Here is a 72,089-nt window from a genome sequence, read left to right as displayed (position 1 = left end):
CCTTCGCGATGTCTAGAAAGCAACAGATAAGATTCCTTTTCTCTCTTCGGGCCACCTCAATACATTGTGTAAGTGTATACAGGTGATCTTCCAAGCGGCGCCCCCGTCGGAAACCTCCACGGAAACTTTAACCACCAGGAATTCTTTTTTTTTTTTTTTTTTCCGGCTTTCGCTCGAAAATTGTACGTTTAGAGTGATCCTTAAAAGGTCTTTCTTATGGTTTTTTGGGGGACTGACGGAGTGAACAATGTTGAAAAACAATTGTCATTTCTTTTTAATTGTATAAAGAAAGTCACTGCTTCTCAGTTCTATTGTAAAGGCTGCTTTGTTGAAGTGATTGTGGTAGGGGATTCCCCATTTCTTCCTCTCTCTCTCTCTATCGCTCTCTCTCTCGTCTCTAGTGTTTTCTTTAGGATTTGGTGTATATAAGTATATAAGGCCTTTCGTTGTCGAATAAATTTCAGCTTTGTTCGAGACTTTGTGTTGGTCCGTCCCTTTTCGTCCCAGTCTTGGGGTTTTTAGTCGAATATATAAAAAGTTGAATTGATTGCGAAGCTTATCCTGAATGTTAAGATGAAGCTGCAAACAAATTGATTTTGTATATTGTATTGACAGACACAGCTGCTTATTGAGACAACTTGACAAATAGAAGTTCATTTATCAGAAAATCTAGACGAACTTTGAATTGAGTTCGCGGAGTAATTAGGCGAACGTAGCAATTTGACATGTTTTATCACGCTTCCAACGAGTGTCGCTGGCAGCGACCACCAAATAATTAACGAGTCATGCATCTTATCATCACATCGCAAGCGTATAAGAGAGTATCCGACGAGGCCTCACGGTCACCACTCTACTTAAGGTAATTATAGTCTTTGACATGTTAAACACGCTGGGTACTTACAGTTGCCACTTTGACGGTTAAAAAACAACCTGTGTTGCCTGTTTTTTTTTTTTTTTTTCTTTTTGGACACTGCGACAATTGGGACGGTCGACACCTGGGCACTGAAAGCATTGCGTCAGGATATCTTTTAAAACTTCACGTTGCTTTTTTTTTTTAGGTTGCAGTCATTTTGTTCGCTGACTTCCGTGCTTAGCTCGCAGTGTGACGTAGTCACAAAGCGTGACGAAGATTTGTTTATCCACCTTGATGCTGGTCGCCGTAACCCTTATTAAGGTAATTGTTTGAACTCTACTAATCCGGCATAAATCCGTGTATGATGCGCCGTCGTAACGCGCTTTTAGTTGCATGCGCGTGTCTTATTAGCTAAAATGAAAGCTGCACATAGCAACGGGTCCAGAAAACATTTCATTACGCGGGCCAAATATTACACCGCTGTATAATCGGTACGAAATGGCACGAGGTATGCGTATAATAGCTCTATGGAAAAATGTGATTGTTTTAAGTCGAAAACATTGAGTCCCGCAATTATTGCTGTAGGAATGCATATTTTATACAAAAATACCACGACAAAATGGCGAGACACGCAGTGATTGGACACTGTAAAACAGAACACAGTTAAAAATTAGGTAGACGTAGTCAGCGCGGGCACGGCTCGACAAGTGTCACTTACGATCATGTAAGCGATGTTATCGGGCGCAGTCACTGAATTCTCGCATTATACCCCGGCCACATGGCAAAATTAAAGTAATTTCGATCGAATGACATTATGGGGACGATAAAACAGCTTGCGACGTTCGCCTAATCACTCGAGACTGCGAGCTGATTAAATCTCGTATCAATTAATGAAAATATATTAACTTTTCCGTGTGGAAGGGGTACTAAACTTACTATTTAGTCAACTAATTTACTTGTCCCCATGGGCTCGAGCTGCCTTAGAAAAGAGCATAACTTGTTTTGTATGTAATAATACTATTACCTTATTAGAGTGCTGATTCTAGTATAAAACGCGGTAAAGGCAATAAAATAACATTTGTATAATTATCCACATAAGCAGAAACAACGCACTTTCAATAATCACAAAAACCTGTTAATCACCTTTTCAGTAAAAACATTAATATTAACACGCATAATTAAAGATGTCGACGCAATAGCACACGAATAATGACGAAGAACAAAATTCCATTCTATCACGCGATTTAAGAAAAAATGACTGCAGCACTTTATTTGCATCCTACATGACCAAGAAAGCCCGTAAATAAGTTGTTTCTCACCTGTCTATCGTATCCATACGTCCCGTACTATCCGCCACGAAAACATTTGAACACGAACTCCAAGATGTCGCTTTGTCGAGAGCGAGGTCTATCGATAATCGACCAGTGTCATCGTTGACTAGTTGCCACACATGTCACTCAAACCGTAGCAGGACTTGTTCTGCGAATCCACGTAAATTCCGTAGTATCAAGCGAACACAAAAAGAAAACTACCCGAGACCACAATGACGATAAAAAGAAAAAAAAAAATGACGAGAAGAAGTAAACAGCTCGCAAAAGAACCACACATGAGAGCACCGGCAGCAGGAAGAAAGGGTTAACGTTGTCGACCCATCTCTTGCTCGTGTGGGCTACCTGCGGCGATGAGTGGATTTTTTTTTTTGGTGCCCTTCCCTTCTGAAATGTCTCAGCGTTCCTTTTCAGACAGTCAGCAGCTCACACACAACGTGTAAATTTACCAGAATCGGGGCCCGTATGAGGAAAGATGTCGCATCGGAGCCAGCTCATTCAAAAAGTGCGGGGAGCTGCGGGACTGCACGTAGTCCCGCGTTTACGGGGATAGTCACAAATATACATTTGGTACTTTCAACCTTGGTAACGCGTTGTATATTACGTTTATATCATTTATATATTAAATTGTACAAGACTGCGCGTTTAGAACGTATATTAATGTCGTATAAACGCGCACGAACACCACCACGCCGCCCGACAGGAACCATTTTTTTCACGCCGATACCAGACATTTTCTCACGTAGTTGCGGCATGACCTTCCCTCTCCGACATTGTCACGTAACCATTCGGCACGCTACGGCCTTATTTCTAGGAAGTGTTGCGTTACCGCACGCTCTTTCTCCTCCTCTCCCTCAAGTTCTACCCGTATAGCTTTCGTCTTTTCGAGAAAATCGAGATCAAGTTTGTTTGCGCTTGGGTTTATTTTTGTCTCAGCATTACAATGATCTCGACATTAGTTACTGACTTTCTTCTTGAGTCTGAATGTTTGCTCGAGTGTATATGGTAAGGTGCAGCTAGACCACTTGCGCAAATATTTTACGCCACTGTCGCCAGCAGGACCCCTCTTTGCCGAACAGGCTGCGGACGTTGCCCACCCTGAGCTTCGAACTGTGAGAATTAGCGGCCGCAGCATCACATCATCTGCTGACGTTGAAAATTCCACGTAGAAGGTATACGAGAAATTGAGAACATCATTGTACATTGCGCTTGCAAAAGTGGCCCTGTCTAAAGCCGCTCTGCTCTAAAGCTTGCATCATTCGTTGTCCCTCGCTGGGTTAACCGGTGTAAGGAAGTTAAAAGGTTAACTCAGGAATACCATCCACGAAGGCAACAAAAAGGGGGCGTATCCAATGGCATCCTTTCCGCAAATAAAGATGGACTTTAATTGGGGTTGTGCCTAGTCGAGTTCTGCGTATTCGGGCGTGTCTAATTTTAGAATATGTCTTTTCAATTTGGGAGCTATGTACGGACGCATTAACATCTGCAGTTTATGCAACTCAAAATAGACCTGTTCGCTTCAAGCTCATACTCACTTTCATCGCAGTGCTCCAGATAAACGTCTATGAAATCTAGTTTGAAACTACCTAACCTTGCATCACCTAGAGAACTGCCTAATATCTGTGTTGCTTCGTATAATCTACCATGATCATCATTTACGTCACGACCAATAATGACACCTCTTTTATGTATGTCATCACCCCTCGATAACCTATACAAATTAGCATTCCACCATGTTAAGTTACCCCTCTTCACAGTTCATTCATACTCCGAACAACGTATGGAACTACCTTCCATATCCTACATGCGCTACTTTTATCTGATAGTGTTATCTTTAAAGCTTCCTTAACAATGTCTGCATTTCAACATTTAATTAAATATGTAATTATCTGCGCTCTTGGCAATCTTTTTTCCTTAAGGTTGTAACATCTTTCCCCTTGGCAATGCTCTTGTGCCGTGTGGATATTTGTCATAAACGACTATAAAAATGTACGGCAATATTCGCTGCAACCCTACAATTGCTGTTTCCTTTTTTTTTCAGATGTATTCCTAGTCAGAGTCATTTCGAGTTCTAGCTTCAGTATAAATTTTTTCTTGTTTATCGTTCTTCGAGAGGCTCTTGTTTCTATAGTATTCATACTCTTTGCATGGCAGATTTGTGGGCCACACGAAATAATAAAATTACGACGAAACAAAACTGACGTTCCAGCGCAACCATGCTCAAGTCATTCAAAATTATTCCACTTCATTATTAATAACAAGCTAACACAGTGCAGCGCGCTGTCAATAGAAACTTGCTTCTTCTTGGCTATAGCGCCTTCATTGACAAAAGAAAAGCATACGCTTATGTCTGATGAAAAAATATGCATAATTAGATCGCTCCTTGTTAAAATTTTTACCTAAAGCCTCATATATGTTGCTGTGACGGTGTAACTCAGCAAAGAGCGCATAATACAAACTTAAGTGAGCCAATCAGAGAGATTAGGTCAAGCAACGCGGCAGCACGTCTCCAGAGTGCCCTCAAGTGTAGATGTGCCTTGCTTCGTCTATATCAGGGGTGGCCAAGCTGCGGCTCGCGAGCCGCATGCGGCTCTTCGCGTGTTAAAGTGCGGTTCGCGGCCTCCTGCCCTACCCCCCCCCCCCCCCCCCCTTCCACACATTCCCACGCCTCCCTCCAGGTCACACGAGCACTTCCTCAAAAAGAGAAATAGAATGCGTTTTAAATCGAAATACGGGTTTCGGTTTGGTAGTCTTGTGCTACTGCTACGTTACGTACAGTTGAACTGCTTTTGACTCGAGATTGAAAGTAGTTCATTGCTCTCAACAAAAATTAGCCCCCCCCCCCCCCCCCCCCTCTGCGGCTCTTGGAAGTCTTGTGGTTTTGTTTGCGGCTCTTAGGCCGGGTCAGCCTGGCCACCCCTGGTCTATATGATTGGCTATTGCGGACGTAGCTTTCGTTCCTCGAGCGAGTTATGCAGAAACAGTGTCTGAACACACTTCCGTGAATGGTTGGTTGTACTCCAACCCACGCCCTGCTAATGTCCAACCTCTTCGTTATAATATACTTTCTTACTCTTTATTCATACATACTGCCAAAGCCCTTTCGCAGCCAGAAAACAAATCCTACAGTACTGAAAAAAAAAATCAAGTGGCGAAACATATAAAAATGTCAAGACAAACCACCGTGACAATTTCAAACAAAGCATATCTTCAAAACAAACGAAAAAATAATTATACAACCATGTCACGCATCTTTTGTTCTGGAAGTTTGCCTCCACCTTCCACAACTTAAAGCAACCGCTTCAAGCGAAATCTAGAAAATAGGTATTTTTTGTTTTTAATGCGCAGTCTTTACTTTTAGAGTTTCTATAGACTCTGCTATGTTTTAAAAAATGTAAGTTTTTTTTAGACAACTAAAGGCAAAAAAGAAGACTAAACAACTTTCCAGTTTTAAGTGTATTGCTTTTCATTTGTTCATGCGCTCAGTTAGGACACTTGACAAACAATTTATGGACAGCTCTCTCGGTTTAGACACGACTCTATTCCTTGAGATGTTTCCTCTTGAAATACACGAAGCTAAAATTTTGTGGGGAAAATTTTCTAGTTTTGAAATTTTAAATACGAATCGATACATAAAACGTTAAACTGGACGCAAGATGAGTATCAATGTCTGGGTGGAAAATGCGCAATTTCGGCAGGACAACAAACGTGGGATTCTATATCATCTCGAAAGAAACTACCCACTCGAGTGTTTGTCTGCTTTTTGTTTTCGTTCTCCAATGAAGCAAGCAGAAAGGCTTTCTTCTCCCGGCAAAACTACCCATTTCCTGCAAGCCTCAATTCTCGCTGTTCCCGTTTCCTTCGGACATGAAGAAAGCAAGTTGAAGCACCTTGATTGTGAGCGACTCGAACGATTCGAGAACTGATTTATACGTTTACTTCGCCCCACCTGTGAACAAAACGCAAAGTGAACTGTATACCCGAAACCCTTCGTTCAGGCATAAATATGTTTCTTTAAGGACACGACTCGGTTGGCACGACTTGATTGGCACGAAGAGTTTGAATCGTGAAGTAGACTTGCTGGCCCGAAGAAAGCTGAGTCACCGCCAATGTAAAGTAAGTTTTATTTCGACCGGATCACCTAATAAGCGTAGGATAATTGAGTTGCTTCATTATTTAATTATACTACTGTACTCTTACTGCAGAATGAGGGACGCGAGAGTCGCTTTACGCTATTTTAAAATCTTACTACTGTATCCGTACGCCGTCCAGTCCAAGCTAATCATGATAATACTTAATTTGTGTTTCTCAATCATGTGACACCAAACACAACGTTTATTCTGACCGAAGTAGTGAAATTTGCGAATACCAGACGTTTTTCTTTGTTTGTTTGTTTTGTCTCAAGGTTACTTCGAGTGTGGTCAATTATTAGTGAAGGTAGGAGATTTGCAGTGGGTATAGTTTCGAGCTTTCTCTTCAGCTACATTTCTATGACATTCATGTACTTATCGTAGAATTTATTACCCAGGCTGTATTTATTGTTTATGAACTACGCCCTCGGACCAGATAATAGCGTACACTTGGTCGATTTCTTGTGCTGGACACTCTTGAGCTATTTTGACTCAGGCTGCTCAAAATAAAAAAGTGTCCTCTTCGCAAGAGGTTTCTCGATCTCTCACGGCTTCGTGCATGAACTACCTATATATGCAGCAGAACTCTCCATTCGATACATTTTGTTATTGAAGGAAATAAAAAGAAAATAATGGAAGTGGTTAGATTCACAGGGGTTACACGGGTGCTGCGCGGAGTAATAAAAATTACTAATTTTTAAATTGCGGTGCCAGAACCTTGATTAACATTAAAAAAAATAAACTGGTAGCGAACGCATTACTGTCAAGACTTGAATTGCGTAAAAAAATACACTCAAGTTTGTTTTACACGAATTTATTTGCATCTAGTTCGCTTTTAGGGGGCGACAACTTAAGAAACGGAGGGGCGCGGCGAGTCACGTGCAACTCATTATCCCTCCGCAACCAATCATATTGCACCATTCGCAGACAAGAACACCAAGGGACGATTCACTAAGCGACGAACATGAAAATAAGATGACACGCCCCTTGTTTCTTAGGTTGTCGATGCCTGTAGTGAGAGCATGCTCGATTAGGGGGGGAGGGAAGTTTGGAAAGGGGGGAGGGGGTTGTGCCCATCTGATTTTGAAAGTCAGGATTTCCCAGAGGCTCTCTGTGTGGCATGTTTGCGACGGTGATAGTGCTTTCTATTCGTAATTTTATTTCCTGTTTTCAGGAGCCGGCTACGTGTGCTCGCGTTTGCATCCAACCAGCGGATCGGTCCCATCTCAGATAATGGCACCCATGAAACTCGCTTCAGTTTTGTTCGTTGGTTTAGCTTTGGGTGAGTAGGATAGAGAGATATGCGGGTCTATTATACTTCATGCGAGTAAAAACAAATAATTTAAAAAAGATGTGGCATGCCGAGTTACAAGCTCCACGACGTAAAAGAGTACTGTATCAAACTGTAATGACGCGAAAAAAAAAACAGATCACAAATAAAAAAGCGTGAACAAAATAGTTAACGTCCAGCGTTCCTTATGTTGACAGTCACTGTAGGTTGAGTCCTATGGTATCTGAATGTTACGTGAAATATTAAAAAGTAAAGCAAAATCGGAGGCCCTGTATTTACTACGTCTTATACCCAGCCTGCTTCTCTTCTAGTGTTCTTTTTTCTTTTAGCTCGCTCCCGGGTGGCTTGCTGAACGACAAAAACGCTAAAAACCAATAGTAGAGGTTGGCGATGAGCAAAATATTCGCGACAATGAATATTTCTCACGAAATATATTAAGAATTACCACCTGGGGGCAAGCGTACAAATCAGTGTGCAGACGACTAACAACCCGCTTAGGCCATAGGAAATGCACGGCCGCAGTGTTTGCTCTATTTTTATTATTGTACCACGTCTGACTTGAGCTACGAAAGAAATAGACGTGAAAAATGCTGGGAAACAACGTTCGCGTGTCAATTTTCGGGTATGTACGTTCGCAATTCGAATTTTGCGAGGTGTACCAAGTGTGCTATAGTTGTACAGCCGCACCTTGTAGACTCACTAGATTTCGTAGAGTGCTATACAGCGTTTCAACACAGCCGACGCTACTGGGTAATGGGACCGATCAACCAGCGTCATTGCGCAAGTCACTAAGTTTTTTTTTAATGATATTTTCAGGGATCATAGAACACGTACAGAAACATGACGAACAGCACAATGCTGCACTTTTGATGCTATCTGATTTGTAGCATCAGCTCGTAGCGTCGGCTACGTGTTGAGTTACGATGAAACGGGTACGAGCTGAACATTTTTTTTTAAGACGGCAGTTCTTTTTCAGCTAGTAGTATAAGATTAAGCAAGGAGCACTAAAATATTATATTTCCCCCTTTCCTCGTTATACTAACGCAATATATTCAACGTGCATTTCGTGACACAAAAATAACTCTCACACTTCAATTACCCTAATTCTATAACCAATCAAATCTCTCGGGACTACCTGGTTAATCGTGAACAATTGATTCCTTTCAAATACCGCGATGTGAGTATTTACGCGACGAGATTTCGGTCCACAGCAGTGGTGTAACGATGTAGAGGACCGATTTAGTCGTACAGTGCGCACGCTAAACAAAGAGTGTCGCAATTACACCCCTTCTATGACACCCCACAACTCCAGTTCGACGTAGAGCGCAGTGACGCTGAACTGACCGCCTCAACTTTGGCGAGATGCTCGTTGACGGTGGGATATAACATAGTAAACGGATAAAGTACGTATCAAAGGCTACAAAAACGAAAAAAAAGAGCACTGAGGTCTTTTGCAATAGAACCTAAAACCCCGAATGTTTTTATCTTTTTATTTTTTTGTCAGTCGAGTCAAACGTGAATTAGCTATTTTATTAAGTTGTACAACTCGGCTATCAAGCCGATCATGAAAGTTAGTACCGTCAGTTCAAAGTCAGCGCGCTGCACGTCGGACTGAAGTTTTTCTGTGTATCATATGTGACAAGGGGGCGTAAGAATTATACCCTTCTTTAAGAGCGCAGCTCATAGGCGCCCGTTTCCGGCTTGAGCGGCGTCGCCGTCGCGTCGCCGTTACCGTCCCTTAACCACGCCTTGAATTATTGGAGACCTCCCATAATGCAACGCGCGGGTCTCTCTTGTGAGCCGCGCGTTGCATTATGGGTCATTTTCTACAATGACGTCACGAGTGACGTCACAAGGGTCCCGCGCATTGCATTATGGGAAACATCCCATGATGCAACGCGCCGGACTTTCGTGACCAGCCTGTTGCATCATAGGACGTTTTTCATAATGCCGTCACGCGTGACGTCATGAGGGTTACGAGTGACGTCACGAGGAGGAGGAAAGGAGGGGGAGGAGGAGGGGAGGAGAATAAAAGGAGGAGGAGCATGGAAGAGGGGGAAAGGAAGGAGAAGAGGAGGAGGGGAAGGACAGAAGCAGGGAGGAAGAGGGTGAGGAGAAGGAGAATGGGGGTACGGAGGAGGAGCAGGGACATACCCTCCTCTCCATACCCTCCCCTCCTCCTCCTCAAGAGCTGCGCTTTAATTTGCCATTACAGGGAGTTGTGAACGTCCAATTTTTTTTTTCTTGTGTGCGACTTGTAGCTTGAAGTTTTGGACGTGCATTACGCGGTAGTGATTACATTACTGCACGCCGATAGAGGATGTTCATCCGAATCAACAGGGGCGGGCGTGGGGATCAAACCCGGAAATTAACTCCAGACTATGCAGCGCGTTCTCTCGCTTTGCGGGCTCCGAGCCACTCTGTGCTCCAAGATCCGAGCTTATACATTCCGCCTGATGTATTTTTCAGAAATAGCCGGTCCGGGAAAGTTCCGGTAAGGCGCCTGAAAGGCATCTCGGACCGGCGTACTTATACCGTGACCTCAAACGTTGTCTTTCGGTTTCCGCCGAATGGAGTCACAGAAGAGTCACGCTGTCACCTGCCGCGATTCTGGCGGTGGAACAACGGCGGAAGTAGATGCGGCGGACGCCTTACTGTGCTGCAGGTCGCTCTCAGGATGGACCGTTCATTGAAGTTTCGGGGGCAGGGAATGGGGACTTCGCGTCGACAGCAACACTCGTGTTCGCTCCTGCTTTTTACCGGGACTCTCCACGAAAACCCGCCAGGATCGCGACATGCGATAACGCAACGCGCCACCTCTTCTGACGTCATTCATTGTCAAAAGCGCAGAGATCTGATTGGGAGGATTAGTGGGTAGACACGAAGGCCATCCGGCCTTCTTGTCTACCAACCGTCTCCCTCAAATCAAAGCGAAAGCTGAACGCCGCGCCGGCCTTCGGCACTTCGAACGCCAGACACTGATCGAGAAGCAGACAACGTTCTTTTTCGCTCTCATCGAAGAGAGACAGTGCGGCGAGACAAAAACGTCTACCCACTAATCCTACCAATCAGATCTCGGCGTTCTGAAGCCACCGCACGCTCTCATCTACTCTCCATCAGTTTCGCAAACGTGTGAGAGACGTGTTCCAGGCACCGTACTTGTGGTCGTGAAGGTGCGTGCATGCCATCGGCGCCAATACGAGTCTCTTACATGAAGCTGTTGTCATTGTCACTTGTAAGATCTTGGAATGCGAGCACATTTCTATATCCCAAAGCTCCCGATCGAGCAGTTTTCACCGTGCCTCTCTTTGTTTGCCTACAACAGGATTCGCAGCGACGGCCGATCTCCACAACGAAGACCCTTTTCGAGAAATCCCGGTAAATAATCCGCCGCCACCAGACCTGCCGAACCCGGATCAAGAAAACAATGTCGCCGACCCAGAAGAAGAATTCGGCCGGGAAGAAGTATCCGGCAACGAAGAATTCGGCCCGAAAGAAGAATTCGGCCCGAAAGAAGAATTCGGCCGGGAAGAAGGATCCGGCATGGAAGAATTCGGCCCGAAAGAAGAATTCGGCCCGGAAGAAGGATTCGGCCCGGAAGAAGAATCAGGCCCGGAGTCTGAAGCCGATCCGGGGCTTGAAGCCGGCCTGGTGGGCAAATCCGCCCTAGATGAATTGTTAGGCCCCGGGGACGAGGACGCAGATATCAGAAAGTTTGTAGCCGACTTGGAGGAACGAGCTCTGAAGTTCCCTTCGATTGATTTACCGAAGTTTGTCAAAACCATTTCGTCACTTCGCCAGGGAACGTTAAGGTCCATAGCAGAGTCCATAAGCTCCGTTTTTAAGGCTTTGGTCAAAATCTTCGACATGGTTAAAGTCATAAGGCGTCAGTTTCAACTCGTCCAGGGCTGGATATCCTCGAGCTCTGAGAAAGGTGACAAGAAACCTAGCAACCGGCCGCCCAAAAGAGGAAGACCTAGGGCCCAGAAGAGACAAAAGAGTAGTAGCAGGAGCAAGTCGCGCGACTCTTCAGTAAGCCATCACAAAGCTCAGCCATTGGCCATGGACAAGCACAAACCGCTAGCTGTTAAACCAAAAAAACCAACTGGCTAAGCGACTCGACAGGCCGAGTGGCAGTAGTGGGACCAGATAGCTGGTGAGGTGGTAAATCTCGCTTCGATCTCTTTCCTTCCCTAAAATAAACAATTCCCTCCCATACCGCTTCCATTTCTTTGTTTTTGTTGGTAACGTTAAAAAAAAATTATATAAAAAGTAAAGCACTCGTGTCTAATATATTTTGACACAAGGTCGCACCTAACACTATCGCAGAGCTCGTGCAGAAAGGTAGCCTCAAAATAACGGTCGCGCACTTCTGAAGAAAAAAAAAAAAACAAAAAAAAAACGGCTTATTGTGTGTCTTTTTTATGCACAGTTATTACCTTTCTGCGCGTCTTTGGGGAGTTCTGGTACGGTGCACATGACACTGGTGGCGTCAGTAGGCTACGAGGAATGCTAATGTTAATAAACGGGCGCTTTTGTTTACGTTACACATAGTTAAAACCGGGGACGCCCGAAATAACGGGACAGAACAACACGTCTCAAACGCAGATAATGCTGATTTAAAGGTACGGGAGAAGCGTACATCAACGCGGTCAATAAGAGATGTTACCTGCATTTTTAGACGTGTTTTAATGTCGTCTCAAGTTTTTGAAGAGAAGGTGAAGAGATTCTCCAGGAGAAAACGGGTAGAGCTGGATTCTAGAGTATTTTTTCACGTGAATCTATCACGTTTGTTAATTTTTCTTCGAAGATGCAACTAAGCGCTAGAGAACTCGAAAAACCTTCGGTTTGTCGTTACGCTACACCAGACTTGTGCCTATCCCAAATACTCTACTCAAGATATTGTATTTAAAATACTTTTTGAAGTATCTTGGTATCTTGCAAATACTCCTGATCGAGTGTATTTGATACCCTATTTTAATTACAATTCCGAGTATCTTGTACTCATTATCTCAAATACATTTTTGACATTCCGCCATTTCCCGAGTTTTTCGGTATGAAGTGGCGTGGGCGTGGCATGAGCAAACGTTAGCATTCTTTTGAGCACCCAAATTCTGTTGCTAGCTCCGATTAGCTACGGTGACTTTGACTGAGCTCGTGAAAACATGGCTTTTTTGCCGACTGTGACTCATATTTCACTCCAAAGTTTGTACAATGAAGGTTTTCCTCTCGCCTTCCCAAAGGCGCCTTTTGTTTCCATAGTTTTCCTCCAAAGTCCTCAAACAAAAGGTGTGGTTTTACGGAAGTAAAGATGCCACCCTGCGGCGCAACGCAGACCGGGAAACGACCTACGACAACAACGCAGACTTGAGTGTCAAGAAAATAACAAATAGAAGAAAATGATAAGTGGACAGAAAGAAGAGACACTTTTGTTTTTGCATATTTAACCCTGCTTAGACAAAACGTCGAGTTTTTTTCTTTCGTACTCAGTCTGTCACCTATTGCTCTCGCGAACACTGTTTGCTAGCGAACATTGATAAACAGAGAACAGTTCAGGAAACGAACTAGGAGCTGAATGACCTCTCAAAATGCCAACAGTGTTCCCGAACGTTGAGCGCCTTTCTGAACGGAACCTACTAGAAGAAGGTGGGACCACTGCAGTGGCTTTTATGTGGGATTTTTTGTTATCCATTCACTAATATCGGTATCCAAGTTCGTTTATAGTGAACTCCCCATATAGGGAATATGGATTGTAGCGAAACGATGCGTCTAAGGTGCGACGCAGGACGTGATATTCAGCGATGTCACTATTGGCGAGGCGCTCGGACCCGTTTGTCCCCTAGCCCCACAACTCGTCGTTTACCTTACACAAGGTTTGTGCACATACCCACACGCCTTGCGGGCATGTTCATGTTATCTTTTTCAATAGAGCGCGGGGCACAGTGTAATGTAAAAATACCAACAATTAGTGAAGTGATGTTAAGTGCCGGACCTCTCCCGAAAGCAGCCGTCGGAGGATGCGAGCTTGACCCACTTAGGCTTTTGTACTGAGCTGGGCACCGAGCATGCTGCATTGTTCATGCAGGCCCGAGCGGTAACAAAACAGACCCTCCTCCCCCTCACCAGTGAACACGAACTTTAGCCGAACGCGCGCGCTGACGCCGCGTTCATCGAGCGCTGAGTCATCATTATATTTGTTGTCCTTATCCGTGTAGTTCTAAAGTTTACCGCTTGGGGCGCCACGGTCTGATCTCCTCCCCAATAGCTAAAGCGACCTCTTTCTTGCTGTCCCAGAAATAGTTTGCAACATCGTTCAGTGTTATTACTACGCGCGTAGCCCAGCTAGCGCGTGGCCGAATGGTTACCACGCTTGGCTCTCGCGCCGAGGCTCTGGGTTCGATACCAGGGAAGGTACTGCTCTTTTAGTTACTCATTCAACTTGGCATTCTCGTGAGTTCGAAAACCTTGTCATCTGATCGAGTTACAAATGTTCTACGCGCCGAACTTTCTACGCCGTATGTGCCAGAGACTCAAGCGGGTGCAAAAGGTGCTACGAGTGGCGGTCCGGAGTCAGTCTCGCCCAGGGTGTAGGATAGACAGGTGGGGAAACGGCCCATAGAAGCCTACCGCAGCGCCGTTACCGGATAGTGTACTCGTCTCCTCGCGGGTACCGCCGATTTGCGACAGATGGCGCTGCGGCGAGAAGAAAAAAAATCGGAATTGAATTTGCATGGAACTCTATGGGAGAGTGCGCAAAATAAACCGAGAGCACGACAGTCCTCCATTGAAAATCCACGAGAAACCTTCTCCGTCAGTTTAGCCTGTCGCCACCGTTCGACCACCCGGAGTGAGAGTTCGCGGTGCTTCACATAGATGGCGCCACAGAAAAAGAGAAAACCGAGGGGGACACAATTCGGTCGCTCATTTGGCTCTCGTTTCCCCACCTGTCTATCTTACACCCTGGTCTCGCCCCAGCGCTCGCTCCTGCTGTTTCGCCAACATCGACGCCTGCGACGCTAGCCTTTTTCTATTTTCTTTTGAGCACTAGTCTTTCCCAATAAATGTTTAGTTTCTTGACTTATTCGCCGCCTCGTCATTTGTCATTCGTGACGATATCCTGCTCATTATAGTTGGACTGCATATAATTCCCCTGCGATACTTTTTTTCTTCTTCCGTTTTGCGTTGTTGCGTGCTAATAAACCATTCTGGTAACCCAGATTTGCTCAGCCGTATAATTGTCGTTGTCACTGACGTCGATACAAATTACGCAATGCGGAAGTATCTTCAAAAGTATTTGAACTACATTTCTAAGTATTTGTACTCTACTCAAAAATACTTTACAGTGAAATTAACTTAAGTAGTATTTTAAATACTTTATGAAGCCAGTATTTATAACTTAACTTAAATACTTTTATCGAGTATTTTGTCCGACATTGCGTTATACAAGGCTTTTTCGGCCGCCAGGCGCCTGTCGCTCGCGTGGGCAGCGCATGCAATTGCAAGCTTGCCCATCCTTTATGGCTTGTGAGGTATATATTCCTTTGCACTGCCACCAATCGTGATGTCTTTTTTTGTTTACCTTTTTTAAAATTGCAAAAGAGTGCGCCTGAACTGCTTTGATGGGCGCTGAAGATGTGAGAGAGCGGATAGTGCGACAACTCTGGATATAACGTCACACTCGGGTGAGGAGGGGCTTCAGTGGTACTTTGAAAATGATTTTCTGGAGCCTCCGTGCACCTTGTTGAAAAATGACCTCTATATTCGTGATCCCGGAGACCAAATAAAGATGGCGAAAGTGTTTTTACCCCAAATTCAGAACCGCTTTAGTTTCTCTATAACTACGAGGAATGCGAACACAGGCGAAACGCTCGATACCCCTGATTTGTAATGGCGAGCTGGATATATTTGCTTTCAAGCTTGCAGATTAAAGTGAAAATATTGTTCCTTTACTCATACCTGTTCTTAAACCTGCTTGGGATTGTAGTGGTTCATGTTCAAAGTACATTTATTTGTCATTTCAGCGAGGAATAATTTTCAGACAGTTGTTGGTGCTAAGGCATGATGCTTTTAATTTCGTCAAGTGCAAAAATACCAAAAATTAGGTTACGGTCTGTAAAGTGTTTTCAATGTACTTAGAATGTGTGCCACTGCTATACTGTTCCCAACAAAGCACAGCAAGCAATAATATAAAGGCAACTGCTGCGAGAGGGGCTACACCTGGCATCCCATTCTTTAATTGAGTGGGCAGGTAAGACACTAGACTAAGTTGTGTGCTGATGCAAATAGCTTTGCCAGCATCATACATTGTGTATAAAACAGAGTATACTTTTAGAAAACAAATAAAGCCATTCAGCCTTTCTACTGAATATGTTTGTTCATTAGTAAAACTTGGTTCAGTGGACATATCACATTTCAGCATAGGCATGGACATGACAAACACAGGAAGGCAAGGTCAATTACAAATTCTGCAGAGCAGTCCAGGTGGCTTCCACGTGGTTCATGCAGAGCAGATGACATCCCCCTCCCCTCCCCCCAGGAAACAGATGAAGCACATCCTTGACGAATCTACTTCAGACGTGGAAAATACCGAAATAAATATTAGGGTTTCTAGGCAAGCAGAGTCAACCAAATATTTCTATGGACATGCACACCACGAACAGCTTTGGTGTGAGGGTGAGCCCTATCTGCAGCGACAATACTGAAGCCTCTTATGCCGCTGTCACTAACACATCATGCGAATAGTCACTCAGCGGTTGGCATACTTGGGCATTGATGAAGTAAAAGGATCGTCAAAGAGTGTACTAGAAATATGAATCAAAAGGGGACTGTGTCTTGACATTCGTCACGATAGCTGAATGATCACCATCTGTTGGAACGGGTTTCTGGATGTCAACAGCCCATCTGGAACCCAGAAGCGACGAATGATGTTGGAAAGTCAGAAGGTTTGTCACTTGCACACTGGTTCCCGTTTGACCTAGTCTGCTGAGCGAACAAAACAAATACATAGATATTAGTCATGGTTTACTCCCGTGTCAAATAGCTAGGCTCATTAGCTAGGCTTGGGCTAGGCTTGGACAGCGCGCAACCTCCGAATTTTTAGCTCGAGATGTCTGGTTCGAAGATACACTGCGCGACACATTTTGCAGAACAACGGCACCGACATTTCTTTGGCTATTCACTCCTACTGGATAATGCGAAACGCCAAATTTGTACTGTCAGATTTGGTTCACTGCATTACACGTAAGAACCATTCAAATTTAATTCTTGTGAAGAAAAAAACACTATCGCGTTTTTGTGGCAACTTTTGAGTCTGTTTTTTTAGTGCCATGATTACAACCGTGGACTGGAACTATAATACCAATTACGATATTTGACTATACTGCGTCTCACCTAGGTGCGAACAAAGCGAAAATTACAAACGCAAGGACGTGAACAGTGCTTGCACTGCATGAACGCACATGCATGGCAGCTACACTTAAAAAAAAGGGTCAGTATAGTCCTCCCTAAAGGGAGGAGCGCTCTTGACACATATGTTCCTTCAGAAAGGGAGAACCTTTCGTCCCTTAAGCAGGGGAGCAAAAGTTCCTCCGTCGACTGCATCTCATTATGGCGGCCACGAATCGAGCAAATCGAGCTCGATAAGGCTTAACGAGAACACTAAGTCTATTGTACGGAGCGAGAGGAGCAGCAAATAAAAACGTAACACGAGCTTTCCGCGAACTGTATTTATTTCCGAAGTTTCTTTACCCCTGCAGGTAAAGAAACTTACGTTTCGAAAGCATGCAGTCACTCAGTCTTCTCATCGTCAGCACTGCGATGTTCAACGGAGACAACCGGCACCCAGTTCGCGCATTTTATGTCTTACCTTTGCTATTCCTCGAGCCACAATTCCTTCGTCAACCGTTGCGTCAATCGCACATCACGGAGGAGTGAAAATCATTCACCCGCAAAACCAAAAGCCGCTCTCAAGAAAAAAAAGCAAATCCGAAGCAACCTCTTGGCTTACCTCAGCACGGTAACACGAAATTATGGTGTAGCCGCGTTAGGGTGGCTAGAGACCATAGCCGCGTCGCCGCGTAGCGTACAAGGATGTTAAATCGCTTGCCACCAGATGGCAGGGTCAAGCAGAGTAATCGCAAGTAGCTGGCTAGGTGGCGCTAGGTACCGCCCAATTCATGTTTTACAAAAAATATTTTTATTTTCTTACGCCACAATTGCGTTTCCTTTTCTTCGGGAATCTCTAACAGATGTAGACACGTTACGCACACTACAAGCATCAGGTGAACATATATTGAGCGCATATACAGGCATCGCACATACAAGCATCAATACAACAGCACACTACCCCGATCACTACTCCCGAGCCTTGCGTTTCCGTCTGTTATACTGGTCGTTTTGAACGTACGGAATGTTTCGGTGACTCCCTAAGCAATAAAAAATATTCCGAACATGTTAATTTTTTTCCAGCAATGTCCTACATCTGAGACTATTTTAATGGCTCAGGGGATGAATCTCTTATTAAAAAGAAAACGCTCGATCATGCCGTAATTATTTGAAAGCCAATAAATCGAGCCGCTCCAATGTGTTTCCAAGCCACGAGTTTGTTTTCCCGCACGGCCCTTCATAGCCAGTATTTATACTGTAGTGTTTGTTTTTCTATTTGTGCTGCTCGCGCACGGCTGCAATTGCCGTCTTGAATTAATCTTTGTAGAGCGGATATTCACTCAGCTGGAAGTGATGCTTCACGGGCAGAGAAATCGCTTTTCGATGAACTTGAATGCAGTCAAAGCCGCGACTTGCGGCAACTGTTAAGTGTACGGAGCTACGCCGTTGCGAGCTCGAAAACTTCTAGCGCTCATCCCAGCGCGCCACTTGGAGGGCAGTTTCTACAGGAACCGTAATATATTTAAACAATAAAATAAAGAATAGCATTTTTTTTCGATTTTATCTGTTTTTTTTATGCCAAACTTCAATTGTAAATATACGTACTACTTTCCGTCATACTTTTGTACTGTTCAGTCTTTTCCCCAGAGCGCAATCGCTCTCGGGGACCGACAGTCAGATTGGCCACTGTACGATAGGAGCTTACCGTTCAGACCAGCGTTCCAACATGACTATCCACACGTCGATCGACTGCACCTAATCCCTTAAGTGGTTTTAAACTCTTTAATGTAAAGCGGAATGTCATCCTGCGACACCCCGCCCCCACCGATCACGGCCCGACATGCGGCATCAACGCCCGACAGTTTACGTCATCTCATCTCTTTGTTACACCCCTGATACGCGAACACACGGTCACATCGGCGATAATTCCAGTCTTCTGTTCACAACCCACAACACTGCCATCACGATGTCGCTGACACGCAGAAATACAGAATCACGTCGAACGCCGGTTGGCACTCGGCACGGGGCAACAGAACCGAACTCAGCACGGAAGGCACCCAGGCAGCCGGCAGGAAAACTTGCCTGCTTTGTACGCAGTTCCCGCGATTTCCATAATGTCAAAAACGTCGACACAGGTCCTCGTGGTTTCGCTGCTCTAGCAGCTCTAGTTCCGCGTGTGCCCTGCAAATCGGAGACGGCCGTCTTAAGCGCGATCCAAACCAACGCTTCTTTTTGCGCCTGTAGGTCGTGCGGCTGCGGATGTGACGCATTTCCTGACGTTTTTGCTGTTTCCGGGCGCGCTTTCTGAGTCAGAACCGTGCGCTTTGGTTTGGACGGGCCAACTTCGGGCGAGCGCGCACGCGCGCAACAGACTGGCCGGCCAGGCCAGTCTGTCACAGCCAGAAGGCGGCGAGAGAGAGAGAGAGATCGCGTTGTTATGTTGGAAGAGAATAAAAGTGGGGGGAGGAGAGGGCCAATTGTGGATGCGCACCGGGCGCTTTTGTCACTTGCTCTGAGAAGGCGGCGAAGAAACGCGGAGCCGGAACTAGCTTGCCCTCCACCGATTGGCCGGGACACAGGAGCGCCCTATACGTCACCGCGCGTTTTTGAGCGCGTTGAGAAAGAAGTTGAAATTGTCTAACTTTTTTGTGCGCGCCCGGAAGGAGCGAAGAAGTGGCGCGTCGTCACGAAAATACGTCACATGCGCAGCCGCACGACCTACAGGCGCAAAAAGAAGCGTTGGTTTGGATCGCGCTTTACCCAGTGTATGTAGCGCTGCTGGCACTGCTCCGGAGCTTCGCTGTTTCTAGCGGCTTCGTTAGCTCGTTTGATAAAATTAGTGGTAAAAACGTCAATGCAACCGAAATGTTCTGCACGTTTGGAATAAAAGACGGAATTACAGGCGGCCTTCGCTGCCGCTGAAGCTCAATCAACTCAACATTAATTTATTAAACAACGTGCGCGATGTGCTCGAAAAACGAAACCGAAAGATGAGTCGGGAGGGCGAAAGCTTTCTCCGGTCTGCCTGGAGAAGGAGGAAAACGTATCGGTGAATAATAAGGACTTTAATTTTCCTTTCATCGGTCTGGGTTTGTTTTATGTGTGTTTTGGTAAATAAAAACAAAAAAGAAAAACTAAAAAAAAAAACCGCTCCTCTGGGGACCGAACCTTTGACCACTTGGTCAGTAGCGCGATGTTTTACCCCTGTGTCACCTGAACAAGGAGGAACTGGCTCTCCTCCTTGCATCTGAACTGCCGTTCCTCCCTTCTCTGGGCAACTTGTCCGCAACAAGTAGGAACAGTCGCTGTTGCTACCTTTCTCCTCCTTTTTTTCTTAGAGTGTATGATTAAAGCTGGGGTTTCGCCCATGTGGATGTGACGTCGATCGCATATAAAATGAAATGGAGCATAGTTTACAGAGCCACCGTGCAGTTTCCAGTCGAAATGGTGAGTTATATTCTTAAATATCACCTGCGAAGGTGGGGTTCGGAGGATCGCGAAAGCGCTACCTTCACAACTGTTTTTCAAGTAATAGCCTGTCGACTCCGCGACGCAAAATTTACAACGACCTGCTAGAAGGCAAAATGCGCTGTGTTTGTAAAGGAAGCACAAGACAAACAAGCACACTTATGGCATAATCAGACGGCGGTCTCTTAGCAACCGGCGCAACCGTTTTTTCAATCGCGACTCTGGGCAAGCGCCTTCATTTTAATGCTCTTCTTCGTCTTGATCTTGGAATCTTCGAAATGCCATGAGCAGACGACGGAGGAATCGTAAGGGTCACAAAGCTGCTCGATCTTGTGAACTCGACTACATTAAACAAAAGACTCACGGTCGCCGCTACAGCACGGTTTTGCAGAAAGAGAAAGAAAATGGTAGGAGAGCTCTGAAGAAGACCATGCGTATTTTGACCTCTGGCAATTGTGTAAGCACACCGTCCTTTGCATTTGACAGTGCTATGAAGCGTTTTTTTTTTTTTTTTTTTTTTTGTGTGTGCCCAAGGTCTTGTTTTGTGGGTTTTCCAAGAATGTTAACGGTTGTGCTGGAGTTACCTGTTGTCGCATGTGGCCGGTCAACCCTCAAGCGAGGTTGTCAGGGCGGCTGGTCGGTGTGAATCTCTTGAATCTTTCTGAATCATGAGTCATTTGGATCTGTCTGGGTGTCCGGCATTCGGTGAAAAGGAGGTGTTGCTATTTTCGTGGTGAGGATCTTGACGCATATCTAAGTGCAGTCGTGTTGAAATAGACTAAAAGCTATGGTTGAGACTTGTTGCTTTGTCCGTTTTGTACAGTTTCGTGCCTCAGTTACTCCCAATTCTACATTTATTGATATATTTACATGAGTAAAAGGGAAAGAGGAAAAGCGTACAGACACACCGATATATTTATTTATGCATAGTATAGTAGGTCAGGCACATGCAGAAGCAGAAACAAAAACTCCAATACTACATGTACACCACCCCCCCCCCCCTCCCCCATAAAAAATAATGGCAGCACCGGCGACGCGCCGCATTTATTGGGCGGCGGTGGCGGCGGCGGCGGCGTCCTGGCTGTGGGGATTGCGGCGGCGGCGCGGCGCCGCGGCGCACAGGTTTACTCCCGACATGCGCGAGGGCGGAGCTTAGTCGTAATCGGTCGAAGTCGTCATCAACCTCCTCTCGCGCCTTTGAATCTCCTTCTCCTTTTCCATGCGCAGAACACGAAAATGAGGCCACTTCCGCGGCGTATACTCCGTTCAACCCAAAGCTGAGACTACGGTGGGAGCCACGTCCCCGCCAGGCCCATCAGCCGCCTCCCTCTTATCACCTGGCCCGGCTCTCTGTGCAAGGGTATGGGCGGGAGCGTGATAACGTGGCGAAAGCGAGGCGTATGACTGGTCCAACGCGGACGTGGCTTCTTCCACTGCAGTCTCAAATTAGAAATAAATGGAGTACAGCTACGTTTCACCGACTGCTTCGGTACAACGGTTAGAAACCGAGAGGCAAGAACGCCGAGTTGTGCGGTTCAAAATATCCGATCCCTGCTCTCGCGTGAGCAACGTTCTTAAATCATGCGCTGAGCTTGTCCTCCATTGTGATCGTCCAGTGAGACTGTCTAATAGCTTCGTGGCACGGCCTCGGAGCCACAAAGGCGTCGCATTTTTTTTGGGGTGAGCAGTCCCGTATCGTCTCCACGGAGACGAGAGAGTAAACTTGAGTATATTTTCGAACTCGGGGCACTTTTGAGCCACACGCCACACGCCAACAGCCTGATCTACGTATCGCGCCGGTCTAGTCAACGCAACACGATGTTGGGCTGTGGATTCAGAGGTAAGCTTTACACTTAAACGAGTCTGTGCGTTCTCTTTACTGCAGAGCTCGGTGACAGCCAGTATTTGCGAACAATAGAAGAATGACAGGGAATGACGAAACTCAGAATACAATTAAATATGAAAGTGGACATGTGCGCAGGAACCTTGAGCATCACGTTTCACAGTGCTTCGGCTTGGGCAACAGAGGATTACTGCAGAGGATTACAATTAACGACACAGAAATGAGAGTTCGCGTTTCTGTTTCGTTAACTGTAATCCTTCCGCAGCTCAGTTTCTTCAAGGTATGGCGTTCTATTTGCTGGTTGTCCCCTCACACCTCGAATTTTTAAGATCTACTCGTATTCTGAGCTCAATACTTCGTAGGGAACTATAATACCCAGCCGGCAATGAAGTTTGGTTAGACAAGTGGCGCAATCTTGTGAGGAATTTTCGTAACTCTTGCAACGGCCCGCGGCCGCGATCATTGAACTCCATCTCGTGCTCGAATCACCGAGCGCCGTTCCGAACTGTGACGCGCTTGTGTTTAATCGCTCGGTGACATCGCCTTCCGAAATCTCTTTTTTTTTTTTGTGGGCCACCAGCCGCGCTGACTAGCAGCCGACCGAGGCGCCTCCTGTTTACCGCCCTGGGGCTATTGTCCGTCGTGATGAACGGTCTTTGTTCGTGCTTTGCAGTAAAATATAACTTTAAAACTTTAAATTTATATACAAAATGACCTAATTAGGGACAAAACAACCTTTTCTGAGATATATCGTCGGAGTTATATTGAATATAATTTGAGACATGAACATAGTGAAAAACCGTACACAAAAAGACAACAAAAGAGGAAGGAACACAGAACACAGACAAGGAGCGTCAATTCTATAAAATACAACGGTTGAGGACAACCTACGGGGTGTGACATATGAGTCCTATAAAATGGAATTTATATAAATCATATAAAACAGAATTCTTAGAATAGGATTCAAGTCATATCAAATCGAATTCACATGACATGACTTGAGTCCTACAATATAGAATTTAAAGAATTCATTCAAGGTATGCATTCTATAAAATACCACGGTTCAATACCTATGGGAATCAGAAATTAGCATATTCAATACCCCATTTATTAAACAATCATACAGATATGATGGAAATAACACGAAATAGTGTTCCTAGTTACAGATAAAAACCTCGTAAAAGAATTACTTCTGCCACGTCCTACATAATAAATATAGCTCGCCAATTTGTTTCGACGTAACATTCTGTTTAGTATCGTTAATGTATTTTTAGTGCTTTTCTTCATTGTCGGCACTGCATAAATATGACGTGTAGCTTTTTTGACGTGCAACTACAACTTTCTCTGCGCTTAAAGGGGGTGCAAAGTTGTGTGGTTAATTTTCCCGCCAACTTTAGCGGAGAAACTGAATTGGTCTGTAGGTCATGTGACCTTGCTTATACCCGAGGCACGGGCATTCGCTTCTTGCGCACTCGCCATCTTCATGCGGCACAAGCTCGTGGACCTATATCACTTCTATAGAGAGTATTCACTGGACGCCATATCTGAGGGCGATGTTTAGAGCGCATGCTCGGAATGAGCTCACGTTAATAGACGCTTTACACATGCGCCAAATTACATCCGCCATTGCCGACCTTCTCTTGTTTTACCGAGACACCGAGCCATCAAAGACGGGCGTTGACGAGTCTGCTGAAAGACCAGTGATGGGTGGAAGGACACGGTAAAATCTAAAATGGCAATGACCTGGCCTGCTATGTTAATGACGAAGTGAAGCGAACGGAATAAGAGGGAAAAAAAACTGAAGGTAGGTCATGGCGGCGCCCATGCACAGCTACTGCAAAGCGTCTATAGGCTGCTAAAACCGGCAATCTAGGTGGCGCGGAATGGACGTGGCAAAAGAACTGTGGAAGCACGCCGTCTGCACGCACTCAGCAGTCGCGCACACAACTATGCCCTATATGAAAGGCACGGCCTTTCATATATCATCTTCCTTTCATTTTTCGTGCCACCCACCCGTAGTTCTAGGTAAATCTATGCAGCATACTACACCTATCCACCGACCGATATGTTTTTCTTCGTGAATTTTATAATAATAATAATATTATTGAGCAGTTGGCTTCTTCTGTCAGTGGTGTGTTGTTTTATCACTTATATGTTGTTTTTACTGCTAGCTGACGCAATATGTTAGTGTGAATGGGCCTCGTAAGGTGGAGTTTTTATGTATTTTACCTCGTTCTCCTGACACTTTGAGTGCAAATCAAGATCAACGAAAAAACAATTCTCAAACTACCACGCGAATAAAAACAACGGTAACGCGCCGCTTCGAGTCAGTCGGCCTTCGATCGCCGCTCTAGGATGCGCGATATGTTTGTAGCTTTAGTTGAAGGCACAAGCTCAACTAATTAAATATATAATTTCATTTCTGAATTCATCTTTCTTTAGCGTGGCAGTATGCAATGACACTTGTACTTAGGTTATTGAGCACAACGCCCAAGCACGTGGTAAAAAAGTGAAAGGCGAAAGCTTGGAATCTTTGAATGGAAAACATGCATAACATAAACCCCAAATGTTCTTCTCACATATGTCATTTATCATAAGATGTAATATATTTTACAGCATCGTTTTGCAGAGCAACCGAGGGACGGCGGTTGTGCAATTTCCTCAAACGGCTGACAATTTTCTTGCTGCTACTGGTTGGCCTCCCAGGAGCCTACGTCTACAAGAAACTGACTGCACGGAAAGGTGAGTTTAACCTCCGATCTCAGATCCCGAATGTACCATTGGCAGTCAGCTCCCTGATTCTTCGACTTCTCTCTGTTCCAGGCTCGCATAACGATTATACTTGTTTGAATAAAAATCACCGGGACGTGACGCTCGCCATCAAGTCTTTCAATAAAATTCTTGCTGCAAGACTGATTGCCGCCAGCGACCAGCCGAAGCTTCAATTCGCAGATGATGATACCTGGGTTGAGGTGTTCCCGGATGCTTTCGTGTACTCGGCGTTTCTGGAAGAAAGGCAGGCTGGAACGTGGCAAGTACGCTTGATCAGTGTTGTTCGCAAAGATCTCGCCATGCTACGGCGCACTCCTATTGACGTACAGTGCTGGGTTGGTGCCGGGACAGCGGTCTTCCTTGCTGAGGCGGGATTCCGACTGGTCCCCGAAGATCACGACCTACAGTATTCAGCCGCCTTTTTCACGTGTCCCGTAAAACTTCCGTCGGAAGTTATAGACCACCCAACAGTGCGAGTCGCTCTTGGTTCACATTGGAACATGACTCGACCAAAATGGGTCAAGGTCCATAAGGCTGGAAACAGTTCCCTCAAGTTCTGTTCCGTGTGCGTAAGACCAATCAACGTCCAATTTAACCAACTCTCCTTGATTACAGAGTTTATTGGTTACTACACTTCCATGGGTGTCAGTCGCTTCGACTTTTACATTTATGACGTTTCCAAAGAAGCCGCACTTCTCTTGTCTCATATGAAGGGTCATTCAGGTGCCCTGATCCAGCTGCACAAGTGGAACCTCAGCCTCAACAAGTCTCTCATTCTAGAGTGCGGGCAGTTGGCCGCCGTTCAGGACTGCATCTACCGCTCAAGGTTTGTTTCAGAGTACCTCATCAGCGTAGACTTCGACGAATTTCTTGTCCCCAGAAAAAAACGTTCTATTCCCGAAGCACTTCTCAGCGTAGAAACAGCAGTCGGCAGAAACGTTCTAGGAAGCATGGTCATTCAGAACCAGTTTTTCTGCAGGGAGTATCCATACAACTCAGCCCTTCTCCGTCAAGTGCCCCCTTTACTCTCGCTAATAGAGAACGTCCGTGAAGCGATACCCTGGGAGCACAACGTTCGATCCAAGTACATCACTAGGCCTAACGCCACTGTGGTCGGTGGAGTTCACTTCGTATGGGAGCATCGTCCAGGGGTAAGGAAACTGCATGTTCCTGCGGACGAGATTGTGCTACATCATTACCGAACTTGCTGTGGACTTACGAAGAGTGCCTGGCTAGGTTTCTTTCCATATGACTTTTTGCAAGAGGAAGAGGTCGAAGATGACAAGTCAATGTACGCGTTCTCGAGGAATCTCATGAAGTCGAATGCCGTTTTGTTTGTAAAGAGTCTTCTGCAGGAGGCAAAGACAGACGAGTCATTGCACATAACATAATCTGCAAAGAAACTCACTTTTGGCGTTCTTACTGCCTTTCTATGTGACGTCATTGAACTCTTAGTCAAATGGCAGTGCCAAGGTACATATAACCACTCGTGTCATTGTACATAGCAGACCGTTCTAGCTATCACGTGTCTTTGGCCTTGGCATGTCCCTCTTGTTTATTTCATCAACTGGTGTCATGCCATAAATTGTAGTTTAGAAACGTCTTTGTTTGCGGTATACACAAATTCTCTGGTGAGCCAAGAGTGCACACAAGATATAATAAAATATTGAAGTCAATGCTTTTTGTAGCCATGCTTCCAAATGAATATATTCTATTAAGCGATTAATTAACGAAATCAAAGCGATGAAAGGGCTATTTGTTGTGTGTCTTTTGGCAAACATTCGATGCAGTTCTTAAACTGTCCGACCTAGTTACTAAATAGCACTCAGTTCGCATTTGTTAAATGTTGGACAAAATTAGCAGAAAACGAATACTCTATAACACGCACCGCTTGAACTTTTCTAGAGAAAGGTCACAACACCGTAGGCCCGCTTTCAGTTTCAGGCTCGGAGATCCTTATTTTAAGCTCATTTTATAGGTTTGTACTTTTCATGGATATTTCTTTGATCCACTTACAGATGGCAAATTTCTTTGTTGTCACGTTTTTCGCGCGTGGATGTCCCGAAATCACGGTCAAATCCTACTCAAGACGCTCGCATATAAGTATGTCTTCGGTGTAGTTAAACGTATAAAAGGCCCACTTTTATTACCGGAAGGAAACAGCGTGTTAGCGAGGAACTTAACTATAGGTCTACACGTTTCCCCCCCCCCCCCCCCCCTTTTTTTTGTGCTTATTTGTTTTACTTACGTTTATATTAAGCTTAATTTTTTTTTCGAACCCAGCTCTAAGACGCCCACTTCCGAGTTGAGCGGCGTCGCCGTCGCCGTCGGCTTAACCGTGCGTTGCATTATAGGACGTTTCCCATTATAAGCTGACGCACGACGTCACGTGTGACGTCACGAGGGTCACAAGTGCGACCACGAGAGTCACGACAGACGTCATAAGGGTGACGTCGCGTGTGACGTCACCCTTGTGACGTCACACGGGCATATTCTCTCCTGCGTACTTTCTCCTCCTCCTCAAGAGCTGCGCTCAAAATCGACATTACGCAGAATTGTAAACGTCTCATTTTTTACTCCAGTTTTGACCATTGTGGTTAGATTTGCGGGAAAATGCTCACCTTTTTGACAGACCCAGACACTTTTGTCGAAATATGAGTTTGAGTCTAATATCGAGACTCAAGCATGGAAACGAACAAAAAACGTGCTTTCCGGAGCAGCGACATTTTTTTTCTTAATTTACACTCAGCTAAATAATTTTTTTAAAATAAAAGATATAGCAAGAGAGGCAGGGAAGACGTCTGCTTCCCATCGGCACTCACGCAGTGTAATCGAGTAAAGAGGCGAGACGAAGAATCCTTTAGCTAGAGTGCCTAAATGTTGCTGCAAAACCACCGACCATCTTGCCTCCCACCCATGTGTAGCCGTTTATGAACTGTTTAAAACATTTATTGAGCGTTACCACTTATCAAACGATTGACTTTAAGAGCATGTAACGTGACATGTTCCTTGAACCATGCGTTTGTCGCCTCTTGCCCGCGCGACACCGTGAGGCTATCGCCGCCGTCACCCATGTCCTAACGGTTTGGATTGACTCGAGTAGTGGCTGCTGAAGTGACTTCAGATCAGTTTCGTTCTTCCAATAATTTTTTCTCACTGACCTTCTCTCCCATTTCGGAAGTGACGACACCGGATACAGTCTGGCGCCTGCTCGCCCGGCCGTTTGGAGCTCGGGCGGAAAAAGCACCCAAAAGTTGCGGGTGCCTGCCCGAGAACCACCACCCGAACGGTGCGCGCCGGCCTGAAATTGGCCACGCGAACACTATTGCCGTTTTTCCGGCAAAATAAGTTGCCGACGACTGACCACCCGAATTCGCCATAAGTCTCTCCTCCCGCTTCCCTCGTTGCCACGCGATGACGCAACGCTTGCACGCTTAGGACCAATTTGCGCAAGACGCGTTCGTCGCTGCCGTCAAAGGCAGGAATGGGAACTGGGCTACACGAGCTTTTGTGGCCACTTCCACGAGCACGTCGACGATTTCAGCATGGACCGAAAACCAGAGCGTAGGGCGGGCATTGATTCTGCCTCAAACCCGACCAATCTGGAACACAGACCTTTGAAATGATTTGGCAGTCATATTATGGCAAACAAACATCGAGTCGTGGGAGGTGTTTTGAGTGGAACTCGCGCATCAAAAATGAGAGAACATCACCTGGAAGATGAAAATAAGTTGAGGAAAGTCGTTCTAGCTCTCTTCGTCTTCCACTGATGTCCTGCCATTTTTTATGCGACTTCCCGGTTATATGTTTGGTATAGACTCCGATCTCAAACAAGGGCTGCGCTAAATTGTTCTATATTCGTTTTTTTTTGTTGTTTTTTTTCTAACTAGCGTTTAACGCGTAGAGGTAGTTGAACAAGAGGCGTCAGACAGCTGCGTATTCGGCAATCTCTTGTGTTTGTTGTTGCTGTTGTCTTACATTTACAACGGGTCTTTATACACATATTTACATTCGGGGAGAAAAAACATCGCGCAACATGAAATTATAAAATGGCTCTTTACTCAATATTTCCCCTCTGTCCACAAATTCATTACTCGGTCCGAAATAAAAAAAAGCAAAAAAAGAAAGCGCTTCACACTGTTGTACATCATCTTTCGTCTCCTTAGGTAGAGCATGTCAAAAGTGTCCAATGTCCGAAAGGAAGAGTTGAAACGCCGTCATCGTCGATAAAGCGCTTGTTGTCAAACGGGTTCAGTCCTATTTTCTCCACGACAACATTCTTGTTTTCGCACAACTTACGAGCGATAGTCTGTTGCGTGAGCCTGTGCACAGTTTGTTGCTCAAGAGTTTGTACGGGTTCTAATTTTCGCGACTTGGTGGTTTCTCAATATAGATTCTATTATGTTTACATTTTACCAGAATTGTTCGCGGGATCTATTATTCGCGAATTGAAGGCAATTCGCGAAATTTCGCGAAAATTAGGTTCTCGTAAAAATTAAGTTGTTTACAGTAAGCGAGGTTCTCTAAGGTCGGAGTAGACCGCGCGATACGAGACCGTCCAGTCTAGACATGTCTGGAAATGTCTCGACAGCCCGAAATGTGATAGTCTCTTTTTTTCGTTTAATGTGTAATTCAATACTCTGCTTTGAGGCTAAACTCGCTCGCTTTTTTTTTTTTTTTTTTCCTGTCTCGTTTTTTTTTTTTTTTTTATTTATAGAGATTAGTGACGCTCTTGCTGATTTCACAACGAGTCCTCATTCTTTGTAAGTCGCTTGGTATGAAGGTCCGGGTGGATCGTCGCCTCTTCACTGATTTCTCTCCAGAAGAAAAGGTAATGCTAGAAAAAGCTTTGAAGGCCCGCTGTACACTAATGTGCTTATTTGCAGACTGCCACATCACCTCGAGCCACCGTCACCCCCTCCGGTCAGCTTAAAATTGACAGGATCCTGCACAAGCTGTCTTCACTGCAATCGTCGTCATCGTCTGCGTTTCTGAGCATTGGCTCATTCCCGTGCAACGTCAAGGTACCAGTGCTGGAAGTGAGTCGAGTGGACACACGCTGCAGGCCATCCGTGTGTGTGTGTTTGACGCTCCAGCTAGAGAAGGATGTGGTAAAAGTATTTTTACCGAAGCGATTCGTCGAACTGACCGAGGAAGACACCAAGAGAATGAGGGCGATGAAGGGACTATTGGTATAGAAAAAGAGCGGTCACGAGCGGTCACCACTGCAGTCATTGCTTTCTAGTACTCGGACGAGGATTGTGAGCCGCAGAACAATTTAAAATGGAAACCGGTCATTTGTGTGATGTGCGAGAGCGGCAGCAGTACTCCACCGCGGAGTCGTTACAGATCCACCTGGCCCAGGTTCACAACATTCCCCCGCAAGATTGCCTTCCCTTCAACAACTCACTGTGCGCCATTCGGAACTTTACTGCGCGTTATGATATGCATTTGCACGAGCGTGACCACGAGTCTCACGATGTATCCACGCTTTTTCGTCTTTAGTCCGACGCACTGGCCAATGTTTTTAGGCATTATGAAATGCCATTGCGTTTTTTTTTTCATCGCATTACCCGTGGAAATGACTCGTCCTAATGCCGACGACGAATTCGAATTCAGCGTGCACTACTTTCATTCTCTAGTCCATTCGGTCTGGGCCGAAGGTAGCATTTTCAATGCTCTACAGACAACATGCGCCGAGATATATATCCGCTCGTCTCGAACAGTATCAAGAACATGGACCCGGACTTGTCGTCGCCATTCAGACCTGCACCATCACCACTGGATGCTTCATTCCGCAAACGGTCGGTTGTGCAAGTTTTGTGTTATCCAGGGAACTCCCAAGCAAAAGTGTCTACTGAATGTGAACGAGCAACTGAATCACTCGGAAAGAAACACAAGCTTTGTATTTTTATTGCTCGCCGGTCTCAATCCCGCGCCCTCTAATCGATCGAGAGCTTCTTGGTAATGAAAACATTTGATGAAGTATTGGTTCCCCACCAGTCATCCAGTGACGTTTCCGCAAAACGTGCAGGCTTTCAAGGGAAAAAAACTCCGTGTCCGTCAACGTATACGGTTACGATCGAGAATACAGGTTCGCCTACCTACTCAAACTCAACGATAGCGGGTTGGAGAGGCACGTGAATTTGCTACTAATAGACGATCACTTTGTTCTAATCACCAACTTTGCCGGAAAATTGACGAACAGGGAGAGTCACCATTTTCGCTGTAAAAGGTGCATGACGGGCTTTCGCTTTTGCACTGCGCGAGACGGTCATTTATCGATGTGTAAAGAAAAGAAGGCAGTCACAACAGTGTGTCCAGCAAAGGGGAACGCGTTGTACTTCCGGAGCACACACATGATAAAACCTTTTCTCTACTTTTGCGTCTACGATCTCGAGGCCATTCTGGAAGCAGAAAGCATGGGTCAGGCTTACGAAAAGCAGGTCCCCAGTTCGTTTCGCATACTCGTAATCCGATTCACGGACTCGCACATCGTCCAGCAGTTTTTGTACCGGGGCGAGGACTGCGTGGAAAAGTTTATTGCAATCCTTAATCAATTGTCCAAGCTTATTGGCAGATGGATTCGAAGTGAAGAAGTGCCAATGGTGAGCGTGGACGAAGAGGCCCATGGGTCGGCCTCCCACTGCTCGATTTGTGGCGAATCGTTCGGAAAACGAAAGAAAAAAGTCAAAGATTACGATCACTTCAGCGGATCGTACAGGCAGTCGTTGCGTCAGGGATGCAATTTAAATTTCAAAGTAAACAAGAAACTCATTCCAGTGGTTGCACACAGCCATTCGAATGACCTGGCCTTTATTTTACCGAAACTCGACTTAATCGAGACTAAAGATATTAAAGTACTCGCCACTAGCTGCGAACATATTAAGAGACTCGACGTGGGTATAACCTGAGGTTTTTCGATAGTCTAGCATTTCTCCCCACCAGCTTGGACGCGCTGGTTCAGGACCTCCGTTCCAAAAGCCTAGAAAACCTGTGCTGCCTAAACCAGGTTTTTCCGCAGCACGCCGAGCTTTTGGCGCGAAAGGCGTATTTCCCTACGACTATACGTGACCAGTTTTAAGGCTTACCAGGAGCCCGAGCTCCCGTCGCGCGGGTCGCTTTACAACAAGCTTAACGATAGCCGAATTTCAGAGGAGGACTACCGTCACGCCCAAAGCGTCTTTCAAACATCCAATTTCAAAAGCCTGGGAGAACACAGTGACTGCTACCTGCAACTCGACTGCCTACTTCTCGCCGATGTGTTCCAAAATTTCAGGAAATGGACTTTAGACACGTACGAGATTGATCCGTTACACAACGTTTCCCTCCCCGCGTTCAGTCTCGCCTGCGCACTTAAACAGACTGGGGTAAAACTGGAGCTGCTCGACAACGTGGATGTGTATTTCTTCATCGAAGCGGGTCTGCGAGGAGGAATCGTTCAATGTGCCATTCGTAACACGAGAGCTAACCAGCAAGGAACCGCATGCTTCGATCCCGACGCGGAGGTTACTCCCATTTTATACCTAGACGTGAACGGCCTGTACGCTTTCGCAATACGACATCCCCTTCCATGCGCCGATTTTCGTTGGCTAGATCGCCAAGATATCGACGCTCTCCGATTCCATCAGATTCCCGACGACGCGCCCGAAGGTTACATTTTAGAGGTGGACCTCGACTACCCTGAAGAACTACACGATTCGCATGCGGACTTTCCCCTGGCTCTCGAGAAACGAGGAGTCCCGCTCGAACGGCTGTCACCCTAACAGAAAGCGCAGGTCCAAAAATTTCGCCTACCCGAGCGAGAGTCTGAACGAAAGCTACTTCTAACCTTATACCCAAAAGGAAACGATATTACGTCATTCACTACCGAAATCTCAAGCTCTATCTGGAGTTGGGTTTAAAACTAAAGGTCGTTCATCGCGTTTTGAAGTTTTCGCAGGCTGCATTCCTAAAAGATTTCATCGACTTCAACCACAACCTCCGAAAACAGGCAACAAATGATTTTTAAAATAACTTATATAAGCTCATTATGGATTCAATTTATGGCAAGACGATCGAAATCCCACGTCAGTTCAAGAACGTTGTGATTAGCGTGAGCGAGGACGAAGTGTTGAAAGACCCGCAGAAGCCTAACCTCAGACAGTTTGCGGCAATCAGCCCGACCGTGGTGGTCTTTCAGTTTTCTCAAAGAACCCTACACTTGAACGAACCCGTGTAGGCTGGTTTCTCTAATCTAGAAATGTCCAAACTGGTTGTGTACGAATTTTTCTACAAGCAGGTCAGGCGCGTTTTCTCCGACGCTCGCTCAGGGTATAGCGACACGGACTCGCTCATCCTCCAAATTACCGACCCGGATGTAAACTCGAAGCTCGCCACCCTTGCCGAAACTCACCTGGATACTTCTGGTTACCCAGCCGATTCCCCCTTGTTCTCCTCCGCAGACAAAATGGAACTAGGAGTGTTCAAAAACGCGTTCTTAAAAGATCACATCCTTAGAATTGTTTGTTTAAAACTAAAGCTCTATTCAATCGATTTAGCTTCTAGTAACAGTGCGTGAGGGTGAAAGGAGTGAAAAAGTGCGAGATCCTTAAGTTAACCTAGGAGCTCTACGTTCAAACTCTCGAGCAACAAGCTCTGCACAAGATCACGCAACGGACTATCGCTCGTAAGTTGTGCAAAAGCAAGAGTGTTGTCGTGGAGAGAATAGGACTGAACCCGTTTGACAACAAGCGCTTTTTCGACGATAACGGCGTTTCAACTCTTCCTCTCGGACATTGGAGACTTTTAACACGCTCTACCTAAGGAGACGCAAGACGATGTACAACTTTGTTAAGTGTTTTTTTTTTTTCTTTTCAGACAGAGTGATGAATTTTTGTACAGAGGGTAAATATTGTGTAAAAAGCCATTTTATAAATTTCATGTTGCGCGATGTTTTTTTTTCACCGAATGCAAATATTCGTATAAAGAGCTATTTACCTCGCGCGATTTGTTTCTCAATGATTCTATATCTGTTATAACTTGCTGTCTACACGCTGCCATCGGAGGCAGGGGCCTTATGTGTCATTATATTAAAGGGTGTCGCTCTGGAACGCTTTGAGCTTGGCTACACGAGCTTTCGTGACTACGTGCACGATCACCTCGGCGATTTCAGCATGGACCGAAAACCAGGAGCCTAGGGCGGGCATCGATTCTGCCTCAAACCCGGCCAATGTGGAACAGAGACTTTTGAAATGACTTGACAGGCATACGCCGAAGAATCATATTTTTGGTATTAATTCCGACCTTAAACAGGGGCTGCGCTAAATCGTGCTACATTCGGTTTTTTTTTTTCTCTTTTTTTTCTTTAGCTAGGATTAAACGCGTAGATGTAGTTGAACAAGAGACGTGAGACAACTGCGTATTTGGCAGTCTATTGTGTTTGTTGTTGTTGTTGTTGTTGTTGTTGTCCTTCATTTTTGGCGGCTCTTGAGTTTTAACAATAGGTACAGAATAACATATGTTGAGTCACAGTGAAAAAGGTCTGATATCCGTGTCGCCGCCACTTCAGTCAGTTATTCGCCTTCTTTTGTTGAATCGGATCTTGTAGCCGTTCTGTCGGCTGTACGTATATTGGCCGAAGGTGAGTTCGCTTATTCCTGAACTATAATGCGGATTTTTTAACCATAAGGCACGATGGTATGGTTCCTTTATATTTATCGCCAACGGTCAATGGACGTGAGATGAGCATCTTGTATGGACGACGTGTACCCCAGACCCGTAATATCGATGTAAATAGCATCACTGATGAATTTCTATTTAGACGGGATTTGTTTGTCATGCATGGTGGTTTTCCGATTCCACTTGTTAATTTGGTTTAGTAAATATACTTTTGAATCGACGATTTGGAGGCAATTGTAATAGCTAGAGTCACTAAATAAGCTACGCTTTCAGAGTACTGCATTCCTTTTCTTTGGCATTTTGCCGACAATACAGTCGCTCTACCCAACAATATTCTGGTTCGCTGCGGCCTCATTGAACAGCGACAGTCACATGAGTCGCTATCATCATCATTGCGTTTTCTCAACGCCCCCATCTTGGGTCCAGCGCCCCTCTGCCTGCTGCTGTTTACTGTTTTCTGCGCGCGCACGCTGAAGTTCGTCGCTCAGCACGCGCTATTTCCGTGATACGTCGAGATACGAACAACACGACCTTGATTCGCTGCCACATCTGCGGCTGCAGCAGCTGGCGCAAGCGACGGCTACAGTTCGGCTTGGCTCGGCTAGAGACACTCCTCCATCTGCGCGTGGAGCCAAGATGGCGGCGCCTGACGCGCTTCAGACGCGTAGTTCTGGAGTTTCGGTACTCTGAAAGCGTAACTTTATTTAGTGACTCTAGTAACAGCCAGCGCGGACATTCTGCAAAACCGTCTTGTTTCCATGGAGATGTAACAAAACAACTAGAAATGTATAAAATTAAACTTTCCGATTTTTTGCCTATATAATTCCGTTGTTACTGCCATCCATTTAGAAAATTCTTGATTTGACGGTGCAATGAGATACCTCTTTGTCATAAATTATTTGAGAGTTAAATATTCATAAAAATATTGCCGCGAAAACCTGTTTATTTTATAACACAGATTGAAAACCAAAATAAAAAAAGGCAACAATCAGACTAAAACACCTTCACCTGAGCCTGCCTAAATTTTCATTCAGGTGTTAGGCGCAATAACACCAGTGCATTTATGATACAAAAGGGTCGCTACCTGGTTTACATGCCGCGGTGTTATTGATCGATACACATGATCCAAACGTGTAATGTGCGACATACAAAGAGTTATTTTTTTTTAATTTGACAGTTTTTTTTATTAATTTATTCAAATGTGTTTCAAGAAATAAAATATGTTGCGAAAGTCCGCCCTGTTTTTAAAAGTTAACATTTAAAACGAAAAGAAAACGGACATAATGTGCAAACTTGAGTGTGTAGCTGCGTCTCGGGACGCATCTCATTATTTGTGTTGCCCAGTAACTCCCCTGCACTTGTACTAACAAATGGCAATTTTGTAGTTCAAACTCACTGATTGGTCGGCTAACATTATTGAAGCATTAAAGGTAGGAAAAAAAGACAACATTTCGATTGCATCTCAAAACTTTGTATGTTGAATTTTAATGTACAGTTGAATTCGCCTCTAAATAGTGCAGAGCAAGGAAAAAGCATAATAAATAGTATTCATTTCTTGAAAGAAGTTTTTTTTTTTTAAACTTTAAATGCACCTCTTCGTTCTTATTGTGAGTAACGTTCCATCTTTAAATACCACAGCAACGTTATTTTTTATGCTTTGTTGTTTCTGATGCTGACGTGAACAGCCCGAGTTTCTATAGAGTCATTTGTTTATGAATGTAAGCAACCGCTCTTACTGCACTGTCACCGCTGCTTCTAAGATTTACGCTTTAAATGGCCTAAGAGTTGAGCTTGTTGGTACATACTTGTAAATATATCAGCTTGAACTTGAGATTTACTTGACATCTGGCAGCTCATCGCAGGACATGCCCAGTGCAGTGCAGCTTTTAACAACACAGCCATTCTTGCCAGCAACAACAATCCTCGTGCACGTGGTTTGCTCGAGGCGCTCGCTATCGAGGAACACGCGGGAGATTGCGTCATCATCCCATGAATCACCGTTCGGAATAAAGAAAGACAATACCTAAGAAATGTCACGCCCCGAACAACAACAGCACAACAAATTACATCTATACATTAGCAAGCAGCGTTCACCCAGTGAACCTTCAGCTGGAGCGAAGGACCACGCAACGTTACGCCACTTTTAAGCAGTATATGAACTCTTCAATTAGTGTAGCGAGAAAGCAAATGAAAAGAAACGACTGATTGGTAAGTCGAGTTGCCACAGTGACGAGCAACAGAAGCGGCTGCGCGCGGCGCAGGGCACAATGCCTATTGTTTTGTTATGACAAATGTCAACACCTGTTGTGTCAAGTTATGTTTTTCAAGAAGTTATTTCGCAGCAGTCGGCAATCTTCCCCCGAAGAACACGCTGCATTCTAAGAGGGTAAGCTTCTTTCTACCCTCCATTTCGTCGAATAAGTAAACGAGGCCGTCATAAACCGCCAAGTGCCAAAATGGTGCTACATACACCGGGCACTGTGGACGCGCAAGAGTCGTCCGAGTCTGCTTGAGCCTATTTGAGCATCACGGCGGTGAGCCCGTGACCATGGTGACCGCGGAATCCACTGTTGCAGCGAATCTCGTGCCTGGTATTAGATTTGAATGGAACAGCGCAGATATGCAGTCACACTCACAGGCACACAAGAAAGAAACAGACTCGCAGCGCTGAATAACCACTACGGTGGAAGAAACATTTAGGGGATGACTTTCTGTCCGGACGTGGCGACCATATTATGTTCGGCACACCCAGCGCTTCACTCACACGGGGATAGATGGCGCCCAAGTACGGGATCCCTCCCAAACCGATCGCTCCGGTTGTTTCTCTCAGCGGTGGTCCCGCATTCCCTCGCTCACCGCTTCTTGTTGCACCTCACCGCCGCCACGCCGCCACAGAGTCGCCAGAGTCCGTAAATCTGCGTTCCCTTCCTCCTCCTTCTTCCTCTTCGGGTTAAGGATCATTTTCGTGCACTATGGTGGCACCTGCGATCGTCACAGCAGCAGAGCAAAACACAAGACGAGCCACTGGCCGCACATCACCACACCGCCATATCGCGAAAAAGGCGAGCACGAAACGCCGGCGAACCGCGGCCGCCGAGGAGGGACCTCATACCTCAGCGCCCTCAGCGGCGGCCCGGAACTAATTACTCCTGGTTCGAGGCTAGCTCCGAACACCATCTGGCCACTGTCTCCCCACGCGAAGAGCGGGCGGAGTCATCACCTAAATGTGTGTCTTCCACCGTGCTGTGACGTTTTCAATAGACGTTTTCAAAATCCACTTGAGTGCACGTTTAAGATATCTTGGCGGCACATTACATGTCAGAAAGTGCTGTTGAAGAGGCATTTAAAGGGAAATGCGCTTTCTACACTTCGTTACCAAGTGAAGAGACTATCGTAATCGAAGAAACTCCAAAGAAGAGACGTGCAAATCAATAGTACCTTTTAGTAAAAAAAAAAAAATCCAGAACCAGGAAAATTGAAAAAATCTGTCAGCAGACAGTATCATATTTTCAGACGTACGTGTTTCTTGTCATTGACCCTTTATAACCGGACAATGAAAAGCTATCGGTGTGAAAAACACGTCGTTGCCAAACTCGAGTCAGTGCAGAGTAAATCCCCTTTTCTGAATAAGGCACTGTATTTATCACAGATACCGGATAGGAGTGTTCGACGCAGAGAGGTTCCTCGCACATTCTATTAGAATAGTTGTTTACTGATCGCACGCAATAAAAGCACCAAAGGAAGTGGCATTGGGGATACAAGTTTCTTTCTGCATTCAATGAAAGTCACCACTGAAATGTTTGCGCTTGAAGATATCACTACTCTGAGCATGTCGGGAAGCTTTCTGCATTTCGCAACGATTCTTTAACTCGGCAACTTGAGCTCCGGGGTGGAATTTTTCGTAAACGATTGTTGTTTCTTTTGTTCGATTTCTTTCGACGCTTGCGTAACTTGAAGTGATGCAAAAGGCTGTTATCCACGAATATATACTTTTTGCCACGATATTTCGCGTAGGTTTAATTGATGTTTTTGTAGAAACATTCATAAGTACTGTCTTTTTTAGCTATATGTTTCACCCGGCCTAGAGCCCAAGGGAAAGAAACAAAACTGAAAGAACGTAATTATTTTAGATTGCTCGCACTATGTTGTTGAGTTGGCCAATCCTCTTATATGTTCGTGTCCTAATTTCCGACAAATTACATTTCATCGTAACTTATGAAAAAATACAAATATAAATTCCTATCTCTTCTGTAGACACAAACGTCTTTATAGTTCGATTTATTTTAATTCAAACGAAAATTATCGTTAACGCCCTCCAATCTTTCGGAGCTGTCGAAATCCTGGTTTCTGAAAGTTCACATATCCATGTATTTATATGTGGTAACGACTTACATTAAGATCTATATATCATTCACGTCAACCTGCGGGGACATCGAAGGCGAAAGTGACACTCTGAGTTGTTGTTATTTTTTTTTTTGTTGACTCGTGCCCAGCGGTAAACAACAGGTGGATGCTTGAGCCTGTTGTTGTGTACATTACAATAATGAAAGAGGAACAGAGAAGACAAACAGACGACACAGGATTTTGCGACAGTCACACCGGGCACGTCAGTTGACGACGAAATTTAAGTAAATGACTAATCTACACACTCGTGGTAAAATATATCAACTGTTAATCAGGTATAACCTGTAGACTACAGCCTGGAAGATACGGTTATATAAATTTTAATTCTTGTTCCGAAACGGTTCTTGCAACGAGGACCTATAGTGTTTTTCTACATATTTCTAAATAGCAGAGATTTTAGATTCGTAGACCAATTCACTCTACTTGTGTTTTATTTTTCTTAGCACGGAATATAGACATTCTACGAACAGCAATTCAATACTATGCGAGTTATTTTGCATAGACTCATAACTGTGTGTGTATTTGGCAACTTGTACATCATTCCGTAAAGTACCTCCTTCAAAAAGTCCATCAAAATTAATAAAGTTAAAGAACTTGATTGGTAAATATTTAATTTTCTTCTCTTTCAATTAAATTAAATTTGATAGACCTTGCGTCATTTGTACTGAAGTTATATAAGTTAAAGAAAATTGTCATAGAGAATGCAACAGATTAGTGTAATCCTAGCATAGTTCATTGCAATACAGAATTGATGCAAAATTCGGCAAAAAAAAAAAAGGCTTCTTTTTTTTTGTGCCGAATTTCGTCTAATACATTTATTTTATTATTGCAGAGGCCTCAAGCTGGTGACAGGCCACGTCGCGATGGAAAGAAGTTCCTTGATAATTCTGTGGTGTTGGTTTACTTGCATCATTTCCGATGAATGGAGACTGGCGAAACAGGAGGACGATCCGACGTACGAAAGATACCAACACGTCGAAGAGGTAGGATAAGGGGTCTCGCGAATAAAAAAAATTTAGTAAATCGTTTTGATAAATCGGAAAACAATACCCGATAACAATAGCAAGCATGCGAAAAGACGCCGGCGGAGTATCGTGTATCGTTTTCGGAGTCGGCGGAACGATCTATAAAATAGCCCCAAGGCAGTGAAAAGGAGGAGCCTCGGTCGGTTGGTGGTCAGCGCGTCTCGTTTTCAAAAAGGGGCAACTTTGGGAAGGCCCAGGCCCCAAGCGATTGAAAACGAGCGCCGCATCATAGTTAAAAACGGCGCTTGGAGATTAAAAAGCTCGAGAGATCGGTTCCAGTGATCGCGGCCGCTGTCCGTTTCACATATTCGAAAATTCCCCATAAGACGGCGCCACTTATCAAACCGAATTTCATTGCCCGCGCGTTCCCACGGAGCCAATCAAGCGCCACCGAAAAGTGCATCGACACGGCGCATGATCGTTGCCTTTGTCCGTTAGCTATCACCGGCTGAACCAATCACGCACAGAACAACATGGGGGATCGCAGCGCAAACGCAGTGCGGTCCCCCATGTCTCAATTATTTTGACTGTTCGCAAACGATTAGTTATTGGCGTTGTTCTTGACAAACTATGTTTACTATGTTTTCTTTTTTTTTTCTTTTTTTTTTTTTTTGGAGTCATTCCGGAGAAATCTTTTGGGGGCATTTTGACCGCCGACGGATTAACCTTTCGAGCGGTGGCCCGTCTGCCCTCCAAATAATGACCCGTACGGACCACTCCAGGAGATACAATCGATCACGACATTAATGTACTCGAGCGTGTTGGAAAAAAAACCACTTAGTGCACAGATAGGCACATGACAAAAGTTTATTAACGTGGCGTCTGGCGAGATTTTGTGTTGCAATTACGTCACGTGAAAACGTACAAGACCATGATGCAAAACTGCTTTCGGTTCAAAATTTCTTGCTTGGAAACAAAGTCTTATAAACCGCACTTTTTTTTTTTTGCGCCGTAATTGATTTTTTTATCCAAAGTCGTCGGAAACGGAAGGTGCATTGGCTGGTATTCGATCCTTACTCATACTGAAACTAATATAGCTCTCTTCGTCTTCTATTGGTTTAGGGAACGTTAACCTGCGTTGAACCAATTCTTGCAGTAAATTATAAGCCGAAAGCGAACCTAGAAGCAGTAGCTTTAGCCTTATTTAGATTAATACTTGAGGTAGGCCTATGTTGTATCTATGAGCTATTCTTTCCACGAGCGTTCAAGGACACACTCTTTATATTCGATTTATATTCAAGGAGCAACAAAATTAGAGGTGCGAGCGTTCTCACAGAATAGTTGCGGGCCCTCTCGCTCATTACCGTCAAACCAGGGATTGGCAAAATACATGCAAATATGTATCGAAATACAAATACAAAATACTTGGTCAAAAATGTATTTAATTACAAATCTAACTACATTTCCAAAAAGCATTTAATTACAAGATACAAATACAACCAAATGTATTTGGTCTCCCTCCAAATACTTTTCCAAATACATTCCTCAAAATTTGCGTCAGCGACTTCAGGGCACCTGCAACGGGTTTCTGGGTATTTCATTTTAATTTTGCATCGCACACTCGGGAGTTAGTGTGCGAGGCTCTAGTAACGTAACAGAAATATAATCACAAAAAAAAAATGTAATCAGCTTGGACGTAATAGATGAAAAAAGTAGAGCTTCAAGCAGCTTTTTTAGTCGATTACATTTTGGTATAGACCAACAAAGAACCGAGACGACCAAGACGTGCCGCACTTGCTAAAGAATTTTTTTATTGTTGCAACTCGCACCAGTTACGAATATCTGGACGACCCGGGCATTTAGAATGTCCAGGCAAACATATGGATAGAAATCAGGCTCGAAAGCGTCACAAGTTGTCACATTCACTTATTTAGCCAGTCTGCCTGTGAACGTCGATTTCGTCACTATTCTTGCCCTGGACTAGCACCGTAATCACAAAGTCACTAAACGCTTGTGCTTGATTGAGAGACACTGCATTCGGTGCAGAACGTAGTTTTCTTCCTGCTCTGGACAGTGCCTTTAAAATAAAGCCGGAGGAGAAAAATGAAAAAGCCCCATGGCCGAATAAAGGATGGAGACTATATCTTACAACCGTATCATAAAAACAAAAATTATCGTGACAATTAATTTGAGGGATGTATTTTCGCCCACAAAATTGTATTTAATTACAATTGTATTTGAAATACCCACGTTTTAGTATCTAAATACACACGTCAAATACATAACCCAATTTGTAAGTAAATACAAATGCAAAATACACAAAGTATTTGAAATAGTATTTGAAATACTTGTATTTGAAATACCGCCCATCCCTGAGTCAAACCCTACCTGAGGAGATTTCACCCAAGGTTGACAAAACAAGGCCAGTATTTCTTTTAAAATTCATATTGACTCTTGTTCACTGTGTACTATGCACAAACCCGTATTTTTTATTGCTTCAGGATAAACAATACACATCTTGATTCAAACCGGAATGGCGGTGGGCTTCCTAATTGTATCTGGTGTACTTTTGCGGGTCATGGCTGACGAGAGTCATCTGCAACATCAAGAGAACGACCCATATTTATCCAGATTTCAGGATGTTAACGTGGTATGTGAAATCTAGCAAAACCAAAGGATTTCTTTTGAACAGAAGTATAGATGTTCAAGAAAAACGGCAGACAGTTAAAAAAATAATAAAACGGAAGTTCAATGAACATGTGTCCCATTTGGTTTGCTTCGGTTTGCGCTTTAATTTCTTTGTACCGTGCAACTCGTGGCTTGAAAAAGCCGCCATGTCTCCTTAGGCTCTCCTTCTATCTTGTGTTCAGGACACGGGTTTTGCTCTGTAGTATGCAACTGTCTCGTAGTGGCTGTAGTCACTGACAGATTTAGAAACGTAGGACGTGGCGAGTCTCCAGCAATCAATTTTTGATCTGCAGGCAGTAAGATTGTGGCATTAGCCGATAGAAAAGCCGAAGTAAAAGAACAGATCACAAAGCCAATATCGTGAGCATAATAAGCCACGCTTTGCCTTTCTTAAGCTGCCGGTAACCATATTAGCCCCGAGAAGTTCGCGTGGCGCCCCCTTACGGCGAACCGGGGTGACGTCACGGCGAGGACTGAATTTTTGCCTGACTCGCTCCGCTTGCCCTGTGGAGGCTGTGACGACGTTAGCTTTCGGCGCGCTCGTTCCTATTTAACCATTTTTTGTGAGCGCCTTTCGTAGGAAGTGTAAATTTTCATATGTGGCTTTATTTAGGTATGGCCTGTAGCTGCAGGCGAAACTTCCTGGCATGGTTGACAAGGCAGGCAACGCATGAATCGCAGCTGGTATATAAAAATGAACATGGCCACAATTGTAGGAGCATCACTATAGATTTACATCTTACATAATCAATGTTACTGATATGGTTTAAACGAATTGGCAGGTTTTGTATATTATTTTTATGTTTTTTTTATTTTTTTGTTTGTATCTCTGTTTTTAAACAAAAAACACATCGAGAGAGAATCACAAGTGAGACAGCCCAAGTACAGCGATAAAGTAAAGAAAGAAGGAGCACAGGCATATACCAGTTATTTGTTTATATCTGTTTATACTGCTCACATTTGACCTTTGCTGGATTCAAATAGTATTTTAATAAACTCCATTGATGGTGTCTGTGCACTTGTTTGTAATATCACCCAAGCAATGTACAACAAATGTAACTGAAGGTGTCTAGCCCGTTATTAGTCCCTTAGGCTCTAAAATTTAGATTTTTGCTAAATCGAATTGTCATGAAGCTAAAATACCAGAAGCTATCACGCAAACCGTCACCCTTCACAGGTTCCACATTTTCTGCTCTTAGTGCAGAATCTACCACTGGACAGCCGTTCGAATGCTCGTAGATCCAGCTGTTTTCCTCTTTTGTCAAAGAGTTCAGCTGTACGGAGTTTGGAGGCTGAGGAAGCTTTTGGGGACCTGCAGCAGTGTCTCTTTTAATTGGAAATGACAATTCACACTAAACGGTGTAATTTCCGAATACACAAGGCTGGGATAAAGGAATAATGTCAGCAAAAAAAAAAAAAACATTCCAAAGTACGGTACTATTGTTGTGCATATTTTTGGGCAGTTCAATACATCTCGTACGGCAACTGCGGTCAATTCGGCCGTTTTTCCTGCTATCATACAAACTAATTTTCACTAATTGTGGGTGTTCTAATAAAATAAAAAATGCCTACATACGCGTGATCGAACTATATCGGTAATTCACGAAGAATCTGCATTTATGTAAAACAACCCTTTTCCACGAGCATTTCAAAGGCTTTCAGACACAGGGCCTTTAAACCATCTGCAAACCAGCGCATACAGAGTATAGCACGTGCACAGTTCGGGTCGCGAGTTAGTTTGCCGACCGCCCAAAGGCCTTTGATATAAATGCCATTTGAAATGCCTGCAAAGTGGGACATAATATTCTTATAAATCATGAACATGCAAGGAACAGAATTCCAGCGTCTGAAACACTTACGCCGCCGCTTCACCGACCCCTCGAATGATTGCCTTGTGCCGTGTGGACCGACAGTTATAAAGGTAAAAGTTACAAGCAAGCTTATAAAAGTACGTAAGCACGTTGGTATTGGCCTAACCCAGCGTCTTGCACACCGGATAAACGAGGTCCCGCTCCTCGAAGTGCTTGCGGCACACAACAGCCAAACCAGGAAACCGGTGCAAGAAAGCCAGCCGGATGCGAGATCGCGAAGCGGAGTCCTCCCCCTGACGCCACGGTGCACCTCACCCAATCAGGGCGCGGCTACCGCAGTGACGCTTGTTCGCTCTCGGGGATAATTGTCTCATAATTGAGGACATGTTCAAAGAGGATTGTTATGAATAGTCTTCGCCCGTAATTACGGTCGCTGGAATTTCTACAACTATGAATAAATATTCTTCAGTATGCATTGACAAGCATTGCCATTTCGCCGGACTGTTTAGGACTTTGTATCCTTGCACAAACCTGGTCACTGCGCAACACTATCGGCACAAACGTGACTTCGGCACTTTTTCACATTTGTACTTCGAAAGGATGCTGGTGAGCCAAACAATATACCGCTGTGTTAAATACCCTAACTGAGCACTGTCCACCACTATAGTAGTTCAGATGACTTTCCTTCAATACTGAAAAAGTTATAGATGACAAAATAATGGTTGCTAATTTGACTGATCAACTAAATTTTTTTTAATAAACGTTTTAGATATTGGTACTATTGGGAATGTTACACTTGCCGTATTGATGGCAGTTACTTGTAGAGGCCAGAACAATTTAAAGTTACGAAAAGACAATGAATTTTTAGATATTAATTTCTGTTTATTTATTTCGCAATACCGCAGGCCCCGTTAGGGCCCAGACAAATGTGAGCAGAACATATTAAAGAACACAATTGAATAAAAATCGGCACCTCAACACAAAACGTCAGCAGTAACAAATAAAATAACATTTTAAATCAGCAATTTTAGATCCATTAAGCTGGGAGAAAATGTTCTCTGTCGAAGGGCGCTGTCACCGGTCTCTTTCAGTTGGCTATTCTTAACAGGGATGGTCCCAATTTAAGTAATTATAGCATATACTACGGGCGTCTTATCGGCGGTATCTGTTACCAATGAATCTTGCTGCTATACTTTGTACTTTTTTTCTATTTATTCAATGTTCTCATGAAGGGTGTGCGGATCCGAAAGAACACACCAGTAATCCACCTGAGACCTTGCCAGTGTTTTATAGGCACTAAGCTTAACGTTTAGTGGTGCTGAAGGCAGCTTTTGCCTTAAAGACCCCAAAGTCCTTGATCCTGTGGAGCACATATTAGCATTGTCTCAGGTTTTTAGTAATTGTTAAACCGAGATATTTTACTTGTGTTGACTCCCAACTTTGGTACTACCTGTGAAGGAAGGACACGTTTTTACTCATTTTTATTGTATTTGTCATCCGGAGTAGTGCGCATTTGTTTAGGTTTAAGGGCATATTCCATTCCTCGCACAATATAAGTACGTTGTGAAGAGTACTATTTAGTTCCATTTGATGATCACAAGAGTACATTTGTTCACAAACAACAGAACCATCAGCGAATAGCCCAGTAACCTGAGTGATGACAGTTAATTTCTACGAATGGAGAGCTATTTGTAAGATGAACTTTAATAAGTTCAACAAGATTACTATTTAGTCCAATTGAGTGAGCTGTACGCATCAGCGTATTATGTGCTACTTAGTCGAAGACCTTTTAACAGTCTGAAAAAAAATTTCGAGGACCTCTCGTTCGGCTGGCCCCTTAGCAACGATGACGGCGTTGTTATCGAGCCACATGACCCATCGCAGCCAATGGGAATTTAGCTGTCGTTTCGCTCAGCCGGAATTTAGGTGCCGTTTCTCGCTGCTATTCGCGACTCCAGCGAACTATAGGGGGAGCACTGATCAGGCAAAATGGCGGACGAATGGAGGTCGCTTTCGTCGTTCAGCACGCGGACCACCATAAACGTCTTGCACTACAGCGCAAGATCGGTGTTACAAATGAAAGCAAAGAACTTTTCAACGGTAAAAATCTTCTAGTGAGTGCATAGAAACGAAACAGCGGAATCGTAAAAATAATTACTGGAAACGATCTTTGTTTTTATGCTGCCTACGAGAACCAAACAGCGATAGCAGACGACAGAGTGGAAGCTGCCTCCTCTCTTGAACTTCTCGGCGTTGCCGTTACGCGGCGTCGATTTCGGCGGAGCCGCCAATAGACGGAATTAAGGTGCCGTTTTTCGCTGCTTCAGACAACGCCGGCTTCGCTTCATGAGACAGTTAATGTTTTCGCATTAAAAATTGGTTTCTGAAATATTAAACGAACCATTTTTTTGCGTTTTTTTGCCCGACTGAATAATTGAGCGCAAAAAGAGCACATCAAGCCCTTCTCTCAGTGATGCTTGGAAGAGTGACGTAGTCGCAGTGTTGGCGGTAACGCGTTACAAGTGACGGCGTTACCGGTACCGCGTTACTTTTTTTGGTAACGTAGTAACGTACTCGTTACTTTTCCAAAGAAGTAACGGGTAACGCACTTACGTTACTTATTTTGAGTAACGTGTAACGAAATTAAGTTACGTTACTTTACTTCCTAATACTTTAAAAATTAAATTAAAATTTTTTTTATGTTTTTAAGTGCCCAGTCATAAATTCCTTAGTCAAAAAATGCTGCTGTCCTCCACTTTTCTTTGACGTCGGTGCTCGTCAGATTTGACGTCACACGCCACCTGCCACTGGTTTTCTCCCGCGGCTCGTTGACCTCGCTACCGCCGTCGCCTCGGCTGGAAAGCCAAAGAGGTCCGGCTTCTGGTAGATTTGGGAGATTCCTGCGTCGAAGCCTGCGTTTCGCTTCCCGCTGGGAAAGAGAATGACACCTTCGTGTCCTTCCCTTTCCCGTTTTTCATGTTATAAATCAGCTTCATATATATTTCCGCGTTTTTTCTTTTAACTATTCGGGTGAAACCCTAAAAAAGAGAGGGTAATAAAGTTTCCGCATGGACATATTTTAGCTATGGCGCTTACGCACATATCAAACGTCGAAACAGCAAATGTTTTAGTTCGTGAATAAAAAGTAACGCAACTGTAACGTGCGTTACTTTTTATCAGTAACGGTAACGGTAACGCGTTCCTTTTATTTCGAGGTAACGTAGGTCGGTAACGCGTTACTTTTATTTGCAAGTAACGAGTAACGTATTTAGTTACTTTTTTTCAGTAACGCATACAATACTGCGTAGTCGTTTATGTCATGTCGTCATTTGCGTCTTTGAGGCACCCACCAAGAACACGCTGCTAAGATGATGACGGCATGACTGAAATGGCGACCTAGCCCTTCCAAGCGTCTTTGTGGGCAGGGCATACCACGCCCTTTTTCATTCCAATTTTTAATCAGGCAAAATGAAACAAACAAAAAACAACACCGAAATGGTTTCTTTAATATGTCCCTATTGAAAATTCCATCAAGCTACGTAATTTGGGACACTGACTGCCAGTCAGCAGCCTTGGTGGAACGTGGTGGACCATCAGACGTCATCTGATGGTCCATCAGATGACGTCTGACTGCCACTGCCAAGGGAATTTCATCATCAGGGGCAGCATTTATATAAGAGTAAAGCTATACGCACTCATAAATATCGCCAAATGCCTCGATAAAACAAAATGTTCGAGAAAAAAAAAAAAAAGCAGAACCACCGCGGATCGAACCGGCGACCGCTTGCGTACAAATCGGAAACACTAACCGCTATGCTACACCACTTTTTTTTTTTTTTTCTTTATTGCCTGCTTTGACATAAGCCAACACAAGGGACGCAACCACATACATATGCACACAAAGTTAAAACGCACCAGCCAAGCACAGCTGCCGCGAGTACATTTAAAAGCGCTTCAACGAGACCAAATCATCAAGTATTCGCGACCATTCAGGCGGTTCAGGCAGCGCGCGGAATACCTCGCGAATATAGGAAACGTTTTCAATGAAATAATCTCTCGCAGGGCGCACATTTACATCAGCGTTATGCACACCCGTCCTAGTCCTCCACAGGCTGTGGAGGCCGAGGAGCATAAACATGTCGTACGGGATGCCACCTTCGTTCTCTAGCGGCAAGAAACGAATCCCATACGCAGTTAGAGGCATGTCTTTCTTCAACGTGCGCTGAAGAACATCCCACAGGAACACAGCGTCCCAGCAGTCGATGAACACATGCTCTATAGACTCGGGAACCTTACAAAGAAAACAATTTACAGACCACGGCACAAAAATACCTTTCGCTTTGAGCCACGGTTTGACTGGGAGCGTGCCACAGTGTAGTTTAAAGAAAAAAGTTTTCGTCGATGGTTTGACCGGCATACTCTTTACCCTTTTAAGCACATCCTGCCATGGGCCCCACCCGTACAATGACCTGTAGAGAGGGATGGGCAGCAAAACGTCTGCTAGATCTTTGTAGAGTCGTTTTCGAGGCACGGAACTCAGATACTCCATAGAAAAGCGTACCGCTAGAAAACGAACAGAAAGTACCACTTCACGGAGAAAACCTTGAATACTAGCGCAGTAACCGTCACTGGTTGACACTACGTACTCAGGTAGTGCATTTCGCAGTCGCACCTGCATGACTGCACGCAAAAAGGAGTCTTGCTGGTCACGGAAAAACACAAAACGAGACACTATTTGCCGCATAAACAGGTGCGACAATCCCAGACCTCCATTGCGAACAGACCGGAACAAATTCGTGCGAGCCGAACGCTCCCAGCACGAACTCCAAATAAAAACGGCGAATACTCTGTGCAGCCTCTGCACGTTAAGGCGCGACATTGACAGCACTTGCAACATATACCAAATTTTAGCGATCAAAAATAAATTACAAACTGTAGCGCGCGCAAACATAGACAAGTCTCTACCCTTCCAACCCTCCACTTTGGCCTTCACTCTTTCCGTTTCTTCACTCCACAGTAGCGTGCAGTCCCGGTAGTGCTCGAGCGGCACACCAAGATACTTTGCGGGCATGGCTACCCACTGAACGTTTAAAAAAACCTCCGGCTTGGAGTCCCAGTTTCCGTGCCAGAAACCGGCGCATTTCCCCCAGTTAATAACACTCCCCGTATTCTTGCAAAACGAAGAAGCAACACGGACCGCCTCACGCACGCTGTCCTGATCGACGCAGAAGACCGCAACGTCGTCCGCGTAGGACAGAACTTTTACCTCGCAAGACTCCAGCCTGAAGCCACGTATGTTTACATTGTGAATCAGTTTTAAACAAAAAGGTTCTAAGTATATTGCAAATAGCAAGGGGGACAGTGGACAGCCTTGTCTTACAGACGAAAGGACAGGTACACTTTCACTAGCTTTCTTATTTACAATAATAGACGTTGTTCAATTCGCGTACGCCATTTTTAAACCGTCTAATATTGAGGACCCGACGTTCGCGTATTCCAAAATACGAAAAAGAATCTTGTGCGACACCCAGTCGAACGCCTTCTCCAGGTCTAACTGCAACATGGCCACACGGCAACCGAGATCATCGCAACATTCCAGAATACTTTTTGCTACATGAATATTCGTAAAAATTGTGCGCCCTTTAATACCGCATGTCTGATGCGGTCCCACAAGACTAGTTATGACATTCTGTAAACGCCTGGCGAGGACTTTCATAAAAATTTTATAGTCAACATTTGTTAGACTTATTGGCCTGTAGGAGTCGACTGACAAAAGCCTTACGGGGTCGTCGACCTTTGGGATGAGAACAGTGTGTGTCCTCAAAAAGGAGGGCGGCAAAACACGCTCACAATACGCCTCCGTTATCACCTGATACAAGGCGTCGGCTGCCTCCCTTTTAAACAATTTATAAAATTCCGCACCGAGGCCGTCCGGGCCGGGCGTTTTGCCAGAAGATAGTTCATCAATGGCCGTCTCAATCTCACAAACTGTAATCGGCGCTTCTAATTTTTCGCGAACGTCATCTTGTAATTTCGGCATTAAGGGCAAAAATTTATCATTAAAGCTGTCGTCAGCAATAGCACTACACGCAAAGAGACCCCGGAAATGCTCAACAAATGCTTTCTCGATTATATCTTTATCGCGAGTTATCGTGTTATTATATCGTATTTCTTTAATCTCGTTTCGCTGCGCCTGCCGTTTTTCATCACTGAGCGCCCGCTTCGTCGGCTTTTCACTTAACCACAACCTTTCAGATCGCGCCCGCACAACAGCCCCACGGTACGTTTCGCAGTCAATGACCTCCAGTTGATTTTTGATACTTCTTATTTCATCAACAAACTCGCCTGGCTTCGCGCTTTCTTCGATCAGGAGGATGTTCAGCTGGCGCCGCAGCTCCTTCTCCTTCTGCTTCCTCTGTTTACTGAGAATAGTACTCCTCTCAATAGCAGCCATTTTAACTCCCTCTTTAAAAAATTCCCACCTCACCCCCCATACTGTTTGTTTATCCTCGTACAGTTCCTTGAATAGAGCATCTACCTTTGATTTAAAAACTTCATCCTTTAGGAGGCAACTGTTCAACTTCCATAATGACCAGTTCCACTGAGGCACTTTGACTTTTCTCCCAAGAGTAAACATAACTAGAGCGTGATCACTGAAGGACACAGGCTGAACCAGGTAATCGGAGCACAAAGGAACTAAATCCAGGGATATGTATGCTCTGTCGAGCCGGGCGTGGCTTTGGCCTTGAAAATGGGTGAAAGGTACGCTGCGTTTGGAGGAAACAGATGCTACGTCCTCTAATAAATTTTCCGCGACAATATCGTTTAATAAAATAGCGCTGTGGTCGCGGACGCGGGCCTGATTCGAGCGATCCTCAGGCGCGCACACACAATTAAAATCGCCAAGCAAAATAACATACCTCGCACAGTTAATATACTCGTTAATAGTTTCGAAAAAAACTTTGCGCTCGCGCTCGCGAGTCGGTGCGTAAACACAAATGACACGCCATTCGACGTTAGAAAATGAAAAATCGCAGATAACAAAGCGGCCGAAAGCACACGCAAACATAGCCGTCTCAATCACACCTAGTGACCGGCGAATAAACAAACAACAGCCGCCCGAAGTTCCATCGGCGTGTGCCACACAAACGTTAAAAAGAGTTCGAAAAGGTTGCACCATGCGGTCCGTCCGCTCTTGGCTCTCGACCTTTGACTCCTGAACAGCGATGATATCAAGCTCGTTCTCAGAAAACAGTCGGCTCAGCTGGTATTGCCGGCGCCGGGCTGCAAGCCCGCGGACATTAATCGTTGCCGCTCTTAGAGGTGCCTCTAATATCACCGCCATTCAGGAGGAGGAGCCACGGACCGCACGGAGCTTACCTCGGCTGGAAAAGGCTGTCTGACACGTCTCTACGATAGTCTGTCGCAGACTCCGACGCCCCGTTCGACCTCCGGTGCACACGCTTACGGGGGAGGCTTAGCCCCCCTTGTGCCATCCGCAGGGATGTTGGGCTTGACTGCGCGACGCCTCCACATGGGTGTCGCTTTAGGGGGCGGCTCCTCTTGCTTCACTGCCGTAGGGTCCGAGGCGTCATCCTCCCGTGTCCTTTTCGCGGCCGCACCGCCCGCAGAGGCATCCGGGTCGGCCATGGTGACATCGGCAGCTGGATCCTCGTTGGCGACGTTGGGGGCGACTTCTGCCTCATTGTGCGGTGCAGACGTCTCCACCGCAGGTCTATCCCGCTGCCCCGCCTGCCCTGCCTCGACCGCAAATGGTGTTGTGCCGCTGGTGTTCGGGGCCGCACCGCCTGCAGGTTCAGGGGGCCCGCCCGCCACAGGACTCTCCTTGCCAGTTGAACCCGCACTGGTCTCCTCGGCTTCGGCCTCGTCCATTAGGAGCTCAGATTTCTCCAAGCCACCCTCAGGCGCAGCAACCGCCGCGTAAGACCGGACGCACTGGGAGCCCTCGTGGCCGAAGCGACGACAGACGTTACACCTCGGGACGCGGCACTCCTTGCGGATGTGCCCCGTCCGCTGGCAACGGAGGCAGAGCGGGGCCCTGCCAGGCACGACGATGAGGGCCAACTCACCGCTCACCAGCAGCTGGTGCGGGATGTCGTCGAGCGTGACGCCCGCCTTGAGCCTGAGCACCGCCGTGCGTGTCATGGTGCCCACGGTCTGGCAGCCGTCGACACGCCACTTTTCCCTGGCCACCTCGAGGACCTTACCGTACGGCGCCAGGGCCGCTCTCACGTCGTCGTCGGTGACGTTGAAAAGGAGCCAATGGAGCTTCACTCGAACGTCCTGGTGGCACGGGTCGACGACGAGGCATCGGCGGCCCTTGACGGTCAGCTCCGGCGTGGCGAGCATCTTCGTTTTGCCCTCGGTGGTCTTGAACGTCGCCGCCCACACATGGTTCATGCGGTAAGCCCCGAGGGCGGCGACCTCGGGGAGCAAACCGAGGGGAGCCAACGCGTCGCGGAAGTCGTCGACGCGGTACGGCCGCCCCTTCATGTCAGCGTGGAAAAAAACGGTGTTTAAAACAACGGGTCCTGTAGGCAGAGCAGGCAGAATGACTTGATAATCTCCGTTATCGTTAGCCCTGATACCGCGGCCGGCGTGGGCCGCTGACACCGCTCCTTCGGAGCTAGACATCGCACATCCGTACGCTTCGGCGGCCGGAAGTGGAATCCTCAACCGCTATGCTACACCACCGCTACAGAAACTCGATTTGACTATTTGTTTTATACGAGATGGTTCGGCTGCAAATGCAGTTAAGCCGTCAGCATGTTATGAAAGCACTCGTACACCACTCGCCGTACTTCAGTTCTACTCACCTGCCATGTAGAGTACTTTCGCGTCGTAGAATGATCCTTTCGTTCGCGCGTCATCGGCCCAGTAGACCTGGTACACCTTGTCGTCTTTAACTACGCCGCTAAAGTCCCTTACATCGCCGGAACTCACAACAGGCTGGGTCTTGTCGAGTAGAAATTCTACTAAAACATAAGACATTGTAGAGCCCGGGCAGGATCGACAGGTTGGAGCAAGCGGGCAAACAAAACGAGTCGAGAGCGATCGTTCATGAAAGCTCGGCGATTCCTCCATGGGCGAAGCGAAGTGCGAAGTGTCGCGTTCGACGCTTCGGCGGCTTCGGCGGGCTTCTGGTCAAGGTTGTCGGTCGGTTGCGTGTCACATCTCTAACGTCAGCGGTTTTATGGGCTCACGTCCCGAAATCGTTTTCTCGTGCATAGATTACTTTTCGTATTCATAGATTTGACGAAATAGTGGTATCTGAACGAACTTTACGTCCTTTGACCGTACTTGTGTCTGCACGTCAAAGCTTTCTGACGTACAGTCAGAGACAATCGATGTACAGTCAGAATCACCACCAGGACATCCTGATGGCATTTCGCGGCGGCCGACTGCCACCAGGAAACCATCAGAAAGCCGACAAGCGGGGTCTGACTGGAGTTTGACTGTCGGTCAGAGTAACTTGTTGTCCAATCAGACATGCTTGACGTACAGTCAGGCACAGTCAGCGGTCCACTAGAAAACATTGACTGCCAAACAGCGTTACATTGATGGATTTTTCCTTCGGGGTAGAAAACAATTAATTACCTTTTCGCAATTTTTCTCAGTTCATCTAGCCTCTCAAGGGAATTACCGTGAATATTGCAATTCTAACATGACTCCTATGAAACAAATAATTAAAAAGTTAATTAAGAGTTTAAATATTTATTCAACTTATCGTGACGAATATCCCCTCGTCTAAGGTCCGCCGAGCCTGATAAATTCACGGTAAAGACAGAATTCGCCAAACTTTCACCCCCTATTAAACAAAAAAAAAAAAAAAATATATATATATATATATATATACTAGTATACAGATTCATTTATATGTTAAAATTAAACAATCCCCTGAACATGTATACTGTATATAATATATAGTCTTTCATAAAAAAAAAGCTTTCTTCTACAAATACATTTTTAGAAACTTTACATAGTTAATTGAAATGAGGAGTCAAATATCTACATGCTCATTTTGCAATATCTTTTTTTAGATGATTGCGCAGCAACCAACCTTATATATGCGTTATAGAACGTACACCACGAGCTACAATTACGAATGTCTGTACATCAAATTTGGCGACAAAAGCGGATCGATCTATCCGGAAACCACTCTGGGGTACAAGGTGCCAACAAGAGATTATGCGTGAGTATAATGCGTTGGGTGTTCTTTATTCCTTTCACACATTACTTTCCCATTCCAGAGAGACAAGAAAAGTAACAGTAACTGTCAAGACAACGCAGTATCCAAAGTCGAGAGGCGGAAGCGCCCCACGGAGTGCTCCAAACACTTTATCCTACGAAAAAGTAAACGGTGGGTATTAAATTTCATAAGCATTATTTTAAACAAATACGGGTTCCAAGTCAAGAACCTTTACTTATCAAGTACGTTATACCAAAAAGGGTGTAACGCACTCGATGCATTTTCAAAACAGTGATGGGTAACGTACTTACGTTATTTATTTTTGAGTAACTTGAAACGTAGTTACATTATTCGTTATATATTCTTCTCAAGTCTTTGAAAATTACATTTAAATCTATGTCATGTTGTAAGCGCCAAGTTATATGAATTAATGAGGGTTTTGCATTTTTGTGCGTTTTCTCTCGTCAGTAATTATGTGGAACAAGAAAAAAGAAAAGGTAATTATGTCCAATTTCTGGATGGACATAATGTTACTTGAAATATGGCGCTGATTCATACCTGTAACTTCAAAAGAATAAAACGTCTTAATTCATAACTTTAAAACAAAAGTTACGCAAACGTAACGTGCGTTACTTTTTAACGGTAACTGTAAAGCGTTCCTTTTATTTTGATCTAACGTAGGTTGGTATTGCGTCACTTTTATTTGCAATAAGGACTGAACCATTTCGTTACTTTTTTTTTTTCTGTGACGCCTACAACTTTGGTTGATGGCTGATATTCATAAAGGTCTCAGAAGAACAGATATCTATCTAACTGTACAGTAAACATGCAGCAATTAACCTGCTCCTATATTTACAGAAGACGAATTCCAAGACGACACACAGCATGATTACTATCTAATATATGCTGACACTAATAAATGTGCCGTGATGAGGAACCCCCAACAGGACGGAGGCTATGGTGAGTAGGAATCATTTGTTTTGGCTTAAAATGTTCTAGAATTCGTCCCGTTTATTTGTGTGTGTTTCTATTCGTTTCCGCTGGGTTGCCTACCTCTTATTATTATAAGGGATCTCCCATTTGGTTTCAATTATGGTGTTTTCATAGATAAAAAAAAAAAACGTCGGTGAACAAGAATTTACGAGCCTATCAACTTGTCTGTGAAAGCTCCTGCCCATTTCATCGGAACAGCTTTTTTCCAAAGCAGCTCCTACACTCAGTTTACCCTTAACTGAGACTAGACTGACCGCCGAATTCAGAAACCTCACTCAAACTAGACTCAAACTGAAGGACCCCTTCACTTCCCCGAGGAAGGCGCGGGGGCCGGCGCTGGCCAATCGCGACAGCGGATCCGTCCTCGCGATTGGCCAGCGCCGGCCCTCGCGCCTTCCTCGAGGAAGTGGAGGGGCCCTTCAGTTTGAGTGCAGTTTGAGTGAGGTTTCTGATTTCGGCGGTGAGACTGAGACAGCGACCACGCGCCTTCAGCGCGTGGTTGCTGGCTTCTGTTGCGCTTTGGTTGCTCATGCCTGCGCGTTCACGCTTGTTTTAGCAAGGGCAAAAAGCTCTCGCTGAATGCGGGGCTTTTAGTCTCAGCTTAAGGGGGAACCGAGTATAAGCACGATGAGGCAATAGCTCGTTTAAAGGGCAACTCCGCTCAATTCTGAAGATTTCGGGATAATGAGTGATTTCGAACTAGTAAAAGACACTACGTCGTTTGCTTCGCGAAAAATGGGATATATATTTTTAAATCTAATTTTAAACACGAGGAGAAATCGAAACCGAAACTTCGGCTTCGTCCGGCAACATTGGCCTCGGGCCGCCAAGTACATGGCCATCACGTGGTACGAGATGTCACGTGATCCTCGGCCCAACGACGGGCGGGATGGGGGCGGGCGTGCGGCAGCGCACTCTTCGCCACGTTTTGGTGTCTACGGTATTCGACGACGTCTGCACAACTGCGGCATAAGTCTGCGACTCTGCGCACGTGGTGTCCATAGTGTGGACGAAACTCCGAGAGGCAATAATCACAAACGGTGAGACGACGACGGTGGTTGTGACGCGGAAGACGGCGGTAACGGCGGGACCACGGCGGGCAGTTGGTCTGCTCCCAAGAAGCGCGCTGCGCAGGCGCGTACGCCAATCACGTGGACACCGCTGAGCGCCGAGAGGAAACGTTGCTGACGTCATGCGCTACGCTCGCCCGGAGAAGTGAAAACAAGCAAAAGGGGCCATGATGATGACGTTTAGCTCAATGTTGGCTCCGCCCATGCCATAGCCTTGACTGCGCTGTTGGTTGTGCCTGCATTCGCCCGCTCGAGTCAGCCGATTTCGGAAACTTGGCGAGTTGCAAAGTTTGCCGGACTGTTCAAAAAAACATTTAGACAGAACTGCGTCGTAATATTTGACGTGTGGTGCTCCTAGGCGATACTGAAGAGGACTGTATTGTTTTTTTCAAAACCAAAAATGAAGCGGAGTTGCCCTTTAACTAACTTCGTGTGTGCCGAGTTGAAATGAAGCACCCCTTTCATAGAGTAGGGTACTTCGGAGGTCCAGCAGATGCGGTCATCCAAGAATTCAAGATTTAAATCAAAGTACTGTAAACAGCCCCTGAGGTCGTCTCAAACAAATAGGGCAGGACGCGAACAACTCCTTCAACGTAGCAGCTTGGGCGAGTTGGTTGCACATGATAACACACACCACAGCGCACTATAGCAAATAACACTCACACCTTACACACGAAAAATAAAGCAAAATTCAAACAAACAGCGCGGTTTGTTTGAATTTTGCTTTATTTTTCGTGTGTAAGGTGTGAGTGTTATTTGCTATAGTGCGCTGTGGTGTGTGTTAACTCCTTCAAGTCATCCACCATCGTATCCACGAGCTTATTGTGTGGGCGGGCAATGACTAGGTAATTATCGACCTCTGAAAATTTTAAAAACGTCTTCACCCTCGAGTTTCTCAAGGATGGTTTTGTCGCAATGAGCTAAGATAAGTTCACACAGGACGGGGCGATATGCGAATCAAAGCGGATGCGTTGTTTTTGCAAAAAAAACATCACCAAAAAAAGGAGCCAAAGATATACTCAAGATAAATGGCAATAGTTCGATAAAGACCTCCACACTCAGCCCGCACTGGCTCCGAAAGGCAATTTCCCGTTACTTTCAATACAATTCCTTACTGCCTGAAAAGGCTGGGTTGCGGACAGTATGAAGGACGTCCTCAACGCCAATCGAAAAGACGTCCCAGACCTCTCTCTACACCCTTCATCTAAATATTCGATCGCTTCCTATAGGTTACGGACCAAAAAGTTATCTTGCAGTTTCAGACAATAGTAATTCAAATCAAAACAAGAGATTCTGATGAGTGTGTAAGCGAACTTTCTTTGGCCTTGATAGACAAGGAACTTTTACTTTTAGACCATGTGTGGGCACCTTGGAAATAGTATGTTTGTTTTCTAAAATGTTATATTTAAGACAATGTGTTTCAAATAAAATTTCTATTGCGAGTGCGCCTTGTATTGCGGTCGTTGTTTACACTGTCCTTGTTTTTTAGCGCTTTGAACCAACTAACCGAACTCAGAATTTTCTTACAATAAAATATTCTGACTGCTCTATTTACTGAAGAAAACGGCGGTACTTGAGTTGGCGCATCACCTCTTGCATACTGAGAATTCGCCTGTTGCATTACGTAGGTTGTGACGTCAATTTACAAGCCACAGTCTTCCGCGTCAACGTGCTCTATTCTGCATTTAATTAGATTATGTGACTATTCAACATCTCTCACGTGGTAAAGATGTGCTAACCAGGAGTCAATCGCCGCAATAAAACCACATGGGATACCATAAGAACCCCTTTTAGTCAGCGTAGTTAATAGGTTATAGACCCTTTCAAAAGTCCGTCGAGCAACATTGGCGGTCGCCATAGCTTGGACACGAAGCGCGTGATTGGGTCCGATTTTTTGCCGAACAATGACGCAGACCTCGTGTTCAATCCATGCTCGGAGTACGTGACCAAGCAATGGCGGACAGGCGTTGGCGCGTACTTTTGAAAGGGGTCTATTGCAAGCGGGGCGACTGGCCACCGCAATGTCTCTGCTCGTGCGTGAAAGCCCGAGCAATTACAAGCTGGTCGAAGATATGTTCGCGCGCAACCTGTATTTGTTTGCACGCATAGGGCACCAGTCGGTGCGCCATTCTTGCAGTTATCTACAGTAGACTGGTGCTGATACCAGACTTAAAGTTCGCGGGCATGGCACGTGCCTTGCCCAACTTTCAAAGAAATGAACACGCACGTACTAGTCCGTGATGCTGCTCGCCGGGCTGTACAGAGGAACGATGCATATGAACAGGCGGCAACCCACAAATGGGATGACGGCCACCTAATTATCATTACGCAGCTGTAGTCGCTGAAAGCTGAAGAATGCTGTAGAAGTTCCGCCTACACTGCGAACATCTACTGCTTCTTCGGTGTACTGCGTCATGTATATGCTTCACTCGCGGAGCCAGAGCAAGGCAGAACGCTACTAGCGCGTCGTTGAGGCGAAGGTTCTATAGTTACTGTTAAGAACTCTCTTTGAAACTCCCGGCCTCCAGAAAGCGCTTGTTGCCTTCCACCGTGCTTTGGCTGAGCCTACATGCTCGAGAGTCACAAGACGCCCGAGCGTTATCGAAGGAAGGAAGCTCGCGCTGGAGGCGGGACAACTGAAACCTCCCCCCCCCCCCCCCCTTCTTATTCTGTCAGTAATTATACTGCATTCTTAACTTGACATCAACAATTGTGGGCGCTGCGTGATGGGCGCCACGAAGTGGTCGTGCTCGCACCCGAGGTGCGAATGGTAAGTAAAAAAGCACTACGAATCACTGGACTTTGAATGAAGCCGCAAGTGGTATTGTTTTATAAACCGACTGTTTTACCGCGACATTCACCATAAGTGCGTTGACTTCTGTTGAAATTTTATCTTCAATGTGTGAGCATTATGCCAGATGCGGGTATAAAATAACTAATATAAGCTTTATGTTTATCATAAAAACATTAAAATTAATATAATAAGTACATAAATATACAAATGAAACACCAAATCAATATTCGTAGTTGCTTTAAGAACCGCATAAAAAAAATTCGGCTCCTCGCGTACCGCTAATTTCCCTCCGCAAATGTTGAACTACACTACATACGCGTGCAGTTAGGATAAGTTATTTGTTCAAAATTAGCACGTTTTAAACGCAAAAAAGCGTTATTTTCCTCATGTGACGACAATATTTTATTTTTTTAAAAAAGAAGAGCTATTATGTGCACAAAGAATTCACAAGCTCAAAACGCTTAAGCCGCGGTACACTACCAATACAACATTCAAAAGACGGTCTGCAGACTCTAGGAGGTTTTAGGGAACCTTTTGTTATGGAGTCGCCGACGCGCCGACGCTCGCCAGCTCCCAAGTCCAAAGCGACCGAGAACCACCGTTCGCGCGCATCCCGAGATCTAAACATCCGTTCGTCCGCTTCGCGCGTAACCTAAGCGCCCCGTACCAGAGGCGCCTTTCTTTTATTTCGTTTTATATTTAATAAACGAGACGTCAGTCTTCAGCCTGACTCCGGCACGAAAGGTTGTCTGTGTGTGCCCTTCGCCAAAGAACGTAAAACGAAACACCGTTTTTGAACATCCGCTATGGTACGATGTGCCCTCCGGTACGAACTGCGCATGCGCAACCACGGAAGACTCGCGCATGCGCAGTTGGCACAGGAGGGCCCATCGTAAAGTATAGGATATGCAGAAACGATTCCCTAAAACTTCCTAACGTTTGAGTCGTGCTTCTTTGTTGTAACGGCCCCGTGAAATGCATAATAGAGAAACTGTCCGCAAGAGTGTTCGAAGCACACATGAATGTACAACGCACACATGCTTCAAACATGCGTCAGGCGTGTACGCTGGTAATTCTCTCGCCACGTCTACAGCGAACACCGTCTCTTTTGTGTCGTGCACAAAAAATGTGACTGTGGCTTTAAGGTGAAATCGAGTATAGAGCTACATACATTTGCTTGACTGATATCGGTGTTTATGTCCAATATGTTGCGAATAACGTATCCCTCACCTCTATTTCAGGTTGCGAAATGTTTGTCAGCGACTCTTCCTTACAACCGTCAGAAACCTGTAAAACGATGTATTCGAGTTCCTGTGGAAAGGTTAAAAACACTGTCTGGAATAGCGATTGCGACAAAGCGATTAAAGAAGAGGAGAGTATTGATTGGGGCGATAAGTGATGGGGGACAATGTTTAGCCACTTGTCACCGCAGTGACGCAGCAACGAGAGGTACGGGAAGGAGAAGAGGTGCGCGATGGTCATTTCTCGCAGTGTCCCGGCGAAACCCGGCCCTTAGTTAAAGCAGGTATAAATAGTGTAATTCAATCATTTATGTGAAGCGCAGGTACGGGTTGTTTCAGGCTAATAAAAGCTCTACACGACGTAGGTTTCATTTTTCTTCATTTGAAAGTTTTGGCATCCAATAAATACGTATTTCACACCTGTCTTAAAATATTTGCTTTCCTAGATGGCCTTCGTATTAGACATGGAAGAAATCGTGTGAAGAATGTTTGAACACGCACTTATGATGTCGTGGAAGGTACAGTCGGGAGCAAAAGTTTGCGGGGCACGGTAGCGCGCGCCGAAATGCATCGCCGCGACGTCCGACGGCGCGCCGCCGCATTAAAAAGCTGCGTTTCGCGCATGCGCGTCCTTCGTGCTGGCAGTTGTATCTCTTTCGCTCGTTTCTGTCCGATTTACTCCTGATACCGGAACCGGCTCCAGGGGCGCAAGCTGCAGTTTCGCTGGCTGTCGTGCCTCGCGCCTGCTTCAAGATGCCTCAGCCGCCGCGCTGGGTGGCGGAGTGCCTGGCTAACCCCCCCCCCCCCCCTCCCCTCCCCCTCCCCCTCTCCGCTTCCCTATCCTAGCGCGGGTCACCCGTCAGGTTACATTTCGCGTCAAGCTCAGCTGTGGACTGAGCGACAATTTCTTTTTTTTTTTAGATTTCTTGCCACCCACGCTTTTCAGGTGCGTATTATAACATTTGCATTGAATACATCCCTCCTTCCGATGTTCGACAGCAATGACCCCAGGTTGTCTATAGGTCGGTGATATGCAACGAAGCGCATATTAACCAACTCATCTTGGTAGTGCTCCGCATTTTGCGAAAATGCCGCCTAGAGCTCTGCTGAGCGATTGAAGGTCCATCGCTAGCCTCTGCACATAAGTGGACTCGCAGTGTGAGATTTGTCGCCGTACAGGTCGATCCAAAACAGCAGTAAGTCGCATTATTAAGGATGTTTGGGACGAAGAGAGCAAGATTTATGATGCCGATCATTCTGGCCAGTCAAGAAAAACCGACGAAGAAGAAGAACCGCTAATTGTAGCCGCGGCAGTGGCCGACCCTTTCTTGAGCTCACGAGAATTTCAGAATGAACCGGAGTTGACTATTTCCTGCCACACGAAACGGCGTCGTCTCAAGGAAGGGGGATTGCACAATTGCGTGGCGGCACAAGAGCCGCATCTAACCTATAGACAGCGTCGGCAAAGGCTTGAATTTGCCCAAGCCTTAGAACAGTGGACTGTGAACGATTTTTCTCAAGTCATCTTTACGGATGAGTCCCCGTTCTGCACCCGGAGGGACCAGAAACGGCGTGTTTGGCGGCCCTTTAATTGCAGGTGTGAATGAGTAATCACTTTTAAGTGAAAAAAATTCTGAAAGGGGTAGTTCGTATGCGTTATGAGCTACCCAAACTAACTTCATCCTCTCGGCGTGCAATCATGCAAGTCTAAATTCAACACAGTTATTGTGATACCTTTTAGCGTTACGGCCCCAATTTTCCACGAGTTCAACAGGTTTATATGCTGCGCCTTAAAATATTGCAAATGATAAAAGTTGGAACTCAAATCTTTACGCAATAAAAAGCGAAACGTTACGATTAAAAATAAACATACTTTTCGTGACAATAAGAAACCCTAACTCTCCACAAGGTATGGGGCTTTCATTTTTACGTCCCTTTCGCAATATGTTTTTGTAGAGAGACCTGCCGGAGTACACACAAAATGTGCTGTCCAGTGGCCGCTGTGCGTGTGTCCGTCTGGGGCACCATCGGCAAAGATAAACTTGGACCCCTTGTGCGGATCGATGGTGCTTCAACGCGTCTGCCGACTGCGACATGATCGAACAAACTCTGCTGCCCTACCTCCGGGACGCTCCGGATGGAGTGTACCCGTTGCAGCACGGCCGCAGCCCCATTCACTCGGCGCGCAAGGTGGACGAACTCCTGGAAACTCGCGGCGTACGTCAGCTGCAGTGGCCATAAACGGGGCAGATATGAACCCCATAAAAATGTATGGCGGCTTATGAAAACACGACTTTCACCGCAAAATCTTGGCAGCGACACGGCAGGCGCGTTATGGAAAGTGATCAGCCAAGAGTGGGAAACGCTCCGGGGACATCTCCAGAAAGTGGCTGCGCTCTACGAATCTATGCAGCGAGGTTTAGCGCAAGTGATTGCCGTGGACGGCAATTGCGGTGGACACTGATCGTTCCGCACTAATGCCGACACGTTTGGTAGATTCAAACAAATTTTCTTGTTAAGTTTTCTCTATTTTATGTGGACAAAGGACTCGCAATATATTTTTTATCCTCTTCTTGTATTGTGTTCCTGTTTATTATTTACCTTCGCACAGCGCGGTACTACATCGTTCACAAACAGCTAACCTGGGGGGATGAAGCTTCTAGAAATAGACAACCTGTTTGATAATGGTCTATAATAAAACACCCAGGGGATAGAAGCCGGCAGGAAGATCATGAAGGGGAGCCTCTGGTAAACCACAGAACGGCGGGCCCACGTATCACTAAGAGGCCTAGCTTCTTCAGAATCCCTGAAGAAGCTATGTCTCCTAGTGAAAAGTTGGCACGCCGTTCTGACGTTTACCCGAAGATCCGAGCCCTTCACATTGATCTCTAATGTATTCACTACAAATGGCAGGGTACGCCCGTGAAAATGGAGGATAGCAAAACGTTTGCAGTGGTATTTCGATCTATCGATCAAACCGTCATATGCAGAGTTGCGTTTCATGAGGATCGCAAAGGATGCAAACTCCAGTCCCAGCCATCCAAGCGCGCGACGCCGCGTCCGAAACCTCGTTGGAGCTCACAGCAATAAACATGTAAGAACAGATGCCAATTTTTGTAGCTTATTGTTATGTTTAGTTTGTACGATCTAAATTCTTCGCCCTTTTGTTTGTTCCTTCTTTGCTGGCATCTGTGGCAGCGTCCCCCTTACACTTGCACCACGCTGCCGAACGGCACGGGCTAAGAGCGCGCGCTGTGCTGCGCGCTCTTTCCCCTCCCTTTTTTTTTGGAAGAGTGTAGAAACAAAACAAATGATGACAAAACATTATGCACGCATTTACAACAGCAAAATTAAAGAGCATGATAAGCACAGTTTAAAAGAAGCACACAAATAGTTCACTCTTTTCATCGAGTACCAAGGTCTCCATACCGCACTGGTGGTCGACGGTTCCGCCCTGAGCGCCTTAGAAGCACCTGCCTAGGACACTGAGCAGTTGAAGTTCCCATTCCTGGTGGCGTGTCCGGGGCAGGTCTGCACTCAGGCGTCCGCGATCGAGGCAGCTGCTGCACGGCCGAACTTGACTCTTGAGGTTGCCAAGTATGATGCCTGTGGTACGCGCCACCTGGAGTAGCAGTGTGGCTCGCGGGCTGGCCACCTTGAACGGCAGCAGTGTGTCCCGCTGATGATGACTTCCTGGACTGGGATCGGAAGCAGCTGCGAGTTTCGAGGCATTCCACACTCTACCATCTCCCAGCCGGAATGTCCACCGACCAACCCGCTTCATGATGCGGAGTGGCGGCCCGAAGGCCGACTCCCCCTTGGCTACCTTTCCTGGTTTCTTCACTCTAACCCAGTCGCCAACCCTGAATCTGGGGGTTTTCGCCGCTCGACGCCGGTCGGTGTACTCCTTCGTGTACTGCTGCCTCTGCTGCACTCGATGTCTCAGCCGTTGCAGCTCCTCGATGGGATTTTGCAAGAACTGCGCCGACAACAGTCCGAGGATGTTAGGGCGGGTGCGAGGCTTCCGTCCATGCAGCAGGAGAGCAGGAGAAAGTCCAGTCGTGGCATGGGGCGTGCAGCGATATATCATCAAGTAGTCTCCAAGAGATGACCGGATGCTGCTCCGCTCAAGGGTGGCGCACTGGAGAAAACCCTTCAGGGTACGGTTGAAACGTTCAACCTGCCCGTTGGACTGGGGGTAGTAGACAGAAACCAGCTGGTGCTTTATACCGCGCGCTTTAAGGAACGTCTCAAATTCGCCTGAAACGAACTGTGGCCCATTGTCGCTCACAACGCTGTCGGGGTACCCCTCTCTGGCAAAGATGGCGCAGAAGGTCCGTGATCCTCCCCGTGGTGACGTTTGGGCAGAACTGTCCCTCGGGCCACTTGGAGAAGTAGTCCACCAGCGTGATGGCGTAGCGACACGCAGGCTCCGCTCGCTCAAAAGGGCCCACGACATCGATGCCCACCTTTGACCAAGGTAGCTCTGGCAAGGGCGCTGGCTGCAGAGGGGTCGGTGACGTCTTGGCACTCTTGTCTGAGGTGTTACAGATTTTGCAGGCGCAGACTGCCCTACGCACTTCCGCGTTCATGCGGGGCCACCAACAGAGCTCACGAAGGCGTGCTTGCGTCTTGACAAAGCCATTGTGGCCCTCGTGTGCTCTGGCGACAAGAGCGCATCGCATAGTCGCGGGGATGACGAATTGCTGTCCGCGCAGCAGGAGACCGTCGTTGACGGAGAGCGCATCCTTCAGGACGTAGAAGATGGCCGCATCACTTATCAAATGTTGCATGATTATGCTAATGTCATATTCGCAGGAATGACACAAAAAAATACAGGCAAGCTGTTGGACTTACAACATCTTGCAAACCCGACATCGAGGAACAAGGGAGGACACAAACAACAATTGAGGTTGTTATTTGTGTCCCTCTTTTTTTAGAGCGCAGCTCTTAGGGGCCCGTTCCCGGCTTGAGCGGCGTCGCCGTCGCCGTCGCCGTCGCCGTCGCCGTCGCCGTCGCCGTCGGCGTAACCAAGGTCATCCCAAGGTCACGTGACCCCCAAGGTCACGTGACCCCCAAGGTCACGTGACCCCTCCAGGTCACGTGACCCCTCCCAAGGTCATCCCAAGGTCACGTGACCCCACGTGACTCCCAAGGTCACGTGACCCATCGAGGTCACGTGACCCCTCCCAAGGTCATCTCAAGGTCACGTGACCCCAAGACCCCACGTGACCCTTTGAAGGTCACGTGACCCCAAGTCACGTGACCCCTCTGAGGTCACGTGGTCTCCTCCCCAAGGTCACGTGACCCCCAAGGTCACGTGACCCCTCCCAAGGTCATCTCAAGGTCACGTGACCCCAAGGTGACCCCCACGTGACCCCCAGGTCACGTGACCCCTCTGATGTCACGTGACCCCTCTGAGGTCACGTGACCCCCCGAGGTCACGTGACCCCCCTCCCCGAAGTCACGTGACACCCCCCCCCCCCCCCGAGGTCACGTGACCGCCCCCCCCCGGAGCATATTAAAGAATGAGGGGAGGAGGAGGGGTCTACCCTCCCCTCAGTACCCTTCACTCCTCCTCAAGAGCTGCGCTCCAATTCGGCGTTACAGGGATTTGTAAACGGCTTTCACTTTTTTTTTATCTCAGATTTCTACTGCTTTGAACTTTGCCTTGATGTTGCTTGGCCTCTATGCAGTCTAGACTAATTTTGACTATCACCGTTCGATTTCTAGCATTGAAAGATTCATCGAGATGATGGTGAAACAAGCCTACCATGACACAAACTTCGACGAAACAAAATTACGAACACGCTTCATATCACAATATGGTACTATAGCGTCAAGTGATTCACGAATACGGTAACATGACACCTAATCCTATAATGCATTCTCGTCGCGTATACTCATTTAATCCATAACCTGAGACTGGTGGAAGCTATATGCCCTCGGACCAATCATACGCCTCTCTTTCGCCACGTGATCATGCTCTCGTCCATACCCACGCGCAGAGAGCAGGGTCAGGTGATGAAAGGGACGCCAATGATTGATCCCACCGGCATGTAGCTCCCACCGCAGTCTCAGCTTATGGACGAACGGACTATTGTGAAATTGACGACCGAGTTGTATTTCAGACTGTCAAGAAAACGTCAAATGATGCCCGGCTGTATAATGAAATGACGGCTTAATTGTATTTCAGGTTGAGAAATGGGACATCAATATGACACAAAACACCGTCATTTGATGATTAAAAGCTTTAAAATAGAGCTACAAATACATTGCCTGCCATTCTGATGGAAAATTTCTTAGTGTTAGTTTTATCAAATTTGCACGTCTACACCTAAGAATGGGTTTTATCGGTGTTTCCAGTAAGTGATGAGAGTGGAAAACAATATATGCACACTTAAGAAGGGAGAGGAACATCAGTGCCAATGAGTGAAGAGGGTGTGGAAAAAAGAATATATGCATGCCTAAGAATGGGCTGTATCGATATTCCCCGTAAGTGAGGAGAGTGTGGAAAAAGGAATATGCACACCTGAGAATGGGGTGTTATAGCATTCCCAATAAGTGAAGAGGTGTGTAAAAAAGGATATACGTGAACCCAAGATTGGGGTGTATCGATATTCCCAGTAAGTGAGGAGAGTGTGGAAAACGGAATATATGTACACCTAGAAATGGCGTGTATCGGTATTCCCAGTAAGTGAGGAGAGTGTGAAAAACGGAATATACGTACACCTAAGAGTGGGGTATATCGGTATTCTCAGTGAGTGAGGAGAGTGGTAAAACGGAACGTATGTAAACCCTGGGGTGTGGTGTGTCAGTACACCCGCTGACTATGGAGGTGTAAGTAAAGGTGCACATATGCACCTCAAAATGAGGTGCATATGTGCAAGTACGATTATTTTTGGGGTGTAGCATATATACCCATGGGGGTGTCGTATAAGGGACAAGTCACATACAACCCAGTGGGTGTAAGTACTTCCCCCTCTTTTTTTAGAATGTATGTACGCAACTGCACCCCGAATTTCTTCAGTGTCAATGGCTGACATCCGTAGCTGCTACGTGACGTCACAAAACCCAAAGGTTTGTCGGATGGTCGCGATAACAAGCGTTGGTCAATGGATGCCTTGTATTAGAGCGCAGCTCTTAGGGGCCCGTTTCCGGCTTGAGCGGCGTCGCCGTCGCCGTCGCCGTCGGCGTAACCGCGCGGTGCATCATGGGAAATGTCCCATAATGCACCGCGCGAGCCCCCCCACCGGGGTCACGTGACCTCGTGGGGGGTCACGTGACCCCCCCGAGGTCACGTGACTCCCCGGAGGTCACGTGACCCCCTCCTCGAGGTCACGTGACCCCCCGAGGTCACGTGACCCCCGCCGATGTCGCGTGACCCCCCGATGACGTCATCGTCACTGATGACGTCACCGGCATCCACATCGTCATCGTCATCATCACTGATGACGTCACCAGCATCCACATCGTCATCGTCATCATCACTGATGACGTCACCGGCATCCACATCGTCATCGTCATCATCACTGATGACGTCACCGGCATCCGCATCGTCATCGTCATCATTACTGATGACGTCACCGGCATCCACATCGTCATCGTCATCATCACTGATGACGTCACCGGCATCCCCATCGTCATCGTCATCATCACTGATGACGTCACCGGCATCCACATTGTCATCGTCATCATCACTGATGACGTCACCGGCATCCGCATCGTCATCATCACTGATGACGTCACCGGCATCCCCATCGTCATCGTCATCATCACTGATGTCACCGGCATCCACATCGTCATCGTCATCATCACTGATGACGTCAACGGCATCCGCATCGTCATCGTCATCATCACTGATGACGTCACCGGCATCCCCATCATCATCGTCATCATCACTGATGTCACCGGCATCCACATCGTCATCGTCATCATCACTGATGACGTCACCGGCATCCGCATCGTCATCGTCATCATCACTGATGACGTCACCGGCATCCCCATCGTCATTGTCATCATCACTGATGTCACCGGCATCCACATCGTCATCGTCATCATCACTGATGACGTCACCGGCATCCGCATCGTCATCGTCATCATCACTGATGACGTCACCGGCATCCCCATCGTCATCGTCATCATCACTGACGTCACCGGCATCCACATCGTCATCGTCATCATCACTGATGACGTCACCGGCATCCGCATCGTCATCGTCATCATCACTGATGACGTCACCGGCATCCACATCGTCATCGTCATCATCACTGATGACGTCACCGGCATCCACATCGTCATCGTCATCATCACTGATGACGTCACCGGCATCCGCATCGTCATCGTCATCATCACTGATGACGTCACCGGCATCGTCATCGTCATCATCACTGATGTCACCGGCATCCACATCGTCATCGTCATCATCACTGATGACGTCACCGGCATCCGCATCGTCATCGTCATCATCACTGATGACGTCACCGGCATCCCCATCGTCATCGTCATCATCACTGATGTCACCGGCATCCACATCGTCATCGTCATCATCACTGATGACGTCACCGGCATCCGCATCGTCATCGTCATCATCACTGATGACGTCACCGGCATCCACATCGTCATCGTCATCATCACTGATGACGTCACCGGCATCCACATCGTCATCGTCATCATCACTGATGACGTCACCGGCATCCGCATCGTCATCGTCATCATCACTGATGACGTCACCGGCATCCCCATCGTCATCGTCATCATCACTGATGTCACCGGCATCCACATCGTCATCGTCATCATCACTGATGACGTCACCGGCATCCGCATCGTCATCGTCATCATCACTGATGACGTCACCGGCATCCCCATCGTCATCGTCATCATCACTGATGTCACCGGCATCCACATCGTCATCGTCATCATCACTGATGACGTCACCGGCATCCACATTGTCATCGTCATCATCACTGATGACGTCACCGGCATCCACATCGTCATCGTCATCATCACTGACGACGTCACCGGCATCCGCATCGTCATCGTCATCATCACTGATTACGTCATCAGTGACGTCACTGATGTCGTCACCGGCATCCGCATCGTCATCGTCATCTTCACTGATGACGCCATCAGCGACGTCACTGATGACGTCACCGACATTCGCATCGTCATCGTCATCATCACTGGTGAAGCCATCAGTGACGTCACTAATGACGTCATCGGTACCCGCATCGTCATCGTCACGGATGACGTCATCAGTGACGTCAGTGATGACATCATCGGCATTGGGGGTCACGTGACCCCCAAGGTCACGTGACCCCCCCCCCTGGTTAGTTTACCCCCCCCCCCCCGTGCCCTTCCCTCCTCCTCCTCAAGAGCTGCGCTCTAATTCGGCGTTACAGGGAGTTGTAAGCGGCTTTCATTTTTTGTTTCGAATTATATAGTCTCCTAGGCTGTACCCTCCTGAAATACGGTTATTTTAAAGCAGTTCCCAAGCGTGTGCAAAAAAGTCACGCCATTTAGCAGGATATTACTCGAAAACAGCCATAAGCTTCGAGCAAACGTATGCTGTTTGGCGCAAACACAACTGCGACGGCCACCGATCGAACTAGGAGTGCTTGCAAAGCAAAAGATTTTGCCTTTGAGGTGGCACCTAAGTACACGAAATGGCATCTGGGTACACGGCGGATCCACTGGATCGGTTATGAGTTTGCGGGTCGTTCCTTCCCCAGACAACGCAGATGGTCCTGAAAGCGTCCTAAGCTGGTCGAGACGTCTTCGTCCCGCCGAAGACGTCGTAGGGACGTCCGGAACTATACTCCGCCACAGCTTTTCTTGGAAATGCAGTGGAAGGTGCAGGCACGCGTTCCCTCTCCCATTTTGAGCGCTGAATAAAGCTGTGCGCGGGCTCTCCTCCCCTTCCCAAAAATGCTAAGGAACGAACGTTTGGTACTTTCAAAGACTTGTTGAGGACGTTTTCAGGTTCTTTTATTTCGGAAGACCAAGAAAGTATTCTCCTGAATAATATTAATAGTATAAAATGTTTGCATGCCAGGAAGGGAAGACAAAACCAGAATTAGTACGAAACTAAGACATTGTTAAAGTTATTTTTACTAAACATTTTAATTATACAAAGAAACTTAACTGCAAACTATGTAATTTTGAAATTATTTTATTGTATAAAAATATACATTGTGTTAGCGTTTAATACATTCTATAGCTGGGCCTTGTAAAGGCGGTTGAATCAGTGCCCAGCGAGGGCGCGCGCCATTACCAATTGTGCGAACTAGAGCCACTAAATGAGCTGCGTAGCTTATTTAGTGAGGGGGATTGGTGGCCGAGTCGGCTAGCGCACACCACCTCGGAGCACGTGGAGCGAAAGCTCGCGCTGCGGAACCAAGAGATCCTGGGGTTAATCTGCACCCCTGCACGTTTCGATCTGGATGAGCATCGCACCGGCGTGCGGTCGTGTATCACTACTGCGTGGTGCACGTTAAAGGCCCAAGGCTGGCGGTTGTACCGCACTGGCTAAATTGCTCATCTACAGCGAGTGACTCGTCGTAACTTTGAAATGGCTGAATAACTACACGCTGTATAAATATCTTCACAGCCCCGATAATTTAGTTTATTTCGTGGTACTAGTGCGAACAAAAGCGCAGGCTAGGCAGGCTGCGCGGGAAATGGGAGATTTTTTTTTTTTTTTCGACCACTGAACTTCAGAAAACTTTGAAAAAGGTACGCGGTTAATTTTCTTGCTTTCAAATTTCGTCTGTATCACGCAAGGAAAGATTTCAACTTTAAGGAAAAGTGCGAAATAAACAGTAACATGGCGGAAAGGGCGGCTGCGGCTCGGCGTTTTTGCCGTCAGCAAAATAAATGTGTTGAGGCAACTCTTCCTTTGCTCTCTGGTCTTTGAGATATTTTTGATGGCGTGGGTAAAAATTCGAGCGATCTAAATTTTGATGAAGGCGGTGGGAGAGAGTGCCGCTGTCGAAGAACGCGGTGCTGGTTTTTTGTGAGTTGGATCAGCGGTCCTGTCGAAATGGCGGTAACATCGCGGAGTAAAACGCCTTTGAGCGATTGGGCTTACTTGTAGAAAGCGTGGAAACGATTTCTTCGACTAAGCGCACACACCAAGGAAGCCCCACAACGATGCATGGAGCAATCGGGCACACGAGAAGCGAG

The 72,089-nt window shown here is 46.1% G+C and overlaps 2 protein-coding genes across 2 annotated transcripts; both read left to right on the top strand.

Annotated features, from left to right (window-relative positions):
• Nucleotides 1–22,272: 22,272 nt before the first annotated feature.
• LOC120837069 lies at nt 22,273–26,460 on the top strand. Its single transcript, XM_040206244.1, has 3 exons — nt 22,273–22,294; nt 24,914–25,039; nt 25,121–26,460. Exons 1-3 carry the CDS (start codon nt 22,273–22,275, stop codon nt 26,458–26,460), a joined length of 1,488 nt encoding a protein of 495 aa, XP_040062178.1.
• Nucleotides 26,461–39,996: 13,536 nt separating this feature from the next.
• Nucleotides 39,997–61,125, top strand: LOC115321985. The gene is made up of 5 exons (XM_040206240.1): nt 39,997–40,116; nt 54,659–54,810; nt 54,869–54,978; nt 55,666–55,767; nt 60,906–61,125. Exons 1-5 carry the CDS (start codon nt 39,997–39,999, stop codon nt 61,061–61,063), a joined length of 642 nt encoding a protein of 213 aa, XP_040062174.1. The 3' UTR covers nt 61,064–61,125.
• Nucleotides 61,126–72,089: the final 10,964 nt, after the last annotated feature.

The sequence above is a fragment of the Ixodes scapularis genome, unplaced genomic scaffold (assembly GCF_016920785.2).
Source record: "Ixodes scapularis isolate PalLabHiFi unplaced genomic scaffold, ASM1692078v2 PGA_scaffold13__105_contigs__length_92229423, whole genome shotgun sequence".
Taxonomy (NCBI): Eukaryota; Metazoa; Arthropoda; class Arachnida; order Ixodida; family Ixodidae; genus Ixodes; species Ixodes scapularis.
Note: the sequence above shows the minus strand (reverse complement) of the source record. Positions and strands in the feature narration are given on the sequence as shown.

What these genes read in the sequence shown, in the direction of transcription:
- LOC120837069 (XM_040206244.1), top strand. Translation starts at nt 22,273, where the DNA reads ATGTTGGGCTGTGGATTCAGAG. An exon ending in GTTGGGCTGTGGATTCAGAG is followed by an intron (nt 22,295 to 24,913) that starts GTAAGCTTTACA and finishes TATATTTTACAG; the next exon opens with CATCGTTTTGCAGAGCAACC. An exon ending in GAAACTGACTGCACGGAAAG is followed by an intron (nt 25,040 to 25,120) that starts GTGAGTTTAACC and finishes TCTCTGTTCCAG; the next exon opens with GCTCGCATAACGATTATACT.
- LOC115321985 (XM_040206240.1), top strand. Translation starts at nt 39,997, where the DNA reads ATGGAAAGAAGTTCCTTGATAATTCTGTGGTGTTGGTTTACTTGCATC. An exon ending in ATCCTACGAAAAAGTAAACG is followed by an intron (nt 54,979 to 55,665) that starts GTGGGTATTAAA and finishes CTATATTTACAG; the next exon opens with AAGACGAATTCCAAGACGAC. An exon ending in CCAACAGGACGGAGGCTATG is followed by an intron (nt 55,768 to 60,905) that starts GTGAGTAGGAAT and finishes CCTCTATTTCAG; the next exon opens with GTTGCGAAATGTTTGTCAGC.